The sequence below is a fragment of the Rattus norvegicus genome, chromosome 14 (assembly GCF_036323735.1).
Source record: "Rattus norvegicus strain BN/NHsdMcwi chromosome 14, GRCr8, whole genome shotgun sequence".
Lineage (NCBI taxonomy): Eukaryota > Metazoa > Chordata > Mammalia > Rodentia > Muridae > Rattus > Rattus norvegicus.
The window spans coordinates 79,266,559-79,337,434 of NC_086032.1; the positions used below are offsets into that span (position 1 = coordinate 79,266,559).

At 51.9% G+C, this 70,876-nt stretch overlaps 2 protein-coding genes across 14 annotated transcripts in view; both read left to right on the forward strand.

The window, feature by feature from the left end:
* Positions 1-8,064, forward strand: part of Sh3tc1 (SH3 domain and tetratricopeptide repeats 1) — a 44,301-nt gene extending 36,237 nt beyond the window's left edge. For 10 of the 12 annotated variants that reach the window (XM_006251127.5, XM_006251126.5, XM_063273148.1 and 7 more), the window contains 6 exons: positions 1,455-1,635; positions 3,002-3,152; positions 4,414-4,536; positions 4,717-4,867; positions 5,767-5,963; positions 7,671-8,064. In XM_006251127.5, the coding sequence (XP_006251189.1) occupies positions 1,455-1,635; positions 3,002-3,152; positions 4,414-4,536; positions 4,717-4,867; positions 5,767-5,963; positions 7,671-7,928 (1,061 nt within the window). In that variant the 3' untranslated portion in view covers positions 7,929-8,064. The other 2 variants (NM_001107226.1, XM_039091961.2) reach the window with 2 other exon arrangements.
* An 18,912-nt stretch (positions 8,065-26,976) lies between these two features.
* On the forward strand, positions 26,977-55,378 carry Htra3 (HtrA serine peptidase 3). 2 transcript variants are annotated; one of them, NM_001271027.1, is made up of 9 exons: positions 26,983-27,551; positions 35,366-35,465; positions 38,741-38,963; positions 41,005-41,199; positions 41,729-41,761; positions 43,125-43,239; positions 51,983-52,031; positions 53,344-53,439; positions 54,319-55,378. In NM_001271027.1, the coding sequence occupies exons 1-9, from the start codon at positions 27,149-27,151 to the stop codon at positions 54,482-54,484; spliced, it is 1,380 nt and encodes a 459-aa protein (NP_001257956.1). In that variant the 5' UTR covers positions 26,983-27,148; the 3' UTR covers positions 54,485-55,378. The 2 variants fall into 2 exon arrangements, with proteins under 2 accessions (XP_017454804.1, NP_001257956.1); XM_017599315.3 differs by lacking the exons at positions 51,983-52,031; positions 53,344-53,439; positions 54,319-55,378 and adding an exon at positions 45,076-51,242 and having other exon boundaries at positions 26,977-27,551.
* Positions 55,379-70,876: the final 15,498 nt, after the last annotated feature.

Sequence of the window (70,876 nt, forward strand, 5' to 3'; positions counted from 1 at the left end):
TTCATTAAGACAGAAGTTGGGGTTTGGAGTTTTTCTTCCTCCCTTCCCCTCCTCCCGTCTCCCACCCATCTCCCTCCCATTCCTTTCTCCAGTCTCACCTTCTCTTCTCTTTCTCTTCCCCCTCCCTTCCATGGCCATCAAAAGCACTCAAAGCTATCAGTTTCCCCCTCAGCGCTGCTTTCAACATCCCTCAAGTTTCTATCACCATCATTATCGTCATCACCATCACCACCACCACCACCACCTCCCCCCCCCTCCTCCTCCTGTGTCTTCGTGTATATCTGTGTACCACATGTGTGCCTGGTGCCAGCAGAGGTGTCAGATCCCCACGTTAGATGCCCTAGGCCTGGAGTTACAGATGGTTGTGAGATACCATGTGGATGCTGGGAATCAATCCCTGGTCTCCTGTCAGAGAAGCCAGTGCTCTTGACCTTTGAGCCATGTCTCTAACCCAGGCATCCCTTAAACTTCTATGCTTCTGTTTCCTTTGTATCTCTACCTCTAACCTCTGGCTATTCAGAAATGGGCAGCTTAGCTTTCATATCTCCATGAACTTACCAAACTTTCTACTGTTACTGATTTCTGTTTGTCCATCTGTTTGGTTGTCAGGAGTAAACAAACTATCCTAGGGCCATACACATGCTAGATAAACACTTTCTGTATTCCCAGTCTTTGAGATAAGACCTCACTAGTTGTACTACCTGGCCTTGAACTCACCCTATAGTTTTATTTTGCTCCCGTATAGCCAAAGAACACATTCCCTATGACTTCTGTCCTTTTGCATTTCCTGAGACTTGGTCAGTGGTCTGGAGCGTGTCTTTAGAGACTGCCCTATGAGCCCTTGAGAAGACCTGAACTCTCAAGATCTAGTCTGCTTATGGCACGGCTAAGCCATCTGCCTTTGTGTTGATTTCCAAGTTGTCTTGACAGTTGGGGATGCCCTCTGGCTCCCAGCCCCTGGCTTTGGGATAGTCCAGTGAGCCATGGCTTGGAGGCTTGCCTCCCGGGTGGAGCACAGACTTATGGGCGGAGCACAGCCTGATGTAGGATGAATCCATTGTCCTATATGGCAGAAAGATGCTGGCTATGGGCTGTGTGTGTCCAACTCTATTGAGCTGCCAGGGTGGAGATAGGAAGAGTGTGTTAAGACAAAAACAAAAGGGGTAGGTTGGGCCACAGCCTGGGCAGGACCTTCCCCTGGACCAGCTGAACTGATCCACACTATCTACACACTTCTCCCACATGTCAGTTGATGAGACCTCATGGTGTACTACTCTATAGACCATATAGCCTAGCTCTGAGCTTGGGATCCCCATTTTTTGAGGACCCTGCTCAGAAGTGAAGAAGAAGGAGTCATACAGTGGGGCCTTCAATCCTTCTACACAGAGGCACTGGGGTGCCTCAAAGGTGATTGAATCAGGAGGGTAACACATCCTCCCTGTGTCCCCACCCAGGTCAGTTACAGGCGGTGCAAAAGCTGTGCCACTTCTACAGTAAGGTCATGCCCAACGAGGTGCGATGTGTCATCTACCATGAGTTCCAACTGGCTCTGGCACGCAAGACCGCTGACAAGGTGCTGGAGGGGCAGCTCCTGGAGGCCATCAGTCAGCTCTACCTGTCGCTGGGCACTGAGCGGTAAGAGCAGTGGTGTTGGGGGCACAGAAACCCTGGGGAGTCCCTCCCCTCAGAACCAGCCAAGCCCCAATTCTCCAGGGCTAAAAATCATTCCATTCATTGTCTGTGACATAGCAGTCCCAACATGATCCCCGCTCTGATGGGGTCCCACCCTCCTATCCTTTTTTCCTCAGTTAAACAAGGGTCATCAGTCCAGCCATTTCAAACCACTCATGCCATGCTTGTTGTTGAGATGACCCCCCTACCTGCCCCTAATCTTTAGTTGTCAGCCTGGGGCCAGTTGAGTGTCCTTCACCCACCAGATGTCCAATGGTGGCCACATGTTCTTCAGGCGTCTCACCACAGAGGGCAGAGCCAACTTACCCTGGAGCCGGGTCTCAGGGTCATGTTTGAGGTGTGACCTATACTGAGGTTCTGGCTAGCCTGCCAATTGGTAAAAATCCTCAACAGGACACCTCCCCTAAGGCAGGGGCACTGGAGCACGGAAGACCCTGATAGGAAACAGGAGAGACCCTGTGCTAGCACAGAACTCACAGCAGGAACAGTGGTCTGGAGCCAGGCTTCTTGGATATGTCCCTGGGCTGCTGTGCATCTCCCTGGAAGCGTGTTGAAGGTGCTCAGCCCCACTCAGGCCTCAGGGACAGCCACTGCTGAGAGGGGTCCTGGGTAACACTGCAGTATATACAAATTTGAGAAGCCCTGGCCTAGGATCTGAGTTCTGACATAAGTCAATGTCTCCCAGAGAAGACAGACTGTCTATTAGTTAGGGTTTCTACACCACGACCAGAAATAACTTGAAGGGAGAGAGGGTTTATTTTCATTTCCATATCATGGCCCATCACTGAGAAACGTAATGGCAGGAACTCAAAATACAGCAGGAAGCTAGAAGCAGGGGCTGATGCAGAGGCCATGGAGGATGCTGCTTGCTGGCTTGCTCTCCATGCCTTGCTCAATCTGCTTTCTTCTCCAGCCAGGACCACTAGCCTAGAAGTAGCTCTGCTGACAGTAAGTTGGCCCTCACATGTCAATCAAGAAAACGCACTGTGGGCTTGCCCACAGTCCAGTCTGGTGGGGACATTTTTTTTTTCAAATGAGACCCTCTTTTCCCAAATGACTCTAGCTTATGTCAGGTTGACACACAGCTAGCCATTGCTAGCTGGATTCAGCATGCTAGGGGTAATAGCACATAGAGAGCCCCTTACACATAGCTGTCTGTCTTCCCTCTGAAGAATTCCCCTGTCTTCCCATGCTGTGACCGGGTGCCTGGGGCAGGACACGATGCTGCCCACAGAGGATTCCTTCAGGTCCTGACCTTCCAGACCATTCTGTAGGCAGATCCTGTTCTGATGCCTATGTCTGACCCCAGGGCCTACAAGTCGGCTCTGGATTACACTAAACGGAGCCTGGGGATTTTCATCGACCTGCAGCAGAAGGAGAAGGAGGCACGCGCCTGGCTGCAGGCAGGGAAGATCTACTATATCCTCCGTCAGAATGAGCTGGTGGACTTGTACATCCAGGTGCGTTCAGTGCTGGCAGGATGCACTGGCTCCCTCCCTCACCACCCAGCCCACCCATCTACCCACCCACTGCCCTGTGCTCACCTGCTCATCTACCTAACTGTCCACTCACCTACCCCACCCGCCCAACTACCCACTCACCCATTCATCTGCCCTCTGACCTATCTACTCACTCACCCATCCACCCACCAATCCATCCATCTACTCACCCATCCATCCTTTCAGCCACCTACCCGCTTATCCATTCATCACATCTCCCTGTTTACCCACACATTCCTCTGTCCACCCACTCATCTGTGCACCCCCCTCCACCCATATATCTACCCACTTATCCTTCTCACCCGCCCATCACTGCTGAGTACCCCTATTCAGTTCCTTCCCACTCTGACTCCCTCAGTTTCCCCCCATGCCCAGCCTCTCTGATAACCATTGAACTCCCTGGGCAGAAGGTGTCCCCCCCACCCCACCCCCCGTGTAATACCCGCCTCTTATTGGTACATAGCTAGTGCTCAGTGTATGTGAGAATGCCATGTCCACTAAGTTTGCACACAGAAGAGCTTGCTTCAGCAGCTCATGGTATGCTTACTTCAAAACATGTTTATCACAGAAGTTGTGATGCTTCCCAAACACAGTGAGATCTGGACAGACAAGGAGCACAGGAGCGGCATGGTGAACTGAGGATCTAGGAGCCAGGAGCCCAGGGCTCAAAGAGCAATGGGAGGGCCGGCTGAGCCAGAGATCCAGTAGCTTTGAGTCAGGGTGGGGAGCTAGCGCCATCTACTGGACGAGAACATTAAGGTCCAGCCTAGAAGCTGGAGTGTGGGTGTATTTATTACCTCACAGATGTTTGTTGGACTCCTACTGTATACCAGGTATTGCAGGCATCCCTGGACACAGCAGAGAAGTCACAGCCTCAGGCCCTGTCTTGTGGTACTGACAGGAGAGAAGTGGGTATGGATGGGTCAGGATGCAATAGGATATGGTGGGAGACACAGGAAGGGCAGCCAGCTTTGAACATAGCGGGCAGGCCAGAAGCCAGGCCTGAGTTCTTCCCTGCTCATCTGGGCAGTCCACACCTACTCAGCTCTGGGGATGCCGCTGAACTGGTGCTTCTAAGCTCTCTGGTCCTGAAAGCTCTTCTCCTCAGAGCCACAAGCCCATAGGGACAGGAGGAAGGTCAGTGTCTCCAAGTGTAAGACCACACATCTCAGATACAGCCTCTCTGGAAGGTAAGTCTCCAGAGAACTTCTGATTCTTACAGGTGGCACAGAATGCAGCCCTGTATACCGGGGACCCTAAGCTGGGGCTGGAACTGTTTGAGGCAGCTGGGGACATCTTCTTCAATGGGACCTGGGAGCGGGAGAAAGCTGTGTCCTTCTACCGGGTGAGTGACCACTGTATGTTGGAGTAACCCAGCTCCTAGCCTGGGGTGTCAGGATAGAACCAACCTCTGTCCCATGGGAAGACCATACAAAGGGAGATGAAAGTTCCTTGCACACATGTGGGCTCAGGAGGTATTTTGCATGGTGGGCACTGCAGAAGTCTAACCTCAATGTATGGACAGGACCGGGCACTGCCCCTGGCTGTGACTGTAGGAGACCAAGAAGTGGAGCTGCGCCTGTGCAACAAGCTGGTGGCCCTGCTGTCTGCACTGGAGGCACCCCAGGAGGGCCTAGAGTTCGCCCATGAGGCCCTAGCACTCAGCATCACCCTAGGTGAGTCCTCAGCCCTGTGCCCTGCTCTGCACCCCATCCTACTAGACCTCCAGTCCCAGGTCTGCAGAGTAGACATTGCTTGGCTTCTCCCACCTCCTGTAGAGGCTGACTGAGGCCCACACCAGCTCTGCTGAGCCGGCAGTGCCTGGCCACAGCTGATCCCAGAGCTGGCAGGGACTTGAGGAGAGAGAGCAAAGCTCATAGGCTTTCTCTGCTTCTTTCTCTGGCTGGACCACATGCGGGCTGGCTTGTCCTGCTCGTCACACAGGTGGACTTGTGTATGCTGTCTCTCTCCCACCTCCCTTTCCCACCTCTTCTGTCCTCACCCACTGTCTGCAGCCTGTTGCTTAATGTCAGGTTACCTTCTGTCCAGCACTAATCACTGACCGGGAGTGTCTCTGTTCCTCCTGGGACAGAGCCCTGAGTGGGCTGGCTGGGGCCTCAGGCCTGAAGGCGATGTGCAACTGGATTCAAAGTGCTGCGTATACAGGCTCCTTGATGGGCACTCGAGCCCACCTCTGCAGGTTGCCCGTGCAGGGGAAAGCCTAGAGCTTTGGTGAGCATGGCTACAGCCTACAAGGCAGCAGCCACAGCCAGTCCCCGTGTGAACCCTGGTGCCTGAGAATGCACAGATCATGGGCTTAGCTGAAGGCATCGCCAGGCAACTCCATGCAGACAGGAAGTGGGGTGTATGAGCCTGCAGCTTTGCAGATCTGGAAGTAGAAGGAAGACAATTTATGGATGAGAGAGCGTGTCCGGGTCAGGAAAGGACTGGCTAGAGTTGCCTGGGCTAAGTCTGTGAACGGCTGTGTCGCCTGGTGCTGTATTTGCGTGCTCCTGATTAGCTCACGCCCTGCTGGGTGGTGTCCTCACACCTGCCCCTCTACCTGCACCCCTAGGTGACCGGCTGAATGAGCGAGTGGCCTACCACAGGCTAGCCACCCTGCACCACCGGCTGGGCCACGGGGAACTGGCCGAGCACTTCTTCCTGAAGGCTCTGTCGCTCTGCACCTCGCCCCTGGAATTTGATGAGGAGACCCTGTACTATGTGAAGGTCTACCTGGTACTGGGTGACATCATCTTCTATGAGCTGAAGGTGGGCAAAAGGGGTAGGGGCTCAGCCTGAGGTAGAGTCATTGCTCCGCCTGAGTGGGTGGGGTCTACACTATAGTCATTGCGTCCCAGGAAAGGCCTCCATTCTCCTGGAGCAAGACCTAGATGTGAGAAGCCAGAGAGGACAGCAGACAGGGCTACCCTCTTGGTCCTCTCATGTAACACAGGGTACCATATACCAGCAGTGGGAAAGTCATTAGGGAGCTTCCTGAGTGTGGTGATTCTCCCAAAAGAATGTGAAAAGACAAGGACATGTATAAACATTGACCACTCACATTGCAGAATACAGTCCATACCACAGTACCTCTTCCAGGAAACCCACCTTTCTCCACAGTTCCTTACTGGAATTCTGTGGCATTGCTTTTCCTGGGAGGGATGGGTGGAAATAATACCATCCTGCCTCACAGTGAAGGAAACTGAGGTTCAAGAAGGGGTATGCTGACCCCAGGCTACCTCTCTGAATCCTTGCTGGTCACAACTCAGGCACATGTGTGACTCCAAGCTGCCACACAGGTGCATACAGAGGCACACACATTGGCTGTCCTTCCCACATAGCTGAATGCCCTCTCCTCAAGAACGTCTACCCACTGAGGTGCTGGTTATCTCCCATGCTTCCTCACATTCCAAGAGTTAGCCAGGGAGGGGTGGCCTTGAGCCCAAGGCGAAGAGTACCCACCATCTGCGGTATGTGTCCCACTCTGTTCTTGGGTCCTAGCTCTGTGGGGCTGGTACAAAGAAGACGTTGTTAGATCTTGGGCTTTGTTGCTAGCTGAGAGGGCTGTCCCAGATGTGACAGGGGAAGCAGGCTAGGTGGGGGTCTCAGGAAGCCCCTTAGTCACTCTTGTGAGAAAAGACCTCTGAATAAGCTAAGGCAGGAGGCAGCTGTGGGATGTGTCCAGGGGCCACTGGAGGTGAGGCAAGGTGAGATACAGACAGCAGAGAGGCTCAGGAGAGAAGAAGCAGAGGCCATGACAGGTTGAGGCCTTAGGCTCTGGGATCTGGGAGGAAGAAGGGAACTTCAGGAAAGGGACATGGATGTGTGCACAGGAAGGACCTGAGGGGTAGCCATAATGCTGTTCCAGGTCACCTGGGTCTTTGGATCACACTTGGGTTGGGCTTGGAGCTTCTCTGAGCCAGCACATGAGCTGTGTACCCTTAGTGGTGACAGATTTTTAAAAAACCAATGTCCAGCTGGGCGGCTGCGGTACAAACCTTTGATCCTAGCTCTCAGGAGACAAAAATCAGGCAGATCTCTGAGTTCAAGGCCAGCCTGATCTACAGAGTGAGTTCCAGGACCGCCAGGGCTACACAGAAAAACCCTGCCCCCCCCAAAAAAAACCAAAAGAACAAAACCAACAACAACGGAAGGTGTCCAAACACAAGGACTAGGAAGCTCCAGTCATGTTGGGGAAAGAGGCTAAGGTGTGCTTGTGACAGAACAAGAAGGGATATCCCAATAGTGTCCTGATGTGGCCCCGTTGGTCAGCCATCATGGTAGGGAGTGCCTGAGAGGGAGCCTGGGATCATGTGGCCCTTGGGGATCACTTAAGGTATTTCCATCCCAACCCCTGCCCGTTATGGGTAGATATATCAGAGTGCCCCGGGATGGTGTAGCCCATCCCAGCACCCCACAATCCGGGCATCCCCACACTCCAGTGAGTTGGCTTAGCACAAACACATGTACCCACAGGACCCCTTCGATGCAGCTGGGTATTACCAGCTGGCTCTGGCAGCAGCCGTGGACCTGGGCCACAAGAAGGCTCAGTTGAAGATCTATACACGCCTGGCTACCATCTACCACAACTTCCTCATGGACCGAGAAATGTCCCTCTTCTTCTACCAAAAAGCAAGGACCTTTGCCTCAGAACTGAATCTCCGCAGGACCAACCTGGTACCCCAGCACTTCTGTAGCCGGGCACCCTGGTTGGCCCCTGGCTACCCATCCTGACAACCTGAGAAGGGGCACGTACAACGGGACTCTTCCTCTTCTTGGGGTATGGGCAACCTATTGTTATTATTATTATTCTTTTGCTGAGGGTTGGGGGTAACTGAAGGACCAAACAGTAGTAAATATTTTTCAGCAACTGTGGCCCTAACTCATCCTTTTTCTGGACCCACACCGCAGCCTAGCCCCACCTTGTCTGCAGTGAGGACTGCTCTCAGCAGGTGTCAGCAAGGCCTCCTGCAGGCTCTCTCACGGTGTGGTCTTGGGCAATCACTTACCTCAGTCCTCCATCCCCTTGCCTATCAAAAGGTAAGGTGTTGGGAGTCCCTCAGCAGGACCTAAGGTGACCTCTCCTCCTCTCTACTCACTCATGTATATGACACAAGCCTGCATCGTTCATCCTCACAGTACCTGCCTGAGAGGAGTTCAGGACATGATGGCCTCCGTGGGCAGTAGGAGATGTGGGGACTCAGATTATCCATTACCACACAGCAGGGAGGAATTGAGGCCCAGAGCCTACCAAGTAGAGTGACCTCCCTGCCAGCCTGCCTGGAAGGACGTGGCACCTTACACCTTGAGAGCCGCTTGGGAACCTCTTCATCCCTGATGGTGTCAGGATAGCCACAGGCCTGGTAAATGTGGTGGCCTCATGGCCACCCTCTCCAGCCCTGAGATTGCCTGCTCTCCTCTGGCCTCTGCTGTCACCTAGTCCCCAAGCCCAGGAAATGTGATTCAGATAATTCCTTTATTAAGCAGGGACACCATGGCAAGGGGAAGGCGGGGCTGTAAGTGACCTGCAGTGCTCCAAGCCCCTCCTCCTTCAGTCATGTTTCAATAAGTACAATTTCTCCCGTTAATGGTTTCTGATGACACTGAATGTCACAGTGTCCTGAAGCCCCCATGTATCCTAAAACACTGTACTCTCCCCAAGTCCCCCTTTAAAATGAATACTGCAGGCAGGAACTGGGGTGTCCACTCCATACAACCTTACTGAAAACCAAGGAGTCTTGTTCTCCTTTCAAACCCCTCCCGAAGCAGATGCTTCTCCCTGTCTCCCCACCAGGGATCAGCAGAGAACTTTCCAAAACTAGTTCCTCCCCTACCCAGGCCCTTTGCCAGCTGCTGACAGACAGCATTCTTGGGTGCGTTGGGTCACGGGGGAGGGGTGCTGAAGAGAAAAGGTAGTGGTGACCTACTCTGGGTTCAGTGAGGGTTGTCATGGTAACTAAGGGCACTTGGGTGAGGTCATCCATCACTTGCCTGCCAGTCTGCAAGTTATCAGCCGCTAGGTGTCCTCAGCTGCCAGCTAACTTAGTCTGCAGGGCCTTTGGGGTTAGATCTCTCTGAACTCAGGTAGGTCAGCTCTGAAACAAAGGGGCTGCCTTGGGACTGAGGCGAGACTTGCTCGAGGTGAGGTGCTCTGAGAGCTTTACGGTGCTCCCTGGGCTGGCCCTGCTACAATGCTGTTTCCTTTTAGGATGCTCATGAGCCCAGGGCGTCCCAACAGCCATACCATGCTGTACCAAGGTTACCAAGGTTAAGTAACAAAGGACACTATCTTAACCTCTCAGACCATCTGTCCCATTGTCTGTAACTAAAGAAGCCCAACCTTGAGTTTCTGCGAATGACAGGAGGAAGACAACATGGGGACAGGGCTGCCTGCAGAATCTCTGCTAAGGCAGGAGTGGGTGGTGGAGGCTGGGGCCTGGGGCACTCCTTACTGCTGTCCCAGTAGCATGGGTCTAGGAACCCTGTGGCCTGTTTGAAGGCTGCAGCAGCCTGCAGGCCCACTGCTCGGAAGCCAGGCCTAGTGTCTCCCATGTCAACCTTCTGTCACACATGGCCTGACTTTGAGGCCATGAGCCCCACCCCAGTAAGGCTGTATCCACTCTCTTGGGAGCACAGTTACTCTGCATCAGTTTTGTCCCAGGACAGATAGATGCAGGTGTGGAGGGAGCTGAGGAGCTTGGGGTCAGGATCACAGTGTGATCTTCAGTGTGAATTGGGCCAGAGCTTCAGGTTGCTTTAGTGGGCAAACAGCATCCATTCAGCCCTTCTCTGCCCACTGTGACATCTCTACAAAGCCAGTCCTTCTGGTCACACTAGGGTTGACAGCCTGTGTCCTACGGAGGCTTATATTTCTAGAGAGCTGAGGCATTGGCTCCTGGAGGTCAAGGATGCCTCTGTGACCCGGTCAGCAGGGTGAGAACATCTCTGTGGAGACCTATCAGCCTGGCAGACTCACTGGGAAGGGGAGCTTCCTCTGTCTGCAGACTGAGACAGGCTTGCCCTAGGAGGATGATAGTGGGTATTGACTCCTCAGTTGGCCGTGTTTCCCCATTCCCAGAACTGCCACAGCTCCTCTCACTTTCCCATCATGCCTGCCTCAGGGGGGCTGGAAAGGACCAATGAACTCACTCTAGACCAGAGCCCAGCATAAAGGCCCCACCAAGCAGTCATATTCAGAGATGACTGTAGACACACCCATTCCCGGCATGGCCTATGTTAGGGCCAAGAGAGGCTAGTCTAGCCCTGACCTCAGCAGTTGAGGACTGCCTTTCTCCTCTAGCAGATAGGGATCAGAGACTCTGGGGGGACAGATCAAGCAAGCATCAGAGGGGACTCAGTTCCACATTGGCTCTCAGCCATCAACAGCAATTCAGCCACCTGAGCTGAGAATTCTACCATTGCCGGCAGGGGCAGCAGAAAAATCTGCTTAGGCCAAATCGGGTTCAGTCACCCCACCTCCCAGCAGTGCCACCTTGGGAACCGTGGCATCAGCATGTAGGTCTTTTGGGGTGCAGCAACATCCAATTTAAGTGACTGACTCTAAGCAAGTCAGCCTCTCCTGGATCCTGGTCTATCTCTGGAACACTGAGGCCTATCTCAGACATGATCATGAGAACCATAGGAGGGTGTGTCACCACCAATAGCTGTACTCCTGTCACGCTGTCATGTGTATTTTACTGCAAAAAGCTTAATGGAGACGCCACCACGCAGGGCCGCTCATGCTCCTGGGCTTATGAGCTCCTACCTACCCCACATGATCTCACGCCAATAGCTCCTTCACAAAGGAGCTTGCCTTGCTTTCTACCCCTCTTGTTAGTTTCTTACTCCTGAACAGCCCATAGCAGCAGTCACAGGGGGCTGTCTGCACACTGCTTTCCTGCACCTTCTCTCACTTAGGCCTCAGGTGGGTCTCCAGTACCATCTGCGCTGGCCATCATAGACCTGCTCAGAGGAGCCCAATCTTTTGCAGGAGCAATCTGTGAGCAGGTCAGGAGGCTCCCAGAGGCAGAGGATGAGGGACGTTCCAGTTATGGTGGGGAACAGGCCCTGGGAGCTCAGGAGGGAGGTGGGTGGGAAGGGCAGAACATTCTAGCACGAGCTCCAGTGCCATGGCCACAGCAAACCTGAGCACTTGTGAGGCCAAGGGGCTGTGTGGTACACACCGGCTCTCGAGGGGTCCCTGTCTCCTTTCAGTCACACCATGTTCAGTGTGTGGGGTGGAGGGGTGTCTCCCTGTTCCTCACTCCAACAAGGAGTGGAATAGCCACTTGAATAACCCAGACCATCATCCACCTGGGAGTCTGCCTTGCTCTCAATGACAGCCTTGGTGAGGATCTCATTGGCAAGCTAATAGTTGGTACCCTGGCATCTCCAGGGTCACTCTGGCTCTCTGGCGGGGTGACTCCAAGCAGAGGGGTAGAAGGAGGATGTTAAAGCAGGGATGGGGAAGTGGGGCAGGGTAGAGGCAGCCGAGCTAGGGTGGTGCAAGCTTGTCAGGGAGGTAATGAGTGACTCACAGACACTGCGAAGGGGTGGGTTCCATATCACAGTGGGGGATGGGGTGTGGCTTGGAGGGGCTATTCCCTTTGCAGAGTTCATAGGATCCTGTAGGTCTCAGGCACAGGCAGTGTCTGAAACAGATTTCCCTTTGGCAGATGCCTCAAGGCACCTCCCTCTCTTCACCCCTGCACCTTGAGCTGCTGTGTGCCCACAATCACACAGGACCAGGATCCACTGAGTCATGGGGGAGCCACTGTGTCCCCTGTGTGCCCCCAGGGTCTTGTGTCACCATCTGATATTTGTATGGAGGGCCTCCTCTGGCTCTGAGTATGGTCGCAGCCTCTTGAGGACAGTGTGGTACTCTGTATTCCTCAGCTCCCTCCTCTGAGACTTCAGAAAGACCCAGGGAGCAATGTGTCACCAGGCAGTTCTGAGGACCCGGCCAAACAGGGTCCCTTGCAACCAGCAGCGTCCAGCTCACCCACTAAATTGTCAGTCCCTTGCATGATGGGATGAGTCCAATGCTGATAAGGGCATGATCAAAGTATACATTGAAACCCAAATAGATCAGACAAGGGAACCCAGAGGTTTCCTCTCAAGTCCTTTCTCAGTGTCACAGGCTCAGATGACGGGTTCAAAAGGGAAGGATGAAGTAAATGCTGTCAGAGAAGCTGTGTGGCAGACTCCTATGCTTTCCCCTAAACCCAGCTCCAACATTCCATCTTCTACGAAGCCTCCTCTGCCTGGCACACGCAGTCAAAGCGCCTCCCGTCTCTTAGCAGATACATATCTGTCCAGCTCTGTGCAGTCAGCCTCACCAAACACCTTCTACAGAGGACAGCAGTCACACAGCTGTGGCTGCCCAGCCTCTGACCATAGAGGTCCCACATCAGAGGGGACCAGTCCACTTCTCTTCACCAGCAGCTAGTCATGGCTGGGGCCCTAGGGAGTTCTCCACTGCCCCTTACAGACTTCCCAAGCTCTGATTCCCAGGCTCCGTGCAGCTGCCCCCCGCCCTGCGTGTCTTCCACCAATCACACCAATGTTTGACCTGAGCTGCTCAGGCTCCTGGTTGAACTTCCTGCATCTATCTAAGGGTGCAGAGTGGGCGCTCACACGAGCGTGTGTGTGTGTGTGTGTGTGTGTGTGTGTGTGTACACCTGTGTGTACACCTGTGTGTACACCTGTGCGTATGCATGTGCATTTTCTTCCTCTCTGACCCTCCCCTGATTATTTAGGCCCTCTGCTGACCCCAGCCACCTGCTTCTTTTCTCTGTTTAAATACCCACAATATTCTTCTGTGTGAGAAACCCACCTTGCCTAGGGTGGCTGCTGTGACCCAGTTCTGTGATCCGAATGGCTGATAAACAACAGGCCCTGGCTTCTGTCTGTCTGTAGGGCAAGGTGCCATGAGCAAGGCTTTCTGTCCCACATCCTTTACTCTCTAGACCTGCTCCAATCCCAAACACCCTTCCTGTTTGGTACCCTCAATTGAAGGGGTCAGGATTTCAACAGACAATTTGAAGCTTTGCCTGTCAGCCCCATAACCAGGGTCCTCCATATTGAACCATGACGCCAAGATCAATTCCTTCTGACCAGTCATGGCAGCCACATGAACGAACACCAGCCATTCTCTCTACCTGACACACAAGAGGGAGATAATTCTCAACCTCCATAAGGCTTTTCATACAGTCACAAGCTCTCCAGTCACAAGGTTGTGTGGGCCAACACATCCTTGACAATTTGTAGAATGACCAGACACTCGGCACGTGGCCAGGCAGGCTGCCTTCCTCTCTGAGCCTTTGGTTACTTACCTGCAAAATCCCAGTCTGTGAACAGAAGTATATTCCAAAAGCGTACAGCACTCTCTGAGGGCTCCAGATGGGCCTGGCCTAAGGTCATCGTACGTCACTTTCTAGCAGTTCAGGGAAAGTAAGTTCCCAGTCTGTTGACAAAGCCGGGTTCGGCCTGAGAGTCTGTCTGGGGTTTTGTACAATGACCGAAATGCTGATGCAATGTGGAAGATATAACCCTTCCACTTAGACAAACAGCAGGGCATGGGGTGCACAGAGTAAGCCACAGAAGAAGCTGCAGCCCAGGGAGGGCTTCAAACGCATTGGATATTTTAGATGTTCCCACCTCCCTGGAGACCTCAGGCTCTTGGTTCTGTTTACATATCCCCCTCCCAGGACTCAGGAAGTGCTTGAGGGAGTCAGGAGTGAATGGATAGAGGAGCAAGCAGGCAAGGGATTCCAGACCGAGCCAGTAACTTCTGGCTGACCGTGGGTCTCAGGGCGTGCCTGCAGAATGGGCTTCGAGAAGGGATTGATTAAGCGGCTGCCAGATGGAAGGGTTTGGAGCGTGAGTACGCGCAGACCAGGCGTCAGGAGGGAGGGTAGGAGTCATGCTGATGGAGTAGCAGGAGTTTCCCTGGTCTTCTTTTCTGAACCCGTGGTCATGGCCTGGGCGTGTGTCTGTCCAGCACCACGATCAGGAGTAGAGAGATAAAATGTCAAAATTCTTTTCAAGGGCACATCCAATGTGTCGAGGACGCATCAAGATGGCACCTACAGGAAGTAAATAGGCAGAGAAATGAGGGGCATAAAGACTTTATGTTCGCTGACTGGTGACAACCCCTCCCCATTTGCTCTAGTCAGGGAGCCTCCTCCCTGCTGACCTTGCTCAGCCTGGGAGAACTCTGGGGCAGGCAGGACAAACACCAAGCAAGCTTCCTCTGTTCTTCCCCTGTTCCCCAGGGTTCTAGTCTAGCCAGGAACCTCTGCCTCAGGCTCTGCTTCCCCAAGCCCCTTAGCCCTGGTGCACACAGGCATTTGTGTCCTTCTGTCCCCCAGGTGGCAGCCACCCAGACTCCACTGTCTGCCTTTGCCAACTCTGGGGTGGCCTTCATCTTGATATCAGGACCATTTTAGAGAGGTCCTGCATACTCTTCTCCCAGCATCCCTCAAGACCACATACATGCCTCATAATCTAATACGGTAGGGCCACCAGGTTGCTGGCCTTGTACTAGTGTCTGTGGCCCTATGTTATCATGTTTTAGTAGATTCCTGTGACCATCACAACAGAGACATATCTGGCAGCCAAGTGCCTCCAGCCATCCCTGGCAGCCTTGGAACTACTGCCACCATTTCAGGCAATGCAGCAGGATCACAGACACACACACACACACACACACACACACACGCACGCACGCACGCACGCACGCATGCACGCACGCACGCACGCACACATGCATGCACACTTCCCTCACTGAACCCTTGCATCCATCCCAGGCTTGTGGGGGCCAGTGACACTCCACTTCCTGTAGACAACAGCCACAATCTGTGGTTTGCTGGGGATAGACTGTGCCTGCTTCAGCCTTCGTTTGGCACAGTTAGCAAGTTTTCAGTGGTTATGAATGAATGTGCTGTGGGCCATCCTGTCACAGCCATCATGTGGACAGGTTGCTGGAATGAATAGCTGGGATTCAGCACACAGGTCACAGGTGATAGATAGCTAGCCTTTAAGAAGTCTGTGACACACACACACACACACACACACACACACACACATTCTCTGCCATTTTGCATTCTCTGAAAGGATTTTGTTTTCGATTGTGATGTGTGTGCAAGTTTGCTTGTGTGTAGGAGTGTGTGTGTGTGCATATGTGTGTAAGTGTGTGGTGTCTGTGTGTATATGTGTATGTATGTGAGTATGTGTGTGTATGTGTATGTGTGTATGTGTGTGAGTGTGTGTATGTATGTGTGTGTATGTGTATGTGTGTATGTGTATGTGAGTGTAAGTATATGTGTGTGTATGTGTAAATGTGTATGTGTGTGTATGTGTATGTGTGTGTATGTGTATGTGTATGTGTGTGTATGTGTATGTGTGTGTATATGTAAGTGTGTATGTGTGTATGTGTGTGAGTGTGTGTATGTGTATGTGTATGTGTATGTGTGTGAGTGTGTGTATGTATATGTGTGTATGTGTATGTGTGTGTATGTGAGTATGTGTGTGTATGTGTATGTGTGTGTATGTGTATGTATATGTGTGTATGTGTATGTGTGTGTATGTGAGTATGTGTGTGTATGTGTATGTGTGTGTATGTGTATGTGTGTGTATGTGTATATGTATGTGTGTGTATGTGTATGTGTGTATGTGTGTGAGTGTGTGTATGTGTATGTATGTGAGTATGTGTGTGTGTATATGTATGTGTGTGTATGTGTATGTGTGTATGTGTATGTGTGTATGTGTATGTGTGTGAGTGTGTGTATGTGTATGTATGTGAGTACGTGTGTGTATGTGTATGTGTGTGAGTGTGTGTATGTGTATGTGTGTATGTGTATGTGTGTGTGAGTGTGTGTATGTGTGTGTATGTGTATATGTATGTGTGTGTGTGCGTGTGTGTGTGTGTGTGTGTGTGAAGTTGTCAGCGTCTTCGTTTGTCACCCATATTATTTACTGAGTCAGAGCCTCTTACTTGGTCCCGGAGATCACTGACTGGGCAAGTCTCCCCAGCCAGCCTGATGCCAACAACCCTTGTCTCCACACCAGGAGCTCAGGGATTCCAGGTACCCAGCACGCCTCCCTGACTTTGTATCCAGGTGCTGGGGCTCCACGCTCTGATGCTGACACTTACATGGCAAGCACTCTGCCCACTGAATCATCTCCCAGATGCTCCTGTGAGGATTTTTTGACAAAAAAAAAATCAAAATGAGAAGAAAAACAAAACGGTTCTAGTGTTTGGGTGACATTAGGTGTAGTAACTGTTCCTGTGTCTCTAGCTCTGAACCTTCCAGTTTCTGTGAAATAAGCGTGCATTTTGCACTATGTATTTTGTAATCAGAAAGAAGCAACTCTTTAAAAAGCGTGTGATAAGATGAGAAGATTCTCGGGGAAACAAGGTTTTTAAAAGGCTAAGACACTGTAGGTCTTTCAGTCAATACACACACACACACACACACACACACACACACGCACCATCCTACAGGACGCCTGCCCATAACCGTCCTGCAGGACCCTTCCCTTGACCTCTCCTATAGGACTCTGTCATCAGACCCTTCCAGGATAAGGGACCCTTCTCTAGTCCCCTTCTGGGTACATAACCTCCTTCCCACTTTTGCAAGGAGCTGACACTGCCCAAGAGAGCAGCTCTGTCCCTGAGGAAGGATGACATCGTCACGAAGACATTTCCCCCGAGCACATGAGGACAGCTGAGGGAGCCAGTGTGCTTGGGAGGACAGGGACAGAGATGGGAAGGCCTGGCCTGTCTTCAACTCTTGGGAAGCTGGCTCAATCTCTCACTACACAGCTGAGGTGACTCTGGCCTGGATGGTGACATCATTTGCTGTGATGCTCACAGTTGTGGGGGTGACATGGTTGTGACATGGTTGGTGGAGTGTGTGAGCTCAGCTATAGAACACTTTACAAAGTTGACAGTTCTAAATGCAGGCCAGAAAACAAGTCCTTATCTGTGGAGTTTTAAATAGAAATGGCCCCCATAGCCTCATGTGTTTGAATGCTTAGCTCATAGGGAGTGGTACTATTAGAGGGTGTGGCCTTGTTAGAGTGAGTATGGCCTTGTTGGAGGAAGTGTGCCACTGTGGAGGCAGACTTTCAGGTCTCATATGCTCAAGCTAGGCCTAGCGTGACAATCTCCTTCAACTGCCTTCAGATCAAGATCCAGAGCTCTCAGCTCCTTTTCCAGCACCATGTCTGTCTGCACATTGACATGCTTCCTGCTATGACGATAATAGGCCAAACCTCTGAAACTGAAGGCCAGCCCCAATAAGTGTTGTCCCTTTATAAGAGTTGCCATGATCATGGTGTCCCTTCATAGCTGGTGTGTGCTGTGATGCTCCCCATGACTGTGAGGAAAGGGCCTACTGTAGAGAGACCTCCGAGAGCCACAGTGGAGCTGCAGGCCAAGATGTCCCTCCTTGGGTTTGGTGAGGTGATTACCAGTGGTCGGCTGGAGGTCTGACCTGGGATGATAGCCCAGAGCTCTGCCCAACACAGTCAACTTCAGTTCAGCTATTGTGCAGCAAGTCCAAAGAGGCACACTGGGCCTGGGGTGCCTGCTGTCCTTCCTTCTCACCATGTCCCAGTCAGAAAAGCCCCTGCCTGCCTACTGTCCTGAAGACTAAGAGACCCTGTAAGCAGTGTTGGGTTCCTTCCAATTCGATGGGGTCACATAAGAAGCCGTGCTCCTTAGCTCTCTGCCATCACCCCAACTCACAATCTCTCTACACCCCCTCCTGTCCCCACAGCACTCAGAGCAGCGGGGAGTAAGGTCAATGTTCTCCACAACACCTCCCAGATGCCACAGTGAGAGGAGCTAGTTCAGCACTCATGCCCCAGCTCCCCTACCTTCATCCATCTCAGGAACAGCCACCCTGATGCCACACAAGGGGCTCAGCCTCAACTGTTCTGTGTGACCCAGACAAGCCACAGGACAACGTGTCCTGAGTTCTGAGAATCACCAGGGGTGAGGACATGCCATTGGAGGGAGGGCTGCAATATAGACACACAGAGATAAAGGTTCACTGACAGTGGGGCTGAGGTAGCTAGAACAGTACAGATCACAGCTGACCTGACTTCAGGGGAGCCCAGGACCATGTGGGTCCAGAGGCAATGTCTGTCACTGGGAGTTAGGGAATCACTGCCAAGACCAAATCATGAAGGTGAAGAAGAGTCCCAAGTAGAAACAGTGAAGGGTATCACACAAGAGCAAAGGACAAGAGAGAATACTGGAGGACCCTCAGGGCCAGGAAGATTTGAACTAAGCACTGGGGAGACATAGCAGACACAAAGGGAGGGAAGGAGCTGAGCTAAGGTTCCCAGAAGGCTTCAGAGCTTGTGCCAGTCATGAGGACCTCAGTTGGGGCTTGTGGGAAGAAGATGCCTTTAAGGTGAAGTCACCCTCTGCCTGTGCTGTGTCTGCACATAGCTACCGTGAGGGCTTGTGGTGACCCCAGCCAGAGCCCTGAGGACAAGGGGCCCTCTCTGACAGGGCAGCCACAGCAGTTGTGTGGCTGGAGCTTCCTGCCCACTGAACATGAAAATTACAGGCTGAGGCTGACAGGGACCTCACAGCCCTGCCACTGCCAGCACAGTCTGCTGGTGGGACCAATTGACCCTCCAACTCACAGCCTATGGAGTTTGTCACTGACTGCATCATGCTGGGGCACATAAGGTCAATAGGGCACTAGGTCTGAAGCTCCAGATGCCACCAAGGCATCCCTGGGGATGACTGTGGTAGAGGGCATAGCTGGATGGTATGCCCTCAGAGCATGCCCATGTCACCCTCTTCCAGAAGTAGGCATTTTACCATGGTCAATGCTGAGTGTGGGGCTGTCCACCTCACTCCCCCACAAACCCCTGAATGGGCCTAGGAAGAGAACCGTAGAGCCACTTGAGACAGCCCAGCCCAGCCCTTGGCTCTTAGGTGGGAGTGTGGATCCTAGGAACCAGCTTGGTCCCTCACTGACCCTCAGTGGAGGCAGGAGGCTCCATTTCCTTGATCTTCAATTCTATCTGTTCAGGCCCCATGTTTCTGGCCTTCAGGATAAAGCATGCAGGGCAGGGAAGAGGGTGGTCAGCACATTTCCAACTCTCCCCTCCCCCAGAGAGGAGCCCCTGCTGACACCAGCAGTGTACAGCTCTGAGGCAGAGGCCTCAGTTACAGCAAGCCATTCTCAGTCCAGACTGGGTTCCAGATTAAGCCTGTCTGATCCCTCACTTCATTTCAGTTCCTGGCTCCTCAGAAGCAGGCTTGAGTTGGCCTTTGACCATCATCACTGGGAGTGTGAGAGGTCATGCTCTTAGGATGAGTGTTGGAAGGCAAAGGGGCAGAAGAGGGATGGGCCTGCAATTCTCCTGAGACACCCTGAGACACCCTGAGACTGGCGTGTGTAAGGGAGGGAAAGGGTGAGGGAGGGCTGATGGGAGACGACTTAATCCACATTCAGACACTGTGGCGGAACACATGACAGTGGTTACAGTAATGGGGCTGGTTGGTTCCCAGCTCCAGAGGCTAGACTTTCAAAGGTGTGCCAGTAGTGTTTGCTGGTGTCTGCTGAGGCCTTGTGCTATGCTGTGATGTGGCGCTGGGCACCACATGACGAGGCAGAGCAAACTGCTGGATCAGGACTCTTCCCCTCCACTTGGAAGGCCAGTGATGCTGTCCAAGGACCCCATCCTCATGAGGGCATCGATTCCCAATCTCCTTTCAAAGGCCCAGCCTCCTCATCCTGTCAATCTGACTTCAGGGATGAAGTTTCCAATGCATGAAGCTTAAAGGGCAGTCAGGGCAGTCAGGGCAGTGCAAAAGGACTAAGCAAAGGTGCAATGTGCTGACCCGGGATGCTCAGCACAGCGACATCTCCCTTTGGGTTATTGGTTCAACTCTACAATTGACCCAGAATGAAGAAGAGTCTGGAACACAGTTGCATCACTGGGGAAGGTGCAAGGCGGGAGGTTTGCATGCAGCCTTGGATATAGCAGAGACGGTGAAGAGGGCTGGAGAGGGGACAGCCAGCCGTACAGAATGGCTGTGAGCATGGCAGAGCATAGACCAGATCCCTCATCCCACAAGACACAGTGACCTGAAGGATGGAGCTTCTGTAGTTTCATAGAGAAGGTGAGGGGTGTGTGTGTGTGTGTGTGTGTGTGTGTGTGTGTGTGTGTGTGTGTGTGTGTGTGCGTGCGCGCGCGCGCGCGCGCGCGCACGCGTGCGCGTGTGCATGCATGCATGAATGTGTGGGTATGTTCAAAATGAAGAAAGGAGGTCCATGGTGTGGTTCAAGAAACTCTCTGGGCCTCTGTTTCCTCCCTGAAGGTATCTGCAGTCCCAAATTCATGAAGCACTCTCAACCATTTGTAGGTCTGGGGACAACTGCAGTGCCCATTGGCAGGCAAGTAAAACAAATGTGGTACTACTCAGCCACAAAGGAGGAAATCCTGTCACGGGTAGTGAATGGCACAGGGGAACCTAGACAACTGAAGAGAAAGCTGGGCACAGGAGGGCAAGGATGGCGTGATGACACTCATGGGGCTCTAAGAAGGGCTCTAAGATGTCACTGCACCAGAGAACAGAAGCTGGTGACAAAACCTGGGGGTTGGAAGGCAGGGGACAAAGCAATGCTGGTTTAAGGACCCACAGACTGACAGAAAGTACGGGATCCTGAGAGCTTCACCAGCAGGGAACTGCAGTCAACAGCAGTATAGATTTCAAGTGACCTACTGTGGTTTCAAATATCTCATCAGAAAGCAACAGGAAGTGGGGCAATGACTGCGTGGACACTGTTCACGCTGAAGGAAGGATCTCCCGTACCCTACAGTGATATGTTAATTGAAAATAGCTATGGTGGCTCACACCCATAACCTCAACACTGGAGAGGCTGAGGCACAGGATTGCCAAGTTTGAGGCCATCCTGGGACTCAAATCGACTTTTTTTTTTTAAACTAATATCCTCCCTGCTCTGTTGCTGGCTCTGACAGATCTGGGAATGGGGATTAGTGTTCAGTTGTGTACACACCGAACAGCTCAGCAATAGCCACCTCCCCGTGGTCACACAGAGGGCCCTTGTTAAACTCAGGACATCACAACACAAGGAGGGAGGGTGGCAGGAGTGGGCTGGGCAAAGGACAACAGGAGACAGGGCTGAAAGTCATCAGGATGTGATATATAAATGTGTGAACTTGCCAGAGAGAAAATTTAACTAGGAGAAAACTAATGAGGTCAACGTTGTAAACAATGTTTTATAACTAAAGGACATATAGGCCAGGAGGAAAGCAAATGTGGAGGGCTCATGGAGCATCCCGGAGAGTGCAAGTTTAGAGAAGTTGCTACAGAGACGCTTGCAGAGAAGAAGGGCAGTGTGTCAGGCCATTGGCAGTTGGTAAGCTCCTCCTTGGGATTTGGGATGGCAGGGGAGAGCAGCTGCTTAGAGTTCCCCAGAGAGGAAGGGAGAGGAGGAAGAGGAAGGAAAAGGATTTACAAGAACCCGCTGGAAGCCTACGCACTAAGTCTGAGCCACCCAAGGGAGGATGAACATAGGTCCATGGCTGAAGTGGTGGAGGCCCAGGCCTGTAGCATCCTAGAAGTGAACCTATCAGAACTGCTGTAGAGGGGCCGGGAGCAGAGAAGGTGCCAAGACCAGCCAGTGGGAAAGTATAGTGTTGGCCCAAAGGTACTGGGAAAACCAGATTCCTGCATACACTCAAATGAAGCTAGACCTCTTACTTCACCCCACAATGCTCAAAACTAATGTTGAACCCAAAATCAAGAGCTAAAGCCAGGAAGTCCCTAAAGAAACCAAAGAAACCGGGTTGGAGATTTAGCTCAGCGCAAGGCCCTGGGTTCAGTCCTCAGCTCCAAAAAAAAAAAAAAAAAAAAAAAAAAAAAAAAAAAAAAAAAAAGAAAGAAAGAAAGAAAGAAAGAAAAAAAGAAAAAAAGAAACCAAAGGAACCGTGGTCATGGCTGATTAAACAATGAACAGATAGTTCAAAGCCCTTCTGAGTTCTAGGATTAAACATCTGTGTCACCACACTTACCAGTGACTATAAAGAGATATCTCTTCCAGAGACACAAGTAGCCAAAGGCATACAGAAAACATCTGATATTGTTTTCTCTTTGGAAAACATAATCACAAGGAGACCTCCACGTCATAGCTACTAAATGGCAACAAAAGTTGGGTTTTTTGTTTGTTTGTTTGTTTTGTTGTCTTTTTAAATGGAAAATACCAAGAATTGTTGAGGATTTGGGGTAAATGGAGCCTCATGGTTTGGGTGGAAAGTGGTACAGATGTGGAAAAGCCTGGTGGTTCCTTAAGTGGTCAAGCTGACTTCACTACGTGGCTTAGTCATTCTACTCCTAGGTACACTCTCAAGAGAATCAAGAACAAAAGCCCACGTAAGACTTCACCCAGGAATGTCCATGCCAGCATTTTCTCACAATGACTGAAAAGTGAGGGGAAAAAATCCATCTGTTGGCAGAAGAATGTACAAACACATGTGGTCTAGACATGCAATGGAATATTATTCAGCCATGCAAAAGAATGGAGATGTATGGATTCCTGATCCCACAGTGCCAATGAAACTGGACACATGAGACTCAGGGAGAGGAGGCAGACAGAAGACCACAGGTAATATGATCCTATTCATGGAGAAAACTCAGAGAGAGCAGCTAGCTAATTCACAGAGACAAGACCAGGGGCTGGGAGAAGGAGGTGGCTAGTGTCAGCTTGCAGGTCTGGGGTTAATTGTAACAGTAGTTGTGTATTTCTATGAAGATGCCCATAATGCCCAGTTACACACTTTAAAAGGGGGAGTTGCATATGCAAACAGGTAGATGTGAACTAAGGGTTAAATGCTTAATCAGGGACGAAATGAGAGGAATGGGGAAAAGGAAGGGTGAAGAGGGATTGGGTGAGAAAAATGAGAGAAAGGATGAGTGGGTAGGGTTAATTGAAACTAAGGAGATATGAGAAGTTGTTATGGCGGGCCTGATACTTTGAAAGCTCATTTTCAATATATTTTTAAATTTTTGAATGGAGGTATCCTGAATAGGTGGCCAATGGTGCTCCTAGAAGATACAGATTATCAAATGAAAATGTCAGGACCAGGTGTAGGATACCTTCCTATAAGTTGTTAGTCAGGGAGGCCGCACAGGCTGTAAAGCAGCACAGGCCATTGACTCTGTTCTTTAGTTCTTACCATCATTGAATGGTAAGACCCTATTGCTGGAGACACCCTACATTTTGGGTACAGGATATAGAGAAATCAACCTGGAACTGACTAGAAAACGTTCTCCCTGCTACAAAGTAGCATTCAGGTTGCTGGGGGTGGGGGAGAGACATGGACAGTCTTACCCTGAAACCACCCATGCAGGCCATAATGCTGACCAGCCAGACAAGGTGTGCTCACAGGTGCAATCTTGGCATGGCTGTTATGGGGGTTACTGGCTGTTTCTGATTGGATCTGAAGCCTGTTCCACAAGAGGGAATTCATGCCAGATACTGTGAACTTGGTCAAAAGTCCATGGCTGGAGCACTCATAGACCCTAGATTGCTTTGTTGAATGGGCGTATTGGGAAACGCCCTTCTAAATATTTATGTTTATAACCGTATGTTAGTGCAGCTCTCACTGAAGCTTCTTTTTGCAGTGGGTCACAGTTCATACAGAGACTCACCATGATGAACCAACCTGACTCCATCTTAGGCTTGAAAGCCATCTTATGCTAAAGACAAACTAGGCTCCTTCCTGTTTATGATTAAACCACCCTTTCTTAAGGATTGGGCTATGTCCCACCTGTAACCTTGACTACAAATGGTTCCTATTGCCTGTTACAGGAATCACAATCATGTCTTTGTTTCAAAAAGTAGCAAAGACCCTACCTTCGCAACACTACCTTTGTTTCAAAAAGGTTGTTATGACTATTTTGTTACGACTGTCTTCTTATGACCACCCTGCTGTGTTCTGCCTCTCTAAGCCCTCGCGTTTTGCCTGGAAAGTCCTTTATTTGAAAATCCCTGCCCCTGGGCTATAAAAACCTAACCTTCCTCATGTCCAAGGCTGACCTCTTGAACCCCATCTTTAGAGGGGAGACATTCCATGTCCATGAATTAAAAAGCCTGGTCTAATCAATTGTTTGCTTTACTTAATTAGGTCATAAGGATTTGGGTTAGTGGTCTTTCTCCTCTCGTCTTTGGGATTAACAATAACTGGTCAAAGATGATCACACCCATCCTTTTTAGTGCTCCTAGGAACAGCTAGCAGCTGCTTCTGCCCTTCTCAGCACCCCCATGAGGGAGTTCTCAAAGGAGGGTGTAGACAATATCTTATATCATCACCCAAGCAGGGCCCACCCTCTGAGTCACCCACTAACATGGGCTGAGGAAACCTTATCACATGCCAGGTGTGGCCAGGGATGATCTTTGAGGTCCCCAAAGCCATGTTAGCTATGACCTCATCTGTCATGACTCTGAACTGCAACATGGGTCAGGCATAAGGGTCTGGAAGCTAAAGTCTGGCTCTGTTGTTCTGCTGTGGCCAAGTAGGAGGCACAGTCTGGGGTGCCCAGGAGGGAGGCAGACCCTGGTTCACCCTGGCTGTAACCTGCTCTGTGCTGGCCCATGGTGAAGGACTACAGCACATGAGAAGGGGAGAAACAAAGGCTGAGAGGGGGATAGGTCAAGCCAGCACCCACCACAGATAGGGAGAGGGCATCAGGGAAGAGCCAGTCTAGAGACCACTCACACTGTTGGATGACAAAGGCTATCAAGTACCTGGTGCCTCTATCTGTCCCGAGAGTAGGAAGAGCTGCCCCTACCCTGATGGACCATGCAGGAGATGCTAGGCCCTTGGAGGTCAGAGGCCTGGGGTCACTCAGACTCCAGAGAAGACCTAAGGTATCCTGTGACTGAGTGAGAAACTGTAAAGGGCTAAGGCAGCAGGGGGAGCCACTCCCCTACCTTTGTGGAAGACTCCCTGGAAGCTTCCAGAACAAAGACAGGGCCTGGAATGGACTCCCTCTTAGAAGACAGGCTATGGCTATGTTTATCTTTTTTTTTTTTTTTTTTTTTTGGTTCTTTTTTTCGGAGCTGGGGACCGAACCCAGGGCCTTGCGCTTCCTAGGCAAGCGCTCTACCGCTGAGCTAAATCCCCAACCCCAGGCTGTGTTTATCTTTTAACCCCAAGCCTCAGTTTCCCTTCTGTACAGGTGACCGAAAGCATTGTATGCAGCTATGGTAAGGGGTGGTCAGGTGACCAAAGAGGAGGTTGTGACCCAGAGGGGAAAAGTTGGATTTGAGACCTCAGATCATGTGAATGTGGGTGCAGCCTGTAACCCATTGTCTTTTCCAGCCTTACTCTGAGGCTCCCCCATACCCACCCCAGGGACAGGAGGGCTGGGGGAGCCTAATAAAGCATGTGGGAAGCTTGCGATGACCATTTAGACATGGTAGAGTGCTGTGCAAACCCTTGTTGGCATCATTTCCCCAACTGCATAAGAGAAGTCTGGAGGGAGACTTGGTCTACACTTCTGTGAAGAGAACAATAATGCCCCCCCCACATATCACCCCTACCCCCTCATAAACATTACCCCCCCACATCACCACTACCCCCCACATCACCATACCCCCCACACACATCACCACTACCCCCAACACACACACATCAGCAGTACCCCCCCACATCACCACTACCCTCCCCCCACACACACACCACCACTACTCCCCACCACACACACACCACCACTAACTCCACCCCACCATCGCTACCCCCCCCACACACACATATCACCACTGCCAGGTGCTTGCTCACACCTAGAATTCCATTTCCTTTCTTCCCAAACAACTCAGTCTGATGAGGCGGCTGGGCATCTCACAGACCTGAAAACAGGAGTTCCCAGAAACCAGACTGCTTTCCAGTCCTCCACGAACAGCCATCCAAGGGACATGCAGCTTTATCAACCCATGGAAGCAGAGGTGTCGCCGTACCACACCATGCCCTCCAGTGCTACCTGTTCCTGGTGCGGTTGGGAAACTCCACTAGGTAAAACTTCGCCAGGGCACTCTGCTTTGCTCTCTCCCTCCAGTGTTGCACACCAGGTCCTCCAGCCCCTGGAGCTATGTATTCATTCAATCTAGAATCACCTCCTGGGGTAAGGTGTTGGGGAGAGCTGAGTAGGTGCTTTCTGCTCCTGCGTTGTCTGGTATCCTGGTACTTCCAAGGACAGAGGTAGGAGGTGCTCTGTATTCCCCAAAAAGAAACTGAGGGACAACAGGCAGCAACCAGAATTCTAGATCTGGGAGAGCCCAGAATAGACCCCTGATCCAAGGCAGATGGGTCCCCTCCCTAGCTGGGGGCACACACTCCAACTGAAGATGGGAGGAGGGGGTACCCCGCTGCTTTCTAAGAATCTGCTCCAATGTCCCCAGGGGGAGTGGTGCAACACGAGGTGTCTGGGTTCGGGGCCTTGCTGAGCCTGGCTGCTCAGGGTAGTAGAGTAGAGGTACCTTTGTGGAGGAGAGCTAAGGACAGAGTTTGGACTTGTTCATGTCTCTGGGGTTGTGCTTAGGTCCCTGGCCTAGGACTGGGCTATTCCACAGCAGCTCCTCTTCCTCAGGCCCTCATCCTGGGCTGACAGACCTGCCACCCAAAGTGCACACCAGACAAGCGGGAGCAGGAGGCGCCGGGTGGGTCCCCACAAGCCGGGGCGGGGTCCCGTGGGGCAGGGGCGGGGCTGGCCGCGGGCAGGGCCGCCCCTTCCAGCGAGGGCGGACTGCCTTGGCCTTTAAGCGCCCGCTGACGCTCAACTGAAAGAGGCTCGGGTCAGTCCCCACACCATGCCCGTTTTGCGCTCCGAGCCAGAGTGCGCCTGAGCCGTCCGGGCCTCGGTGTCCCCGCGGGTCTTGCGCCGCCGCCTCTCCGTGATGCAGGCGCGCGCCCTACTCCCTGCCACGCTGGCCACGCTGGCCACGCTAGCTGTGTCGGTCCTGGCCCGGGAGCCCCCGGCGGCGCCTTGTCCTGCGCGCTGCGACGTGTCGCGCTGTCCGAGCCCTCGCTGCCCTGGGGGCTATGTGCCAGACCTCTGCAACTGCTGCTTGGTGTGCGCCGCCAGCGAGGGTGAGCCCTGCGGCCGCCCCCTGGACTCGCCATGCGGGGACAGTCTGGAGTGCGTACGCGGCGTGTGCCGCTGCCGTTGGACCCACACGGTGTGTGGCACAGACGGGCACACATATGCCGACGTGTGCGCGCTGCAGGCCGCCAGCCGTCGTGCGTTGCAGATCTCCGGGACTCCAGTGCGCCAGCTGCAGAAGGGTGCCTGCCCCTCTGGTAAGCTTCACCAGGAATCCAAAAAGGTTTGCTCTGAGGAAATTGAGGCCCAGGGAGAATCCGTTCACTGGGCAGACTTTTAAGTACAGTTCAGACAACCCTCTGTCCTTCTAGATGGAGACATTGAGGCCCCAAGAGGTAAATGTTGTCCCCCAAAGTCACAAACAAGTTAGAATTAAAGCCTAATGTGGCAGCCTGGTAGCATCTGGTGGGCTGTGAGGCTCTGATCCAGCCACATTCCTGTTCCTTAGAGTCCTCCAGTGACTTAGAAGGGAATGAGCAGCAAGCAATCTTTTCTGGTCAATTTCTGCTGTTTTTTTTCTTTCCGTTTGTTTGTTTGTTTGTTTGTTTGTTTGTTTTTTCTGTCAGAGTATGGTGGGTGCTGGTTCTGTATACCCATCTTGGGCCTTACTGTCTGAGAGACAGAAGGTTCAGGGAGACCAGGCAACTGCACCACTCTGTTCCTATCTTGGCTGTGCTTGGTGTACCCTTACTCTGTCTCCCATGTGACAGACACTATTAGCAGCAGGCTCTGGGCAGAGATGGGTAGGGATGGAGATGGATTTTGTTCTTCACAGATTGAGCCATTCTTTTTTCTGTGCTTGGCTGTTCCTTAACTGGAAATAGTGCATAGCGTGAAGGAGACCTTCTGGTACCCTTGAGATTTCTAGACTGTGGAGGGCACAGAGGTATGGAGAGAGAGGAGGAGTCAGCCTGAGGGTCAGGTAGATATCTATCTCTAAGAATGTCAGAGCTCCTTTGGACGTTGGCAGGGTCTTAGGTTTCAGAGGTCCACTGTTTCCGGTTGATTGCTTCATTGTGTTCTGGGTACTCATCCATGAGTGGTCTGATGTCAGGCTTGGGAGAGACGCTGGCAAGGAATATTGAGCTCCATGACAAGGCATGGTGAGTCTCAGTGTCACTTCCTGTGCCTGGTGTACTATTGCTGCTTCGGGAGAGCCCCCCCAAGAGAGTTGTTGAGTTGGGACAGTAAAATGGGGCTCCCTGGCAAGGATGGGGGAGAGTGAAGAGGCCTGGGCAGAGCCAAGACCAAGATCTGTTCTAGAATACTGGCCACCATCAAAGCTCAATCTGCCAAGGAGATGTCAGGGACTGAAGCCAAAGAGGAAGGACACACTACCAGAGATGTTAACAAGCCAGGGTCTGCCATCCATCCTCAAAAGGCCGATTAGAGCAATGTAGCTACATTGGGAGAAGGAGGGAAAGTGTCCAGTGACAGCCCCCAAGTCCATCTAGGGGTCCTGACATGAGATTCAGGTTTAAATAGAGAGACAGGTATAGTTGACCAAGCAGCTCCCACCCATCCTTGACCATAGCGCCAGTCTCTCCCTGCTGGCCCGATGCATCCCTGCAGCCTCCTGCCTCCTCCCAGCATGAGATTCCCGGGGAAATTCCAGTTTCTCAGGGCTCTTCGCTGTCTCAGTAGCCTGATAGCCAGAGGGAGGGGCACAGGTGTCCTCCACAATGTCTTCATTCAGTCCTGTCAGGATGGTTACAGCTAGACAGAGCCAGCGACCTTGAACCTGACACCTGTCCATTGCCCACTTTGACCTGGATTGTTAAATGCAGCCCAACTGTCTCTTACTCTTCCTCCCAGCTCAGCTGACAGAACTGGCCTAGGACACTGAGATCTCAGCCTCTGTCAACACACACCTGTCATTGCCTCCTGCTCACTGTGAGCGCCTGGGCAGGAACCACAATGCCCAGATGCTCTGAACTCATGTACGCGCTGGGCACAGGGAGACCTGAGGAGTCCCATTGCAGGCGGTGTCTGGGCAGGAGGTTGCTATAGCACTGGGGATAGCAGAGGGAGGCCGAGCCAACACTGCCTGTTGATGGCTTTCACCTTTCTTATCCTCCTGCATCACTTCACATGGCGGTCAGGTGACCCTGGTCAGTCTGTCCTGCATGTACCAACAAGACCCTCTCCATACCCTCCTACACCTACCTGGACTGTCAGGCCCTGTTTCTACCAACATGCATGCACGCACACACACACACACACACACACACACACACACACACACACACACACACACACACAGAGACACACCTCCACTACCATCTTCTGCACCTTCTCATCCTCTAGCCACCTTACCTCAGTGCCTTTGCACATGCTCTGCCCACTGGCCACAGTTGCCCCCTCATCCTTCATCCAGCAGGGTTCCTCTTCCTGGGCTCAGATGTCCTAACACCCTGAGCTGGCTTCCCTAACCACTGTGCGTCATTGCTAAGTCTGTACCCCCACGCACTGATCTGTTTTCTCTGCTTCTTGTTCACTCTGGGCCTCATGGCAGAGGTGGATGAAGCACCTGGTTGCACACAGTAGGTGATACTATATAAATGTCTGGGCCCATGGGTCCCTGCAGCTCTCTTGGACCCTGTTAGATGGTTCCACTGGGAGTGATGGAAGCTGTTTGGTCCCACCTGCACGTTAGAAAAGCATTCTCAAGAGAAGGGTATGACCTGCACTCGAGTCGCTTACAGGTGGCTAGCTGCCTGCTGGCTCCCTGGAGTCAATGTCCCAAGGCCCCTCTGCGGTTATAGATGTCCACATGTTACTGCAGCTCAGAGCTGGGAGCCCTGGGAAATTCCCACAAAGATTTAATAGGCGGCTTTTAATGTGCAAGGCCTGTTTATTTAAGAGCTTCGGTTGGCTTTTGTATTCCCTCCTCTTAACAGCTTCTAGGGGCTCGGAGTTGAGCATTTGAGACTAACCAGGCAAGAAGAAATCTCCTGTATCTGTCCCTCTGCCTGCTGGGACTGCAGAACTGGTCAGTGGTATGGCTGTGCGTGGGGACTGGTAGGGTTCCAGTGGCTTCCTACGTTTATTTGATGCTGGATAAGATTGTGTGTCCATCTGGTACAAGGAGGAGCTCCACAACCGGTGCATTCAGAAGCTCCAGATCCCTTTCTTCACCCACCCCCAGGGCATGCAGAGGTGGCCATGGGGCTCAGTGAGGGTAGTGCTACCTAGACAGAATGATAATCACCCATGTCCGACACCATCCAGAGGCTGTGTGTGCTCACTGGCCTGTAGGAGCTCTGGAGACAGTGAGGCAGGCAGACTGTAGGTCCCAGACCTGTGCAGATGCAGACCTATGCAGATGTCACAGCAGACTGACCAGGACATCTACAGCCTGGGGCTTTGAGGGAGGTGCCCACCAGAGTTCCTAGGGTCAGGTGTCTCAGACTCCTCCCACAACCTCTGAAACCTTTAGGAGTTTATCATAGAGAATAATGTTGGGGTGCCTTATAAAGACAAGTTATCGTGATGTAGTGTGCCACCCTAGGACTCTCAAAGTAAGGGAGAGCTTGCCCCAAGCCCTGGTCCCCTGACTCCCTATTGCTGGTCTGCCATACATAGTACTTGAGCCCCATGAGATGGGGCCACCCTGGAGGACACTGGTGAAGAAGTTATGAGAAACAGTGCAGTCTCAAGACCCTGTTCCTGGGGCTGCGGAAACTATATGCGTGACAGGCCTGAGCACCACAAGCTGTGTCTGTATATCCATGTTACCAGCGTGGCCTGCAGGCTACATACTCCTCCAGCCCAGGCTCTAGGACCTGAATATCCAGATCCTGTACACAGAGTCCTCACCTCCTGTGTCCCAGCTCCAGTCCCTGACTCTTGTACCCAGTGTCACTTGCCTTTGCACACACAGTCCCTTTATCATATGTGCCAGTTTCTCCATTCCTCAAGGCCTAGGCCAAAAGTCACGCTTGTTCCCTCACTGAGGGCCTCTCTAGAGCTTCTCAACCTTCCTAATGCAGTGCTCGGACCCTTTAATACAGTTCCTCATGTTGTGGTGACCCCTCCCCACTATGAAATTGTTTTTGTTGCTACTCATTACCATAATGGATTGGTTATGAGGCCATATGGAAACATTATAGATTACAATGTGAATATCTGATATGCAAGGTATCTGATATGTGATCCCAAAGAAGCTCATGACCCATAGGTGGAGAACCACTGCTCTAGAGTTTCCTCAGTACTTGGGTACCCGGGATGGGCTGGCTCTGGAAGTGAGCAGAGAGTGGAACACACTGTCCCTAAAGCTTCAGCCCTGCCACAGCTCGCCTGCCTGGGTGGCTGATCAACTCACTGTTTTTCCTTCTTTTAAAAGCTTGCCTGTCCCTAAGTGACCCATGTCCCCTGGCCACATATGTTAGTTTAAGATTCTGTGGCCCTCAGATCCAGAGTCCTGCCTAGGTAATGGAAGAGAGAGGAGGGCAGCTGCCCAGCCTAGAGCATACATACCACACACCACTCTTCCTCACAGCCACAGCTCAGGGCACCAGCCCAGGCATACAGCACCAGGCCCAGAGTCGACCTCACTGAGCTCTCCAAGGCTGATCTAGTGGCGTTGTCTAGGTTGGGAAACAAGGCTTAGAGAGATCGGGTGGCCTGTCCCAGGCACACAGCCTCAAGCGAGGCACACCCCAGCTCCGTGCTGCTCCTTGGGAGTGTACAACAGTTGGTTAGCATCCAGGAGATACCAGGCTTGACCTGTGTTTGGCTTGGGGCCAGCCGGGCGCCTCTGGCTGTGAAATTCCAGGCTCTGCTGGCTGAGCCGACTCCTGGAGGAGGTGCTGCCTGCTCAGGGCTGTGCTCTAAGGCCATTCTCAGTTCACAGAGGTCCCCAGCTCCCCTTATGGAATGAGTGCCCTTCCACCTGTGACCGAGTGAGGAGGAGCAATAAAGCCTGGCCCGTGTGGAACGCTCGATGCTGTCTTCAATCTCCCAGTCCCATCTGCACGGGAAGGAAGCACTGTACCATGTCTAGATTTTGTTGTCATTCCCCATCAGGCCTCACACTATACCAAACCTTCACCTTTGTAATCTCAGCTGGCTGATGACCCAGGGAGAGACGACATGGCTGTCCCCCAGTAGGAAACCCCAGGCACAGCGAACTCAGCAGACTTGTGGGGTCTTTCCGTTAAGGAGTAGCCGAGCTGGGGGACACCATTGAAGAGTCAGACATGGGGATCAGAACCAGGCTCCTGTGTGTGTCAAGTGTGCTGGCTGGGCTCATGCACTGGGGACCTTATGGGTCCCTGTCAATCATGATGACGGAGCCATGCAATGAACAGCCTCGGGGACGGTGTAGGGTGCCCCTGTGTTATGTCCTGGTCGTTCATTTTCCCATTCTGTGCCTTCGTTTCCCCCATCTTTTCCGTGGTAGTTGTGACTGTCGAGAACTAGCACACCACCCTGCTTGAGGGTTATCCAGGGCAAGCATGTTGGAGATGGAGCCCTGAGGTCATCTTCCTGCCCAGGGCTACTTCGTACAGCCAGCCTTTCTTCTTGAGGCCCTAGACACCTGGCCCCGATGGCTGGCCTCTCGGTCAGGCTGCTGAACAAAACTTCCGGGCCTTCAGATCCCGTTTATTTTTGAAAAACAACAAAAAAACAGAAAAAACGGAGCCAACGGCTGGGTGTGCTAAGACTTCGGCCTTCAGAACTTGGCTCGGCCTGGCATGGGGGTGGGGCTGTTAAGAAACCCCAAATAAACAGAGCTGTTTCCTGGCCCAGCCAGGCCAGTTCATGTGGGAAGCCTGTGGTGGGGGCTTGGGGCCCTCTATATGACTCATGGTGACTCATCTGAGACTGGGGCCAGATTAAAGGGCCATGCTTGTCAGTCTTCAGGTTCCCTGACCTGAGCAGGGCTAGGCCTGCCATTCTAGGATGGCATTCATACCCAGTCTCAGTTTTCTGGGCCTTGGCTGCTGCTCTGGGGTAGGGGTTTCAAGCTGTTGGCCGGGCTGAGCAGGTTCTGGCTGGTGGCTGCATCATCTTCTTGTCTCTTTCCAGGGAGCTCCTGGGGGCTGCCTGTGTGTGCTAGTCACTGCTGGGCTCGGGTGAGCCAAGTGTGTCTCTGGTCTGAGTTGACAGTGCTGGGGAATGGGGCCATGTATAGTAGTGTCTCTTTGGTTTTTCTGTGGTCCTGAGCATGGAGAGCTGGCTGAAAGCAGGATGTGCTATTCTGGAACCTTGCTGCAGGTCTTGACATCTCCCCCATTGCCTGCCATGCACAGTCCTGGCTGGCACGGTCCTGAAGGTCAGTCAGACCCTCCCTCTGGAATGGTGAGTGGCCTACCAATGTCTGCTGAATGACCAGAGCTTCTGGGCCAAAGCCCAAGCAGTCTGGGGACACTAGGATTTACCTGTCAGGCCTTTACTCCTGCCTCAGTTCTACCACTGCCCATAGTGGGCCTGGCAGGTCAGGTGGGCAGAGCCTGGGGAAGGTTCTGTGGGGCTTGTAGTGCTGAGCCCCGGGGTGAATTCGGCAGTAAAGCAGATAGGGTGATCTGTTCTCCGTGCTGTCTTCGAGGACAGAGTTCCCTCCTCCTCCTCCTCCTCCTCCTCCTCCTCCTCCTCCTCCTCCTCCTCCTCCTCCTCCTCCTCCTCCTCCTCCTCCTCCTCCTCCTCCTCCTGGGTCACAGAAACACTGGGCTCAGGTATCAATCCTCCCTGATCACCAGTCAGAGGCAACAGATGGCTTCGCCTGCACAGGAATCCTCTTCTTGTCCCATTGCACCCCAGGTTCCATCAGTCCCAATCCTGTTCATGCTTCTCCATCCCTGGATGGTCACTTGCTGTCCCTCACTGCCAGTGGACACCAGGGCTGGGCTCACAAAGGCTCTGGCAGGTGTGCCTGGGTAAACTTCACTGGAATCTGGGTAGGAATTGTTTCATAAGCCTCAATTTCCCCACCTTTGCTGCTGAGGCTTCATTCCCCACAGGCTGCCACCCAGGGCATCGGAGACATTGCCAGACTGTGTGTGGGGGACAACACTAGCCCACATTTGTTTCAGAACCCAGGACATGCTCTGTAACCCTCTTATGACTGCTGCTTTGGGCGTGTTTTCCTGGGGCAGGGAACATCACCATTCACATTCATGTCAGTTGACCAAACGAGGGGTCCTCTTCAGTCCCACTTGTTAGATGGGAAAGTCAAGGCCCAGAGAGGGTAACAGACTTGTTACAGGGCACACAGCTAAAAGAAAGCAGGTCCAGCTGGACCCAGTTGTGTGCAGCTCTCAGTCCTGTACTCATTTTAGACTCCAGGGACCTCTCATAAGCACTGCCAAGCAGTGTGGTGCCAGAGACCGGGACCTGGAGGTCTCAGTACAGGCTCATGTCACCCACATGCCTCAGGCCTGTGGTCCTGGCAAGCCACAGCCCTGTTGCTGATGGTGGCAGAAATCTGAGCCAGTGATGAAGGTTTGGGGGACGTTCATGTGCTGCCTAGCAAGTAGGCCTGGGATATGGCCAAGTTGGACAAAGGCGGTGCTCTATCCACTCAGGAATCTAGCCCAGCAAATGAGGAAGGGCCTCACAGAGGCCAGATGGGATGGCTCAGGAGAAGAGGCCTTGGCCCTTTCACTGTGCACTTTTCTATCAGCACACTGGCCCCCAGGCACAGAGAGGCTGATGGTCCTCTCTCCAACATGCCGTGGTTACGTGGGATCAGGCAAGGGCCCTAGAGGTACTGGTCCCCAGCATCAGTACTGTGCTTCTCTGAGCAAAGATCTAAACTTCTCTAAGATTCCTGCCCAGCCCTGAGGAGTCCAGTGGGGGGAAATGTGCAGAGTCTCAAATCTCAGAAGACCTAGTTAATCATTCTCCAGGGCAAGGACCACTATTCCCAATGTCTGCGTACCCCTGTATTTCTGAGAGATGGGGTACACGGCATGTTGACATTGGCTCTGAGTCCAGACCCTGGGGCCAGGGGCTGCTGGAGAACAGCAGGTCTCACTGACACCCTTGGTCCTTGCTGCCAGCGCAGGTCTCCATCAGCTGACCAGTCCGCGGTACAAGTTCAACTTCATCGCCGATGTGGTGGAGAAGATCGCGCCAGCCGTGGTCCATATAGAGCTCTTTCTGAGGTGCGTGGGGCCCCTGTCCCCGAGTTGCTCTGCAGCTCCCGGTCATTCCCAGTTGCCTGCTGCCCCCCAGACTAGATCTGCATCCAGCAACCAGGAGCATAGTAAGGGTTGGAGTGGGATGAGTAGCAACTGTTGAAAGTTGGGATACCTGGGGGCTGAAAGTTAGCCTGAAGTAAGTACTTAGGCGTCTAGGACTTAGAAACAGGGGACAGTCCCACTGAGGTGCCAGCTCTAGAGGACAGCTGCATCTAGATCAGGCATGAGGGGGCATGTGCCAATTCATGGTGGAGGAGAAGGAGTCCTGAGTGGAAGTGGGTGAGGGAAGCAGGTTTGACCCTGGGAGAGGAAGCCCACTGTGTGATGTGTGGTCTAGCTTTCTGGAAGGATCTGTCTTTACAGACTGGGGTGGAGACTTCTTCCTTCCTCCCACACCCCATACTGTCCCAGAGATGTCTGTGCTGGATGAGGAGGCCTGCCTTCTAGACACACCAGCCAAGGCCCCATCACTCACATCCGGTCTGAGGTCTCAATTTAGACCCCCCAGAGAGAGGCCGGTTATGGCAGGAGCCTCAGCTCTCCAGACACAACAGTCTCCACCCTCCTCGCCCTGCAGCTGAGTGGAGAGGGCAGCTGGGATAGTGGAGCCAGACGGCAGCCCACCTGATACAGATCAGGGAAGCTGGTGACCCGCTTATTAGTCTGGCTCTGGTACGGAGCTGCCTGATGTCAATCGCCGTCTCTCCCTCTGTGCTCTAAGGCCAGCAAAGTGTCAGACTGCTCAACCTCCTGCACACTCACAGTGGCAAGATGGGGGCGAGGTATGCAGCAGGGGAGGAGGAGGAGCAGTACTCATCCAGGGTCCAGCCTGAGCTCTAGAGAACGTCCGCTCTGAGTCTGTTTGCTCAAGTCATCCTGGGGTTCCTGCTCTAGGAGAAACAACTGGATGTTTGCACAACTCAGCACCTATGGGACTGAGGCCCTTCTGCTTGTCAGATCCCTGCTGTGATCGACAGCTTTTAAACCTAAGCATCCCAAGGATTTTCCTGTAAACTTGCTCACAGTGTTCTCCCATGGGCCGGAACGCAGTTCTGAAGTCTCCCTGTCAGGAGGTAGGAACAGAGGCCTAAACCGAACACACGCACACACACACACACACACACACACACACACACACACAGACACACACACACACAACTACAAACACACACACATACACACATGCACGCACTCTATATACACCACACACACATATACATTACATTACCACACACACACACACTACGTATACACACATACACATGCATGCACACACACACATGCACGCACACTATATACACTACATATACCACACACACACTATATATACACACATACATGCACACACACACACACACGCGCACACATACACACTACAAACACTGCATATACCACACACACAACTACATACACACACATGCATGCACACACACTATATACACCACACACATACCACATACACCACACATATACACACATATACTACATATACTACACATACACCTACATATACCACACACACAACTACATACACACACATGCATGCACACACACTATATACACCACACACACACCACATACACCACACATATACACACATACACTACATATACTACACATACACCTACATATACCACACACACACAACTACATACACACACATGCATGCATGCACACTATATACACACACACACCACATACACCACACATACACACACATACACTACATACACTACATATACCACACACACACACACAACACACACACACACACACACACACACACACACACTACATATACCCCACACTCAGTAAATCTGAAACTGTCACTGAGAAAATTACCAATGGATCCACTAAGAGGCTCTCAGCAGAAGGGGGCTAAGGAGGGACTGTGTGTCTCTAAAGGGCCTGGGGCACAACCCCTGAGCTGGTTAATCACAGGCTGAGGCAGCAGTGACCTCTGGCTGGAGAAGCCAGAACCTCAGGTGTGGGCAGGGAAGGTAACACAGAGCCTCCCAGCCATTGCCCTTGACCTGTGGGGTTAGGTGCAGGGCTCTCTGTCTGCAGTTTTGAGAGGAGCTGGGTGTTCTTCTCAGACAGACATGGCTGGGAGATGGAAACAAGCCACAGACACTGCACTTAGCACGCAGGAAGCTAAGCAGCCTGCCACGGTGGGAATGAACCCTGCTCTGCCATGCTTCCTCCTGCCTGACCCCAGCAAGTAGTCCCAGATGTTGGGGCCTCCATCTCCCCTGAGAGCTCTGTACAGCAATCTTTACCTAGGGCTAAGTCACAGAGCCCACAGACCAGAAGCTTAAACATTGGGGCTTGTTGCCCCGCTGCTCTGGAGTTTGATTTCCAAGGCCAGGTGTCAGCAGGACACCACTCCCAGATCCTGGGCTCCCTCTTAACGTCTAGTGGTTCTGGGTGTCCTCGGATTGGAGGTTGTCCTTCCCACCTGCCTCCCATGGTCCCTCTCTTCCAGCTTCCTATCTAATCAAGGTACCGATGATTGGGCATAGGGCCCCACTCCATTAGAATGTCACAACACTGTCACACCTGCAGAGACCCACTTCCAAGTGAGGTCACACCACGGAGCTGTGGTCCAGACTTGATCACGTCTGCCTGGGAGGCACTGACCCACAAGTCTCCCATGAACTTTGAGTGAACTTGTCCCTGGCTCCAGGGAGCACTTAGGACGTTTGTTGTTTTCCCTGGTCTTGCCAGGCTGAGGTGACATTTTGAAGAGACTGACACCATGCTCGAGAGTGCCAGATACTTAGTGTTCCTTTATCTGCTTAGTATCCTCAAGGCCCATGTCCTTTTCTGTGTCACCCCGAGGATGAACCTTCTGCCCCATCCCATACTGAAAGTAAAGGCTCCTTAAGCCTATTTCCCAGATGGGAAGACTGAGTCTCAGAGGACTTACAGAGTCTGCCTGAGGGCAGCTCAGCTAGGTTGGACAGGCAGTTAGAGTCCCGACTGTTTGTCACTAGAGCCCTGCTATCAGGCATTGGCGCCACTGTGGGCTATTATATGCTGACACCAGTGGTACTTTGTCTCACTGCAGCAAACTGCAGATCAGAGATGACGGTCACACCTTTGTGGCCATGAGCTGAATCCGGCTTCAGTGTTGGCAAGGCCACACCCGCACAGGGCAGCCTCGATTCAAACCCAGGTGGAGGAGGGAGTGGCCCCCCAAGCCTCTTTCAGCCCTCACCCCGTGATTTTGTGTGCAGGCACCCTCTGTTTGGCCGAAATGTGCCACTGTCCAGTGGCTCGGGCTTCATCATGTCAGAAGCCGGCTTGATCGTCACCAACGCCCACGTGGTCTCCAGCTCCAACACCGCCTCAGGTCGGCAGCAGCTGAAGGTGCAACTGCAGAATGGGGATGCTTATGAGGCCACCATCCAGGACATCGACAAGAAGTCAGACATCGCCACCATCTTAATCCACCCCAACGTGAGTGGGATGATGCACCCTGCCTCTCCCAGCAGCACCACCTAGCTCAGCCTTCCTAGGGGATAGCAGGGACCTGAGGCCAGGGCCAGCGGCCACATCAGATAAGAAGCCCCTGAACTGCCTTGCCCAGGGTGCCAACATCAGGAGCAAGCAGGACACAGGAGGGAGGGGAGAGCATCCCACAGCTCCCTGCCTCTTTACTGTTTAGCCAGATCCACATCCCTGTCCCTGTGGGCTGACAGACCAGGGAGGTCGGTCCCCACCTTTCACCTCTGTGCCCACACTTACTCTGGCCAAGAAGGCAGACCTGTGTCAATGCCTCAGGACCCACTATGGTCACTGGAAGCTTCTAGAAATCCAGGTGCTGTTGCTTCTTCCTGTTTGTGTCAGAGCCCTGGGAAGAAGGACCTGATGGACTCATGGCTTAGAATCTTACGGGGAGAAATGGGGCCTTGGGGAGATTAGGATTCTCATCACTTGTGATCTGGGGAAAATGGCTCAGCAACGTTTGATCACACACCTAAGATCCCAGCTAATAGTGCCAGGGCCAGGCTGCCAGGCCTAGATGCAAGCCTTCCTCAAACTGGTTTTTACTACATCCAGTGGTACCATTGCATGGTTCTGGGATGGTCATGGGGGTTTCCTGTATCCCTGCACTCACCATCAAATATGCCACCGTGCCTTTAGCTGGGGTCAGGCTCATGGTTCCCCTTAGATGTCTGTGAGTCAGATGGTGTGGCTGAGTGGAGCCTAGCCTCTCCTGGATGCAGCTTCTCAGTGTCCTTGGTGTTTGCAGAGTTCACTACGAAGGTGGAGGGTCCATAATGGGCTATCCTAATGCAGTCCCTCTATAGTTCTGACCCTTGTCTGGGTGCACCCCCTCTTCACCATAGCACAGAAACTGAGGGTGGGAGCAGGGGACAGACCGGAGGGCTGAAGTGCTGAAGTGACAGGAGCTCTTCCCGCTATGGAGGCCCAACTTCTTTGTGAGCAGCATGAAGTTCTGCTGTGCTCAGGGGATCCAGGCTAGGAGAGGCTCAATGCTCAACCGCGTGCAGATACAGGAAGCTGTAGGGCAGTGAAGGATGCCCAGCTCTTACATAGCGTCCATGGTGCTAGGAGCATAAACCATTGCTTCAGAGCCAGATCAAGAAGACTGCCCTGAGGTGAAGAGCATGCCTGCCTGTCTTTCATTGACAACAAAAGCATTGTGTGCCTCAATACCACACACACACACACACACACACACACACACACACACACACACACACACACACACACCTACCTCCTGGAGCCTCTGAAGCTCAGAGGCTCTCCTTCTGCTCCCCAAACAGATGTGCACATATGTTTGCTCTTCAAGACCATGAGCAGAAGGACCAGGTAATGGAGCCCACAAACAGATGGGCTCTGCTGGCCCTGTGTGAAACAGTGTTCAGGTGCCTCATATGCCAGAGATGGCATCAGTTTCCCTGTGTATCTATAGCAAGGAATCAAAATGATTCCAAACTAGGGTTTCCAGGTCCTTGACAGGGCTCCGGGGAGCTACATACCCGGCCACAGAACGACTCTATTGGATGCAGCACATCAAGCCTGGTGGCGGCATAGCTTTCAGCCAACTTGCAGAGCAAACTCACCACTAAATCTCAGGCTTAGCTGTGCAGTAGCACAAGCCTTTAATCCCAGCACTCGGGAGGCAGAGACAGGTGGATCTCCGTGAGTTCGAAACCAGGCTCATCTATACAGTAGGTTCTAGGTTAGCCAGGGCTACATAGAAAGACCGTGTGTCAGAAAACAAATCCCTGGGCTCAAGGATATCAGAGGCCAGGCCCAGCCTGGATGCTGTGCACCTCCCATGACAGGCATTCCTGGCCTCCTAAGATGAGCCTGGGTTCTGTGGACTCCAGCCCAGTCCCCAGTCAGCTGCTGGCCTGGCCTCAGGGCTGTAAGGCCCTCCTTCCTCTCCAGAAACCAGCCTGTCAGGATCCCTCTCTGGGCATCTGAGCCTCTGTCCTCTCTCTCATATCCCTTCTTCTCCCTCCAGAAAAAGCTCCCCGTGTTACTGCTGGGTCACTCGGCAGACCTGCGGCCTGGCGAGTTTGTGGTGGCCATCGGCAGTCCCTTTGCCCTGCAAAACACCGTGACAACGGGCATCGTCAGCACTGCCCAGCGGGATGGCAAAGAGCTGGGCCTCCGGGATTCGGACATGGACTATATCCAGACAGACGCCATCATCAATGTGAGTGCTGTGGGCAAGGCCAACCTCATACAACACACCACTATCTAGGAAGGCCTTTTTGTTACCTCATGTAGAGCACTCACCCAGTGGCTGCCTCCCAAGGATGGGCCTCTCTGAACAGCTGCAGAGATGAGGCGACCCAGTCATACCCCTGTCCCACACAGCTTGTCACTTTCTTAGGATTAAGGTTATATTGGGTGGCACCATGCCATTCACACAGCTCCAAGTCTGGGTGCCTTGGCACGTACCCCCGTGCCTGCCATGACTGGTCCTGGAGCCATTCATCTCTGTAGAGACTACCAAACCTCCGACACTGCTTATACTGCAAGTACCTAGCAACTGGTGTGTTGTGGAAACATGGAAGCATGGTTTATGATACTTTGGTTGAGTATCAAGACAGTGGAAGTCTGTTCCGGTGACCCGTCTTGTCACTGACTTGAGTCAGTGGTGGGGAAAGAGCTTGGGGACCATCGGGGGCGGGGGGAGGGGGGGTTCATGGCACAGCTAACAGTGGTTTTCTCCTTTGCAGTATGGGAACTCAGGAGGCCCCCTGGTGAACCTGGTAAGTGTCCCCTAAAGTGCTCTATCTGGTTTTCTAGGCTTTGCCCACACAGAGGCACAGGCTGGAGATAGGGAGAAACCCCATGCAGCCCTAGGAAGTGCATGCCCAGAGGTCAGTAGTGTGGCTGTGTTGGAGGCCCAGAAAGAGCTGAGCCCTAGGTCCATGCTGCCTGGAGTCCTCAAGGACAACAGAACAGTTGTCAGGCTGGGCCCATGTGCTCCCCCATGGCATTGGGCAGTGGGGACACAGATCAAGCTGTTACTGCCCTGGGCCTTGCTGTCCTCAGTTAAAATCTAAGGTGAGAGGAGAGACCACACCCATGAGCTCTGTTACCCACACTTCTTCCAGAGTCAGAGCCAGCTCCATCCTGGCTGAATTTTTTCAAGAAGAGGGCAGATTTACCCGGTATCCCAGGCTCTGAGGTCTCAGTGCAGCCTGCCCCAAGGGAACTTAGCCATAGAGTTGGTAGTGCCCACACTTGTCAGGCCCTCATGAGGGGGGTTCTGAAGAGACGCGGGCCTTACCACTGAGACAGACCAGGAGCTGGGAGCACTTAGTGAGGGTGTCAAGATGAAGGAATGGGTGGAGAAGGATACGCCGAGGACAAGACATGGGAGCACTGCCAGAGTTGGAGGAGACAGCCATGGGGCAGCCCATGGGCTGGGACAGTGTCCTCCTGGCACTCAGGTGACTTGTGCAGGTGGCTGTCTCCTCCACACTCATGATTCTCCAGGCAAGGCTGCTGATGGAGGCGCCCGTGTGGTAGGGTCTACGCTAGATTCTTAACTTTCTACCCTAGGCCCCAAAGAAGTTCCCTGAGAAGCTGGTAGTGCCTTGGCTGGGTTATCGAGGGCAAGCATCCTGTACCCCTCCCATGGCCAGGCTTTTGGGAAGGGTCCTGCCCAGGAGTGGGTCCCGTTGTCTGAGGTAGCTCCTGATCTGACAGCATTAGCTTCATGAAGGACGGCAGAGTGGGAGCTGAGCTCAAAACAGATTATGAGCTGCCGCCCGGCCCTGCTCAGTGGTCCCTGCTTTCATAGGGAAGGGATAGAAGGGGTCCAGATCTCTGGTGGGGATAGAAGCTGTCCTGGGTGCAGTGGACACTGCCTCCTAGGACAGAGGAGCCAGAGGTAGGGAGGCAGGAGCAACCCAATAACTTTTGTGGAAGTCCTTTCCATGGGTAGAATGGAGAGATTCCCCAGGATTTGGTGGTACACAGGGTAGGAGTCACTGACACTGATGTGACCCAGAGAGCCATGTTTACAGGCTAGCTGGGACTGCTTAGGGGATCTCAGTGGAGCACGACAGCCAGCTCTGCCTGGCACCCCACCAAGTAACACCGCACTCTGCTCTCTCTGGCCAGGATGGTGAGGTCATCGGCATCAACACGCTCAAGGTGGCGGCTGGTATCTCCTTTGCCATCCCCTCGGATCGCATCACGCGCTTCCTCTCTGAGTTCCAAGACAAGCATGTGAAAGGTAAAGAACTTTCCAGAGGGCAGGTAAGGCAGGGACCCCCAGGATGAGGCCCCAGTCCCAGCTGCAGGAGCTATGTTTACTCCTAACTAGGTCATTTACCCTCCCCAAACCAGCAGACCCTGGGGCATCTCATTTCTAACTTCTCTTAGGGCCTTCCTCATGCCTCTCAGCTCATGAACACAATCATCCCTTCCCCCTCCAGACAGTCTTTTCCCAGTCCCACCATCCAAGCTTAGATACCTGACCTCCTCTTAGTTGGTGAAAAACTGTGTTTCCTTCCTTTCACCCACCTGTCCACCTACCCATCCACCCACCATTCATATACCTACCCGCTTAATCCTTCATCTGTGTTTTTATCTGTCTATCCACTCCCCAATCTAACCATTCATCTGTATGCCAACCCCCACACACTCTATTACCATTCCATCCATTCATCCATCCACCTACTTGTCCACTCAAGTCCTCACTCATCTATTCACTCACCAATTTATCCACCTATCCACCCACCCATTCAACCATCCACCCATCCAACCAAATAACCATCCATCTATCTATCCACCCACCCATCCATCAATCCACCCATCCATCTATCTACCACCCTCCATCCATCCACACACATCCATCCATCCATCCACCCACCCACCCACCCAACCAAATAACCACCCATCTATCCATCACCCATCCATCTATCTATCCATCCACCCATCCAGCTATTGATCCACCCATCCATCTATCTACCACTATCCATCAACACACATCAATACATCCATTCATCCACCCACCCATCCATCCATACACATCCTTCCATTCATCTAGCTATCTACCAATCTACCCATTCATCTATATTTTTACTCACCTGCCCATTCATCTTTCTATATGTTCATCCATCCGCCCATCCATCCATCCATCCATCCATCCATCCATCCATCCATCTACCAATGTACCCACTCATCTATATATTTATTCATCTGCCCATTCATCTTTCTATATATCCATCTATTCATTTATCCATTTATACATGTCAATCATTCATTTATTTATCAGTCCATCCATCCACCCACTCCCCATTCACTGATTCACTAATCTATCAATCTACCCATTTGTCTATCCATTTTTACATCTATTTATCTGTCCTCCCATCTATCCACATACCCACTCACTCCTCCATTTCTGCCTCCATCTGCCCACACATCTACCCATCCATTCATCAGTCCATTCATCCCTCTTACCCTTTCATCTATCTGCTCATCTACTTGTACACACACCCAGTCATTCATCCACGCTCTCACTCATCTACCCATCCATTCATGCATCTACCAACCCACCCGTTCATGATTTATCCATTTACCCATCCACCTATCCTCCTTCCTCTCATCCATTCATGCTCCCTAAGTACCCTTCTCAGCCTATGAGTCATACAGTCAGCCCAGCAAGGTATCCTCTGTTTCAAGGGAGCAAAGTTCAAGAACCCAATCCTTGGGAGTCACCTCCTGCCAGCCTCTATCTCTTCACCCCAGTCTAAACAGGAATTTCCAGTCCTTCTTGCCCCCACTCCCCACGATGGGTGGCCATCTGCATCCCTCTAGGGAGAAAGCTCGCCAAGCAAGACTGCTCTCCAAATGAGAGCATGCTAATCTTTTCAGTTGTTGATCATGGCCACTGTCCAGAAAAGAGCCCCATTTCTGGTCTCAGGCTCCTGGGGCCCCCACCTACCCCATTTTCAGCCCAGTGGCCGCCAATTACCATGTGTCTCCCATACCCACTTCCTGGCCGGCACCCAGGTCTAACCCCACCTTGCTGCTCATACTCTCACACTGCCTCCCTGTCTCCTCCCAGCCCTCTCACGAGCACTGCACTGAGAGCAGGGGCCTTCCTCCTGCTTGCCCCCTCCTTTGCGGCCCTGTCAGCCACACACAAGGATCCCAGTACAGCCAAGACCCGTCCCATGAAGAACTGCAAGCGAGGAGCCTCATTCTGTTCCAAGTGGCCCTATGAAGATGACAGGAGCAGGCAGAGCCTGTCCCTCCCAGGAATCCGAGGCACCTTCTGGTGAATAGTGGGAACTAGCCACCTTTTCTCTTGGCTAGTAGGAAGCTCAGAACTAGACCAGGGTTCCTAGACCATGGGTAGCCTTGGCCCTTTGTGTAGTGACTAGAATTTTCCAGTTAGCTTGCTTATGGGATTGGAACTGGGATAGACTGGTCTGTGGGTGACTGCTATGCTGGAAATGGGCCAGAGACCTCTTGTCCCCTGGATGCTTCTTCTATTCTCAGACAAGAACTCCCTGGGGGTTAGGATCTGCTCCTCTGTTGTAGAGCAACTGTCCTAGTCACTGTGTCCTGGTCACTCAGCCCAGGCTCTTTGGAAATGCTCACCCCCATTCCAGAGCTGTTATCACCCAAGGACAGTGCCTTCCTACTACCAGAGGATCTGATAAGGCTTAGCTAAGTGGGGTCCATTGACTTAAAGTCATTCTGAAATGTGTGCTTATTTATGCTTTTCCGTTTCTAAATAAAAACATCAGATGATCTGAACCCTGCTAATCTAAGTTCTTTAACACATCCCTTTTATTAAATCAGGGAGGCATTGAGAGCATCTCTTTTCTCATCCAGGGGTTGGTGCAGATTCTGAGTGACTGGAGCAGTGTTGGTCAGCGGAGCTGTCCCCTTGGCTGTGAGCCAGGAGCTTTGGGATAACAAGGGAGGCAGGGCACACCCCTGCTTCTTCTGGTCTCAGATTCCCTTTGAAGAACTCTCATGCCTGGTAGAGTCCCAGAAGAGGAGGTGGGTGGGTATAGGGAGTACACAGGGCCTGCCACCAAAGCAGGAGCTTGAGCTGGGCCCCAAGCAGAGCAACACTCAGCTGTACTTCTCTGCAGCCTTCAGGGGACGGAGCTAGGAACCTTGACTGCAGACGATTAGACTAGCCTTGGACCAGAGGTCCGACCTAGCCTCAACTCCTTCCAAGACTGCGCAAGTGTATGATTGGCTGAGCTGCCCTGTCCTCTCCTAAGCTGTGCCCTCAGAGCCTTCCCTCTGGTGAGGAGAGAAACCCAGAGGACTTTGGAACCATGTGACATCTGGATGATGGGCGTGGACAAGAGAGAAGAGAAACAGGAGCTCGGAAAATGGGGACGTGCCTATCCCAGCTGTGGGCAGGACAGGGTAGCCCAACATCACAGAAGGCCAGCGAGGGTGGGCTATTGAGGAGACTGTCAGAGCAGGAGACCTACATGACTAGGTATTGTGCGGTATTGGGGAGGGGGTAATGGTAAGTAGGACATGTTGACTTCTGGGCAGGGGTCAGTGGCTGAGAGGAGGCGAGGAGACTTCAGGGTATACCTACCTTTTCATGGTTGAATCGGGCTTTGTTCAAAGACTGAGGCATTGGGGTTTATCAACAGGCAAGGGGTGGTATGGGAGCAGTGTGTGTGTGTGTGTGTGTGTGTGTGTGTGTGTGTGTGTGTGTGTGTGTGTGTGTGTGTGTAAGGGGCATCAACCAGAAGCTGAGGAGCTGCCAAAGACAGCTGGGGTTCCTTTGCGCTGACCTGAGAGAAATCACAGACAGGCAAAGGGCAGCTCCAAAGAGGTCTGAGAGTTACTGCTCCAGAGTGCAGGGGGTGGGGACCCTCTGCTCCTCTCCTCACTGCTCTCTATATTTACAGACTGGGAGTCTCTACTCTTTCTGGGCTCTTCATGGTCTTTTGTCTGTGGTATTGTTTCTCGGCCATCTTCTCTCAGAGTTTATCCTCTGTTGATCTCTGGAACTCTTCAGAGCTTCTGGTGTCAGCGTCTGTATCTCTTGGTGCTTCTCTGAAACACTCAGCTTCTTCTTGGGGCTACGGCTCCAAGCTTTGGGTGTCACGGTCTACAGCTCTTAGTGGCTCTCTGAAATACTCAGCTTCTTCTTGGGGCTACAGCTCCAAGCTTTGGGTGTCACGGTCTACAGCTCTCAGTGGCTCTCCGGAACTCTCAGCTGCCTCCTTGCTGCTGCCAACCAGACTGTTTTGTTTTATTTTGTACTTTTGTCTGCTTTTTGTGTAACCAGTTCAACCCACTACTTGTGATAAAGATCAGAAGTAGGCAGAAGGACCACTCAGGAAAAAGCTTTTGTAGGGGCTGGAGGGATATGTCCTTATATAGCTACAGAGAGCACGGTAGGATTCCACCAATGACACGTCAGCATCCTACCTACCAATCCCAGGTCTCTCATGAGCTCAACCACTTTCTGCCTATCACAAGCTATTTGTGATTGACAGCTCCTACAGTCACTGGGGCGGTGCCTCCCTCACCCCTAACTTGTTGCAGATTGTTACTGCCGGGGCTGAAGCATCTGTGGACAGGGGTCACCGAGCCTTCTCAAGGTTGGAGTCGGGTGTCCCAGAACTGTCTGGAGCTGGCCTGGGTAGAGCAAGACCTCCTCCTGGCTCTGGTGGCAGCTGTGGCTGCCGAGGTTCTTGCAGCTGGAGTGGAGCTCCCCCTGAGGACTGCGGAGTGTGCACAACAGGCATACTGGCTACCAAAGGAGAGTTTGCTTGGCTCACACACCCTCCTCCCACCCCCACTCCATCCCCACTCAAAGCTGTGAGGCAGAAGGGCCTGTCATGTCATCCAGGGGACTGAAGGGCCTGCTCTAAAAATAGGCCTTACACGATTTAAAGAAGAAACCTACCCAGAAACACTAAAGTCTGCTTAGACTAAGAAACCTGTGTGGGAATAATGTCACTAGTGTCCCCTGCTTACCCCTAGAGGTAGGCATCCCTCTAACCTGCCTCAGAATGAATCCTCAAATGTGTGAAGCCCTGGCTGGGGCTTTGCCCACAACATTGGAGGTCTGTGTGAAGGTGGCAAGCATCGTTCAGTGGCACTTACCATAGCCACTGCCCTCTAGGTCTAGAACATTCTCAGGTCCCAGCTGTCTCAGTCCTTTAAGGTACCCTCCCCTCTTCTGCCTTGTCATTCTGTCACTGATGCTCTGAGGCTTACAAAGTGGGGTTACGTGAGGGCAAAGTGATGATTCCCACCTGTGCTAGTCTTTCCAATTGGGCTGCATGTGTTTACAGAGGTGTTTTCTCCACAGAGATAGGCACAGAATGGAAGAGTTCAGTTACAACTGCACTAGCCTCGAAAGTCCATAGACCCGCACCTCTCCTCTGTACCTCGCCTCAGCAGTGTGTCTAAAGTATCCAGCCTCTGTGGCTGGGGCTGGGGCACTGCCAGATGACCTGTAGTGGTAGTCCCCCATTAAAGATGTCTCTGGGGGTTGGGAATTTGGCTCACTGGTAGAGCACTTGCCTAGCAAACGCAAGGCCCTGGATTCGGTCCCCAGCTCTGAAAAAAAAGATGTCTCTGAACGTAAAGATAGCCCCAGCCTGTTGCCAGAAAGACACCCCTCACAGGAAAATGATCAGGTCCTGCTCCCCACACCTATGGGAAGCCGAGGCCTTGTGCTTTTTAAACATGGCCTTGAGCTACAGGTCAAGTGGAGGTGTCAAAGGAGGGGGTATCTTGGACACGCAAGCTTAGGACTCAGGCTTCATCCTGTCCTGATCCAGGTTCCTGGATGTAGGTGGCATCTGCAGTGGTGCCCTGGATTCCCCACTCACCTTCCAGCCTCTCCTTGCATGAGCTGAATGTACAAATGCTTGTGGGACATCACATGAATATCAGGGCACTGTACCTGCACCCCACCTGCTAAGCACTACATTAAGGGCACCCCCTCATCCTCTCCGAGTCCTACACCCTTCTACCCTCCATCTGCAAGTCTCTAGGCCCTTCCTCCTGGACACATCTGCATTGGCTCCACTGCCACTCCATTACCCAGCATCAGCGGCCACCCTCGTCCTAGCTCACTATGGTGCTACTCCGGCCACACCACAGACCTCCCACAAGCCTCAGAACTACAGCCTAAGTATGTCTGTGATTCAAGTAGAATCTTGAGTCGTCTGTGGCCAACCCAGCTCCTCTGGGCATTGTAGATACTCAGTCATCATTTGCTTTGGATGATGGATTCTTCTAGCACCGCTTGCCCAAAGGATGCTCCTTTCTCCACCTACGTGGTTTCCCAACCTTACCACAAAACTGAGTAACTCAGTCCTTCTGAGACGTTCCAGTGCTGCATGGCCGTGCCTTCTGTTCTCCTAGGAAGTCCTGAGGTTAGCCCTCCCCCTCTGCTGGTTCTCATCAGCTCTGCTCTCCGAGCTCTTTTGTTCCAAACACAGTTGAGAATCAGCTGTTCTATTTCTATGGAAGAAAATCAAAAGTCTGCAAGTGGATCTGTCAAAAAATCTTGGGTGAGGGGTTGGTATTTTAACAGTGTTGCAGACTCAGATCCGGGATCACAACATCTGGCTTTCTTCAGCATATGTTACACTGAGTATACAGTCTACAGGCCAACTTCTGACGGCCTGCTACCAGACTCTACAAGCAAACTTGACCTTGGTACGTTGAATCTTTGATAACTTATGGGTTCTAGTAGCTTCCTTGGTAGATTTCACTGGGTTTTCTATGTAGACGATCGTGTGGTCTGTAAATAGAGATGGTCCTCTCCTTCTCCTTCTGAAGGGCCACACTCATCCCCAATATTGAATAAAATGTTGAATAAAGGGTTTGGGAATGGGCTCCCTTGTCCTGTCCCTGCAGGGAGAAGATCCAGTCCCTTGTCACTAGGCATACTGATGGGCAAAGGTTTTTGTTTTTTGTTTTTTGTTTTTAAGTTGAAAAGCCGCCATCCTGTTTCTGGCTTCTCGTGGGTACACATGTGAGATTTTTGTGTTTAACTCATAGTACGGCTTTTCCTTTTTAGTCTATAACTACCATTAGCTCATTTTTGCTCTTTTACTTTGTAAGGTATTGGAGACTGAGCCTAGATTGTGTACATACTAGACAAGTCCTCTACCATTGATCCTTATTCCCAGCCGTCTTCTGACTTTTTGTTTTGAGTCAAGGTGTCATTACATCTCCGAGGTTGGCCTTGAGCTCACTCTGTACCTCAAGTAGGCCTTGAACTGGACACTCTCCTGGCTTAGCCTCTGGAGTAGCTGGTATGATAGACCTACACCACTAGGTCAGGCTGACCTTTTTTTTTTTTTTTTTTTTTTTTGTTCTTTTTTTTCGGAGCTGGGGACCGAACCCAGGGCCTTGCGCTTCCTAGGTAAGCGCTCTACCACTGAGCTAAATCCCCAGCCCCCAGGCTGACCTTTTAATGTGAGACCATCCCATGCATCCCTATATTAAATATCTCAGCCCTGAGGTGCTACACATTTTGTAGCCCCTGATTTGCTGCAAACGTTTGAAGCAGCTGTGTCTCTACCAAGATATGAGGTTGTTGGTTTAGTTTCTGGGTACGGTCAGGAGACACCAGGGTCATATCCAGTCCCATGGAGGCGTCTGTAGAACCTGTGCTATTTCTTTCTTCAAATGCTGGTTTCCACGGTGATGTCTTCTGGGTCTGAGCTCTTTCTGGGAATACTTTTAACCACTCATCAACCTCTTTACTAGATGGAGGGCTTTGGGCCGTTCGTTCCTTCTTGAGTGGACATAAGTGCTTGGCGCTTTCCGGACCCCAAGTGGTGGGATGCATGGATGCAAGCAGTGGTTAGCTCTCCTAGCAGCCTTGTGATGTCTGAAGGCCTGCAGCAACGCCTCCTCTCTAATCCTTGACAGTGACGATGTCAGTTCACCGACATTGACACCTATCCATCTCTTCCTCGTGATCACACTGGCTGATGATTGGTTCACTTTATTAATTTCAGAAGAATGGCTTTTGATTCATTTATTTCTTTGCTGGGTTATTTTGTGTCTCATTGACTCATAGTTTCATCTTCTGCTTCCTTTGAGTTTCACGTGGCCACCTTTTTCTTGTTTCTAAGAGGAATCTGAGGCCACTGGTCTGAGACTTTCCTCTTAAATTAAAAAATATATATATTATCGGGGCTGGAGAGATGACACAGCAGTTAGGAGCAGTTATTGGCCTTACAGAGAGCCTGGGTTCAGTTCCCAGCACCCCCATATGTCAGCTCTAAATCTAGTTCCAGAGGGTCTGACGCCCTCTTCTGGTCTCCATGGGCACTGCAAATATGTGGTGCACATACATACAGACAAAATACTTGCATACATAAAATAAAAATAAATAAATCTCTTTAAAATTTTATTATTTTACTCTGGGGGAGGGGGTTGTGTCATGCCATTCATGTGGAGGCTTACAGGTCAACTTTGTGGAGTAGGATCTTTCTCCACCTTTATGTGGGTTCTGGGGATCAGGCTCAAGTCACCAGGTTTGTACCACAAACATTCTCACCTGCTGAGCCCTCTCACCTGCCTGAGTCCTTTTTTTCTGACATGGGTGCTAACTTGTGTTCTTTGCTTCTGAGAACAGCCTCTGTGCCCTGAAAGCCTCGGTTAGGAATATGTTCGTTTATGTAGTTGAAACAACCTTCTCATTTCTCCTTTTGCTTTCCTCTCTGAGGATGGCTTGTTCTTGTGTACTTCCTGGGCATCTGGATTTCAGAGACTCTTGGTGTTATTGATTGCTGGTTTAAACCCACCATGCTCAGGGAATCTTAGTGAAATGAAAAACCAAAATGTGTCAAGCCCTGCTTTGTGTTGAGAACCTGTCCCCATGGTTTCACCGCCAAAGCAGCCAGGGGTGGGCTGCTGGTTCCAGGCTGTTGAGTCTCCTCTGGGTTCCCTTCTCAAGGGCAGTGACCATGTAGCCTAACTGAGCCACTGTGTTCCGTTTCCAGACTGGAAGAAGCGCTTCATTGGCATCCGGATGCGGACCATCACGCCAAGGTGAATGACGCTCCCCTGTCCTCCCATGAACCCCTTCCACATACTGACTACTGTGTCCAGCTGCTGGCAGGTGCTAGAGAGGTCAGACCCACCACCACTGCCTGATGGATTCCTTCTGACTCTATTCAGACAACCCTCCTCCAGGGAGCCTCTGGAATTGCTTCCTGGGTTTCTTACAATAATGAATTAAAACTAGGTGGCTTAGAACAACCAAAACATACTACTTGAGAGTTCTGGAGGCCAGAGACTGACATCAAGTGCCCACAGGTCTCACACTCTGAGATTCCAGTCTTATTTCTTCTTGTGTCTCCTGACTCCTCCTGGCTATGGTCACCCCTCAGCAGGCTGCATTAGCCCCCGTCGCTCCCCTTCTCCACAGGCCTCCTCCAGCCTGTGTCTGAGCCCCACGCTGCCAGTCACTGGATATGAGAGCTGCCCAAGTCCATGACTTCATCTCAAGATCCCTGACCAACTAGAGTGGCAAAGACCTTATTTTCAAACATGGTTATATTCTGAGATCCTAGTGGATATTTCCCCATCTCCACGGGCCACTCATGTAAGACAGCCTCCCCCCCCCCCGTTTGCACACCCTTTAGCACAGAGGTGACCCACAGTGTTGTAATGGCTGTCAGGGGTCCTTTCTGCCTGCCGATCATCTTGACTGTGAGTTCCAGGGAGCTGGCTGTGTCCCCACTCACCTCTTGGCTCTGGCTCTGGTAGAGGTTCCGAACAGAGCAGCTGCCTGGAAAGACAGGATGAAAGTGACAATGAAGGGGGTGGACAGGAGGGAGGAAGGAGGGAAGGAAAGTCCAACCCAGGGTTATGAAGGAAGTTACTACATGGTGAAGCTCTGGGGATAACTCAGAGATATTGACCAACCAACCCGATTCCCTCTTCTGTCAATCTAAGGAGCAAAATTTAAACAATCTGCAGTTAGGACCAGTGTGCCAACTCATCTTTAAGTCGTGTGCTTCCCCAACCATTCATCTATCCACTGGCCATCTTTCCAGTCTTCTCAGTCCATTCAGTGACTGAACCATTCTCCATTTCTCCACCCAATACCTCTGTCCAGCCACCCACCCATCTGTCCTTCTTCAGCCACCCTTTATAGTCTGTCCTCCCAATCTAGCTGCCCCATCTCCACACTTGTAGCCAGTCGTGGCTACTAAGCAGTTCCATCTCATGGGGCTCAGGGCTCTCTGAGAACTCACAAGAGGTTGTTTGTCTAGCTTGGGTGGTGGCAGGAAGGGGCAGCCACATGCCAGGGAGCTGGGCTGCAGGCTGAGAGGCTGACACAGGACTGTCTTTCCAGTTTGGTGGAGGAACTGAAGACTGCCAACCCAGATTTTCCAGCAGTGAGCAGTGGAATATATGTTCAAGAGGTCGTTCCCAACTCACCTTCTCAGAGGTATGTTCCACAGGCAGAGGCAGGGTTGCTGGCAGTCATACATGGGGGAGGGGAGGGTGTGCTGGGGCCTGGACTGGGCTTCCTCAATGACCTTATGTGACCTCAAGTCTCCTGGCAAGGAGTTGTGGAGTCTGGTCGCTCCTCTGAACCACGGGATGAACTGTCTCTCAGATCACTGGCCACGCCTGTCCTTGGCGCAGAGGGATCTTCTCTTTGAGAAACAGAGGCTGAAGAGTCTCTGACTGGGCCGAGACAGCAACTCCAAGCCTTCCTCTCTTTTTTTGTAGAACAAACATCATAGTTCATGGTTCTGCTGACTCTCCTATTTTATTTTATTTTATTTTATTTTATTTTATTTTATTTTAACACATTAAGAACTACAGAAATGCTAGGTACAGGCCTGCTGTGGTGTTACAAGCCTGTACCCTCAACATTTGGGAGATAGAATCGGAAGGACTGGGTGTTTAAGGCCAGACTCAGTTAGACAGGGATCAAGCCTAAGCCATATGAGAGCCTGTTCCAAAACACCAAATACCCAAACGAAGCGATGTTAAGTATGTTAAGTAAGTAACATGTTGAGGCCGTGTGTCTCATGTGACCATGCTCTGACACCCTGACCTCTACCTCATCCAGGTCAAATTAGTGGTTGTGAACTGAGGCTCTGGAAACTGGAGGGGCCCCATTGCCATGTATGCTGCTGTGGGCGGGGAAGTGGTCCTGTCCCTCCTTCTGTAGTCACTGGCTACCATGTGCCACTAGCTCGTCACTGATGTCCTCTCTCAAAACGACCTTGTTAAATGGCTGCTGCTGAGCCCAGGTGAGCACAGCCTGAGCCCCTGACAATACACGTGTGCTAAGCGTCTTTCTCCTGCTTGGCAGAGGAGGCATCCAAGATGGCGACATCATAGTCAAAGTCAATGGACGTCCCCTGGTAGATTCCAGTGAGCTGCAGGAGGCGGTCCTGAATGAGTCCTCACTCCTGCTGGAGGTGCGGCGGGGGAATGATGACCTGCTCTTCAGCATCATGCCGGAGGTGGTGATGTGAGGCTACTCTCCGCCAGTGCCATGCCAAAGCCTACAGGAAGTGGGGTTCCGGTCTTCATGAAATCAGGACGAAGGGCTGCTGTGGTCCTCAGCAGGATCAGCAGTCTCCTCTCTGGTCCAGTGCTGAGTCCAAGGCTGGACCTAACCAGGGATCTGGATCTCAGCTGTGACCTTTAATTCCAGTTCCAGTAGAGGAGGCACAGTGTCCTGATGTTACCATCTGAGTTCTCTGGACATAGAAGCTCCTAGAAACCTCCCCGGAAGCCTCCCCTTCCCCCAGCTAACCTCTGCCCTCAGGAAGGCCGACCCAGCTCCCATCCTCACCTTCCTTGTACCCCCAGTGCCTTGACCTCTCACTGTCACAGGTACTCTCCTGACCCCACCAGGCTTCCATCTGCCTTAACACACCCACTCCCCATGGTAAGACAGGGGCTGCTTGCCCTGCCACCTGGTATCCCCGGAGAGCAGGCCCTGTAGCTGCCCCCTGGAGAAGCCAGGGTCCTGACCTGGAGCAGGTTAACATCCCTCACTGCTGAGCTGAGCCCTGTGCTGGCCCAGGCAGGCAGAAAGCAGAGTGTCATGGTCACATGGTCTCCAACCCTGACAGCTCATTCTCCCAAGGTGACCACATGGTGGCCAAAGAGGAGTGGGTACCTGCCTGAGGTGCAAGGACTGAGCCACTTCACCTCCACATGCAGCTCTGGGTGTGGCAGCCATCTCTGAAGATGGCCACCCAGCCGCCAGCAGGCTCCCGAGGGCATCTTTGTTCTCCCTAGTGTTTCAAGTGTATCTGTGAGCTTTGCTGTAAAGTTTCTCCCACTACCCACGTTGCTTGTACTGTATGTTTCTCTACTGTATGAAATTAAAGTTTACAAGCACATAGCTGTCATCCAGATGTTGGTGTTGGTCCCCCCACTGGCTGGGGTCTTCCCACATGTAGGGCATCACTGGAGTCATTCTGAGACCTGCAAGTGGCCTTTCCAGGTTGATACAATGTCATGCGTAGGAAACACACCAGATCTCAGGGCAGCCTTATGTCAGGCCGCTGGGTACAGTTCCTTCACGTCCGACTTGAGGTCTTACCTCTCCCTCCTGACACTACCCAACTCCTGATTGCTATGGGAAACAAGGTCATTCCGGCTAAGCAGTTAAGCGGCTAAGCACGTGGCCCCCAATGAGTACCTGAGCCCTTCCATGCACACAGGGCCATGTGGCTGAGCTCTGTCTGTGCTTACGTCTGTCTGTCCATCTGTCTGTCCATCATCTATCCATCCATCCATCCATCCATCCATCCATCCATCCATCCATCCATCCATCCATCTATCTATCTATCTATCTATCTATCTATCTATCTATCTATCTATCTATCTATCTATCTCTATCTCTCTTTCTTCTTTTCACAAACCCTACCCACAACCCACAGTGGCTGGAAGCAGACACAGCCCAAATTTTCCAAGAGAAAATTCTCAGAAGGGCTGGGTGGGGGCTCTGGAGATGGTGATTCATGACCATGCTGCTGTGTATCATAGAACAACTCGTGTGTTCAGAAGGGTCTGGGACCTTGTAGCACAACCTGTGCACAGAGGCAGGGTCTGCACAGCTGCATGATCCAGACTCCTTCTCCAGAATAAACTGCAGGCATTTTGAGTGCCCCACTCTAGGGCTGCTGTTCGCCAGTCTCAAACACCCAGGGCAGCGTCAGTGTCTCCTACTGGAGTCCTCTGGAGACAGGGCTCCTAATTTTGGAGGCTGTGGAGGATGGATGGCTGTGTGCTGTGTGGCTAACTAGAAGGGGTGATGGGTGTATGCTTCAGTGATCAGGCAGAAAGGACTAGAAAGGGTCAACAAGTAGCTTTGTAAGGAAGGTGACTGAGAACCCACTTCCACTCTCTCAGCTTTGAGCTTCAGGCATTCTGCCGTAGTCACCCAATGGCTACCCACTTCTCTCCCTTCCTTGACCCTGTATGCCCACCACTAACATCTTCTGGAAGACCAGACCTGTCTTCAGAGCCTGATACAGTTCACACAGTGTCTGCCCTTCCCAGCCTGCCTGCCTACCTCCCACGTGGCTGGTCCAAACCCAGTAAGCCCTGCTTGCTTCTGTGGAGACCCTGACATGAGCACCTCACACAGGCATTTCAGACGCAGGTCTTTGCTCTGCTTTTCCACATGGCAGACAGAAGCTTAACTGACTCAATGTTCAGTCCCACCCCTACGGGTGCAGGTTTTGGCACCCCAGCTAAGTCCTCTTACCTAGGCCCCTGTCCATCTCATAGCAGCTGAAATACAGGGGTTCACAGACATCCCCCTCCAAATCACCAATTCATCCAGCTGTGCTGTCCTGGACCTGTCTGGATCCCGACTGTCTCCAGAACTTAGATTCTACAAGTCACCCTAGGACTCCCCACTAGCCTGACCCAGGACAGGGTAATGTGGCTACTTTAGTTCTCCAGCTGTAAATTGAAGTCAATATTTTTTCCTGAATGAAATGGCACACAGGGATGTCTGGGCTCCAAAGTGCCTCTAACTGTCTCCCCTCTTCCTATTCCCACCTCATTTGCTTCCCTGAAGCAAGGCTGAAGGTGGAGTCTCTGAGCTCAGAGGGGCTGACTGTCTGGGTTCTGACCCATTAGCCTTCAGCTCTGAGCTATGGCATTCAGGGAGGTCATGGTCACACAACTCATAACCCCAGAGATAGCCAGGGGTTCTCAGAGAGGGTTTGCCATATACTAGGGACCAATCCCCACACACGAGGGCACTGTGGGTAGCCATAGCAACCCCATCCTCTTCCAGCTTTGGGAGCATGGTCCCAAACTACTCCCTGCTCCGTGGGCTGACCCTCAGCTGCACAGCCAGCTGCGGTCCATGCAAAACAACTTTCTCAGAGTCAGCCAGCTGCTGCCAGAGCGTTGTGCAACTCGTTTGGGTTCCCACGAAGCCCCAGCAGCTAAGTTCCTACCCACTCTCCACGGTGTGTCTCATGGGGCTGTAAACAGGAAAGTTCACAAGGCCAGTCCACTCCAACTCAGAACTCCATTCACAAATAGACTACCCAACCTTCCAATACCCTGCTGGATGTAGGAGAAACTGAAGCCCTGAGAGGGAGAGGATTGTTCCAGAACCATACATAAACTGCTGGCTGATCACTAGATGACATGGCCAGGTTCTGCCCATCCCTCAGGTAGCTAGTCATGGCATAAGGCTATATGACAAAATACTCCTCAGTAAGGAGCACAGGGTGGCCCTGTACCAGCAGCTGACCCTCAGGACTCATCATGTCCTCCCTGTCACATGGGTGACCAAAGATGAAAATTCTGGAATAAGACCCAACTGAGGGGAGCAGGGGCCTTGGGCTGTGCGTGGGTGAGAGGGTATAATCACTACCACCTGGGCAGTGCACACTTGCTACCTAATCACAGGCTCTGGGTCTTGCCGACTGTCACCCTCCCTTCTCGCATAGCTGCGGGGCTCTTGGTCTTTTTCTGGGATCCAGCTGTTGCTCTTTCCCAGTCCTGGCCCTTGTCCAGTGACTCCCTTGGCTGGAACCTTCTCCCAGGCTCCCAGGCTCCCAGGCTCCCAGGCTCCCAGGAGTAGGACAAAGTCAATCCTCTTGAGCCCATCTTCCAATGCGGCCACCTTGAATAAATCTCCCTTTTCTGGTTTCCACTATCACTTTGACTCTATGAATTGGTGATGAGTGGCTGAGCCTGATTTGGGGCACAGGCTGTGACCCCACATTCGGTAACACCGGTAGTGACAAAGCTGTGAAGACAGCATCCCGTCTCCATCTCTGGAGGGGCCCAGGATCTTCATTTTGGATCCTCTGTGCCTTTATCGGGGATTCAGGAGATGCAGATATTTCTTCCCAAACCCGATGCTCCTCTTGAACTCCATAAGCCTGTGTGCTCAGGCATTTTCCCTGACAGGCTGCCTGTCACAGCCTGATCTGTCCAAGAACCCTGCCTTAGATGGTCCCAGCCCCCTTTCTTAAGACAGCTATGTGAGGAGCCATCAGTGGCTTTCACATTTCTTCAGAGGTCACTTAAAAGGAGGAGAAAGAATGCACTGGCAAGATGGTCCAGTAGGTAAGAGCACTTTCCACCTCGTGACCAGAGTTTAATCCCTGAGACCCATATGGTGGAAGGGGAGAACTGACTCTACGAGCTGCCTCTGGCCTCCATATAACTGTCATGGCATGTGTGCTCAACACACACACACACACACACACACACACACACACACACACACACACACACACCACACCACACCACATCATGTACAGACACACACAGCTGTGCATACACACCTACCTACCTATGCTATGTCCCTAAATATACCACATGTTCTGGGTCACACACTGTGCAGGGCTGCAGGCACCACAGACATGGCTCACACAGGTGCTTAGAGACATCTGTTGATTTGCTGGACGTCGACTTTGAACTTTCTCCACAGCACCTGTCAAGATTCCCTGATAGAGTCACAGACCCCACTTCCTGGAAACAGCGTAGGCATCCATGACAGATGGCTGGAAAAACAAGAGCTGGCCAGGCACACGACGTGCTCACTCTGTCACGGTCTGACTGTGAAATGTCCCCCACATGCTTGTGTTTTGAAGGTTGGGCCTGCAGCTGGTGGTGGTATTTTGGGAGATGGTGCTTTGCTGGAGAAAGTAGGTTGTAGGGCCACCTCCTTAGAAGCTCTTGCCACCCTCTGCCCCGGTCTATCTATGTGTCTCTCTCTTTTATTTCCCTCTCCTTCCAGACAAGAGATGACCACATGCTCCTAGCAAGTACTTTGAAATGTCACTGAGCATGGCCTTTAAAATGGTGAATAAGACATTTCGTGTTACGTGTTTCACCACAGTTCTAAGGGGGAAAAGAAGCTATTCCTGGTACACTGACCCAGCTTTTATGTGGACAACATGAGGGCGGGGGAGTGTTTAGCCAAATTGTGAGGTCAATATAAGCAATCGCTGGAACATGTGCTCAGGGCATGAGAGGCCTAGTCTTGAGTCTGGAGCTCATGGTAGGGGGTGGGGCACAGCTTGAATCATGACCGTGTGTGAAGACCAAGACTCCAGGTCAGCAGCAGCCCATGACTTCGTGCTTAGAGCACCGAAGATGAGTGCCTAGGTCACTCTGACCCTGGAACCCAAGCCTGACTTCCTTCCACTTTGCATAGCCCATTCCTCTCTTGGGCCTTGGTATCTTTCCCTGTAGAATGAAAAGCCACACTCACCCCCTCCTTCTTCCCAGCCTTGTCCCCCAGAATTGACATACCAAGCCTGCCCTGAGGGAGTGGTCAGGACTAGACTAAAGGGACAGTTGAGAGGGCCATTCCCCATTTTTGATTGCAAGAACTATTTGGTAGGAACGTTGTCTCAGTGTGACCTCTGATCCAACAGAGGAGCCATCTAACCCAGCCAGGCAGACGGGATGCTCTGTGCAGTGACCTGTGAGCTAGCCTTTGGATGAATGGGATGGGAGAAGTGGGCAGACTGGGAGCTGCGCTGGGGTTTTTGTGGCTGTGAAGCACTGCGGTTGTGATGCAGACAGCTTCAGGGACGGGAGAGGGTTTCTTTGGGCTCACGGTTTTGGAGGTTCTAGTTCATGTCCATAGGCCCTGTTGCACCGGAGTGTATGCGGAAAAGATTGTTTACATTGTGGTGGCCAGGGAGTGGGTGGGGCGGGGTGAGGATGGGTCTCAATTTCCTCTTCAAGGGCACACCTCCAATAACCTAATTTCCTCCCTCTAGGCTCCATTCCTGAAGGTCCTACCATTTCCTACAACCTGGGAACCATGAACTTTTGGGGGACATTGAAGACCCAAACCATGACAAATTTAAATTCAAATCCTCGACAAATTCCCTTCTCTGATTTTTAATGTCCTCATCTACAAAGTGGACAGGGGACGGAGATGTATATAAAACCCACCCATGGGGACAGGTGCTCGGTCATTGAAAGCTATTAGAATTATCATGCTAAGATGGTCCAAAGGTCCTGCAAGGCCCTCATACAAGGGCTGATGACTGCTAACTTAGTTATGGAACAGCATCAAAGGGTCTGAAACAAACTCACTTCAGCAAGCAGGACCCACTTGCCCCCTCACCTACCCCACTCCCTCCCCACCTCTGGCGTCTCTGCCCACTCCCCTGGCACCAAGGTCATCCTGGTGGGAGGTGAAAGTCATGGGGGAGTTCTCACTTTCAGAGCTTGGAAAATAAAGTGTTCCAACATGAAGGCTTATCGGTGTACAGCCCGGAGGTGGAGCTCTGAAGCGACACAGCCTGTCACAGGCCAGTTGTGGGCACATGGGACATTCTCTCTCCCTTCTGGGAGTGCCCCCATTAGCCTTGCAAAGCTTTATTGCGCTGTTCCTCTGGGTTTAGCAATCCTCTTTCTTGAATCTATCTCAAAACCTGTTCATGGGAGCATGGAGAACCATAAAGAACCATGACAGTGGGAGCCCTATGTCCCCAACTGCTAACTGGGCCCCTGCCCAGTTGGGCTTGGGCTGTAGCCACTGTGGAGCACTGAATAGGTACATGGCCCCACTATGCTCTGCATGGACCACCCTGACCACCTCATGCCTGCAGCCTCAACTAGGCAGGGGGTGTTTCTAGCTGAGACTGCACCTGGTGTGGCAGCTGCCTGATCCTCTCCTCCCAACTGGGGAATGAAACACTCAGCTGCCAACCAGCTGTGCTCAAACATCCCGACTCGAGCATAACAGCTATGCTTATTTCTGCAGTGGAGGCCAAGGCTGACACATACTGGATACCCTAGACACTCTTAATCCCACCTCTGGGACCTTCTGGCTGCTTCCTTCAGCATAGCAATCTAGCACTCTTTGCTTTGGGACACAAATTCTGGGCACAGGGAGCCCAACTAACCACTGTTACCATGGCAACGCCTGTGTTGACCACTTACATGAGGAAGGCATTGTACTGAACACTGATGTCCATGATATCATCAAATCCTCAAGTGACCCTGGAACCCTATTTGTCTCCCACTCTTACAAAGGAGGAGACACGCCCAGGCAAAGGGACAGTCCCGAGGGTATAGCACAAAGATGGCAGGGCTGAGAGGTGAGCCTCAGTCTATAGCATCCCAGAGCCGGAGTTGTATTGGCCACACCTGTCCTCTGCCCTGGCCCTCCAGAGAGGCATCTCTCTACAGCTGGAGCTTCTGGGCCTTAGCCAGCTTCGGGCTGGCTTTGCTTTGGGGATGGCCAGATGTAGATGACAATAAATCCGTGTTGAATAAATGAGCGGATGCTTTCGCTGGGAGATCTCCCCAACTCCTCATTCTTCTTCGGACTTCTCCAATTACCTGCTCTGGGCCTAAAGAGAAAAGTTGGACGGCCTCACCCACCAACCCACTCTGAGGCTTCTCAGCACAGGCCATTCATCAAATGCTGCTTCTTTATAGGATACTGGGTACAGCTGTGTTCCTGGGGGCCAGAGGTCACAGAGGTTTGAGTTGCTGTGTCCCCTGCAGTGCAAGAGCACCTGTATACACTTCTTTCCATCCAGCTGTGGATACAGGACCAGCCTGGGCTATGTCATGTGTCAGGAGGCTGTGCCCATGTTGGCTATCTGTTACGGGTGGACAACTACAGAGGCAGCTTCTTCGTTTCTCCTGTGGCCACTCCAGGCATGTCCTACAGTGCCCAGAGAGACCCTGGCACACTGTGTGTGACTGGACCATTCTACCCCGAGTCACTTCTCTCCCCAACCAGGGCTTCCTGAGATCATCTTGTCTCTGGTCAGCTTTTGGGGAGTCTACTATAAGCCAAATCCCAGAAACAGAAAGCAACAGAAAAGCCACTTGACCTCATGTCCAGCCCACTCCCCTGATTCACAGGCTTCCCTTCTAGAGAAAAGGAGCCCAGGAACTCAAGTCAGGACAGGTGAAAGGTTTGTGAGGGAGCAAGCTTTCTGGTCTCAGTAAGTCAGAGGCGGGTTCCCAGGCGAGGGCGGGGTGGGGGTGGGAGTAGGGGGGGGATGTGGCACTGGAGATCCAGGCCTTGATGGCTGAGCAGAGTGTGGGAGGAGCTCGTGCACACCCTGGGCCTCCCTGCTGAAGGCTTTGCAGACAGGGGCCTGACTCGGAGACACTGCAGTAGAATTCCTTAACAATCTCTGTTCCATCATTTATCTTCTAAGCATTTTAAAATAAAGGACCCCAGCTGGATCAATAATCCCCCGACCCATCTAAGCCATGGAAAATGGGAAGCTGCCCAGGCCTTCCATCTCCACAGATGAGAATCACAGAGGGGCCCGGACCCCAGGCCACCTCCCTGTCAGAACTCTGGACAGTACGGGTTGCCAGACTCCAGGAAGGAGACGTGTGGCAGCCGCCTCAGTGACACTCCTGGGCCCCGTCCAGGCCACTCTGAAAAGGCTCAGCTGCTAAAATCATCTGCCTGGACCCTCTTGGGCCTGCTTTCTGTTCTTTCTGCATTTTTTTTCCCTTAAAAAACATTTACTGCTCTTCTCAAATGTTAAAAGTAACACATGTTCATAGCATAAGAGTCGTATAAGCAGAGAGGGAAAAAGCAGGATTGCTCATAATGGCACAAGTGACAGCATGTGTGTCACACAGTGGGTCCAGCCACCTGAGAGCAGGCCTACCTTGCCTGTTGTTTGGAGACAGCCACGTAAGAACTTTCTGGGGTTGGGGCTGGGTTGGCCTTGAGCCTGTAGGCAAAAATGGGCAAGTGGATGTTCTGATGACGCTGTCTCTCTGCCCATGAACATAGGATACTTCTTCCTGCTGATAAGCACCTTGATCTCTCAGTGTTTTGTCTACTTCTGCATCGAGTCGCTCTGAGAATATCATCCAGACGGACCGCACCTGCTTTCTGTCCTAACACTATGTGACATTCAATCTTCCTGCAAACGTTGTTAGCTATGGCTGAATCCCCATGACATGAAGACATTACAGTGTCACGGATGACTGTTCCCCAGCACCGTACCTCCAGGCTTGCTGTGAATGGTGGGAACAGAGAAAGCATGCCTGTCTTGTTCCCTGAAAGTTCAAAACTGTGCGATAAACAGGGGGCCAGTAAGATGGCTCTGTTAGGTGTTACAGGTGCTTGCTGTCGAGCCTGACACCTGAGTTTCATTCCTCACGTTGTGGAGGGAGAGAACTGACTCTCACAAGTTGTCATGCCATCTCCATACATGTGCTGTGGGCTCCATGCATGTAGACATGTGTGTAAACACACACACACACATACAAATACAAACACGAATAAAATATAGGTTTTTTTTTAAACCTCAGAAAATGGCTGGTGAATGCTCAACCAGCAACCATGTCACATGCACATGGTGCTGACTCGGTGTCGAGGCTCAGACCTTATGCGTGCCAGGCACTAAGGGACTTGAGTCCCAGGAGTCAAAGACACGCAAGAAGTTGTGACAGCAGCCCCTTGTGCAACACCAGCCTGAGGGCACAGAGCCAGCCTCCTGCTGGGGCAGGTCTGTTTTGTCATGGTGACACACAGTAGGGCTTCTTTTCTTATTCCCAGATGTCATCTTCAGAGCTCTGTTGGTGGATGCCCTGAGACCTTACTGACAGCTCCTTCATCCCTGTTTGCTATTGTGATGGCTGTTCTTGGTTGTCAACCTGATTACATCTGGAATTAACTAAAACCCAAATGTCTGGGCATGCCTGTGAGGGATTTTTCTTCTTCATTAAATCATTTGAAACGGGAAGACCCATTTTTCATCCAGCTCTTTTGTGATGGGAAGATCTGCTGTTAGTCTGGGCCACACCTCCTGCTGGCAGCCCACATAAAGGGCACAAAGGCAGGAAGCTCCATCTCTTCGTCTACTTGCTCTCGCCCTTCCGAGCAGGTCCATTCCATCGCTGGCCTTGGAGCCTCCTTCTCTGGGACACCAGCACATACTGAAGACCAGCTGTAACATCCAGCCTCGAGGACTATTGAACTCTTGGCCTTTCTGTTTAAGGCCGGCCATTGTTGGATTCGCTGGATCGCCGCCTGTAAGTTGTTCTAATATCCCATAGACAGATTCCTTTTATCAGTTCTATTACTCTAGAGAACCCTGACGAACGCAGCTATGACTACTTTAGTAAGTCGTTGCTGGCTACAGCACACCCAGAGCACTGATCCCTGCGTACTGCTCAGCACATGCTTGACACGTGTGTTGTGAACCAGAACAGATCACAAAGAGGAAAATCCAGCCAGTGCCCAAGAACTCCATCAAGATTCCTCAGAGCAGCAATGTACCCCAGGCAAGGCTTGGAGAGGTCCAGAGCCGCAGCTGGTTGTCAGACAATGATGCTGTTGGCATCCCGTGAGAAGAGGTAACGTCAGCATCCTGATTTACAGGGCGGCCCTTCCCTGGGTTGGGCAATCAAGCAGCTCAGACAGCCTGGGTCCAGTTGAACCCACAAGTCTCAAGACACTCTCCTGGAGGTGGGAAGTCATGAGGGAGATCTCTCGGTCCTAGCCAGCTATATTTTCTTCCTTTTTGGGGGGTGGGGTGGCGTTGGGGTTCAGAGGAACATCATGGTGGGATGGAAGGAATGACCTGGGGAAACAGGTTCTATCTGGTATCTGAGGCCTACTAGGCCTACTAGGTCTCCCACCTCCAAAGCCAAAGGCCTGCAGGGCACTGCTCTGCACTGAACTGGTGCCCCTGTGTGTGTGTGTGTGTGTGTGTGTGTGTGTGTGTGTGTGTGTGTGTGTGAGAGAGAGAGAGAGAGAAAGGGGGCAGGGAGGGGAGAGGGAGGGGGAGGGGAGAAGGGGAGGGGAGGGGGGGGGAGAGGGGAGGGAGAGAGGGGAGGGGGAGAGGGTGCCAGCCTCATGACAGGACCTCTGAGACCAGTGAGCTCCAGGCCCTCTGTACCCAGGAGGTGGCAGATGACCTAGCTAGCATACCTGGGCATGGGCAGAGTAGAGATCAGAAATTGATTAACTGAAAATCTACAATCTAAGGTCATGGGGGGAGGCTTAGAATTTCACGAAGAAGGTTTCCTAGCTGGGACCCTCCTCCTGCAGCCTCACAATTGTCCCTGCTCAGGCCCAAGTCACACGGTCACATGGTGTGTGCCTGGCTCTGTGGAATGGCCTCTCCCTGTCTTTACAGTCTGTATTCTCTGTGGCAACATGGAGTAGTCTCTGAAATACGCATGCTGCACACTGACTCTTTATATGCATTGATGCCCACCTTGTTCAGCTATGGAAGATAGGAATAGGTTACTTTTAAAATAAAAACAAATGAATTGTATTTAACTAAATACTGCCCCGCCCTACACACACACACACACACACACACACACACACACACACACAATCAGAATCCTGCATGTGTAACTTAGAAGCACATCCAGACTACCGGAACGTGACAGGTTTGACTTCAGAATGTGGATGCTCCAGGAAACAGGGGAGTGATGGCTCACCTCCTCCATCTTGAAAAGGCTCAACCCTGTCCTCTGGTCCCCATCTAGCATGGCCTCCTTAAGAACTCCAGACAGCTGGGTCCCAGTTGTGATTTGGGGACACCAGGTGTGAATGTTACCTTGAAGCAGGCTGAAGGTGCAATGTCATCCCAAGAGTGGGTGTCACCATGGTGCTACCCTCAGTTCAGGCCTCCACCTGGGGCCCTGGGGCCACCAAGACAGATAATCTTGGGCCCACACTTGGCCTTTTCATCACGAGAAAGGCTGCTGTAGACTCAGTGGTCATTTGTGGGACTTCAGGAGGTCATGAGACCCTCTGTGGTCCCAAAAGAGGAGGGTATGATTGGAAACAGAGGGACATGGCCTGACTCGCCCTGGAACTGCCTGATCCGACTCCACTCTTGCCTGAGAGCCTTGAATTCACTCATCTCGCAGGCCTCAGTTTCTTTATCCCGTGCATCCAGGGATCCTCACCTCAGGGACCACAGAGTCTGTGCTAAGCTCACTATTCCTGAAACATGAACCCATTTATGTCTTTCCGCAATGTCAGAATCGACTAAATAATGTCGAACTCACAAGTTACAGCAGTTCACAGATTATCCTTGGCCACCTCACCAAGGAGAAGGCAGGTTCTCTCATTCCAATCTCGTTCTTGCTCACAATAGTTTTTATTTCTTGTCTGGAAACTTCACACACAAATGCAGTGTTCATTCTAACCTGAGTTGCTAATCTCAACTCTCATATCAAGATGTGGGTTACAGGATGGACGTGAGGTAGGCTACAGCAGTGCTCTGGAGGGTTTGGAAATGGGGCTGATAGAAACACAAACAGAGTCTGTGTTGGTAGGAGAGCAAAGGAACCCTAGAACCGGCTGCAGGGACACTGCTGCTGTAGAGACCAGGTCCCAGAGCTGAGGATGAGAGCGAAGATGCGGACCTGAGTCCAACTATGACGGGAAAGGGCAGACCTGGATCTAGAGCAGGAACAGAGGGTTCAGGTCCAGACAGCTGAGTAGATGTTTGGAAGGATGGCTGATGAACAGGCTGCATGAACAGCAAAGGATGAGCTGAAACCCCAGCACAGCCAATGGGTTCTTTCTCTGTGCATCCAAGGGCCATACATCAGATGTCAGATGGGGATGGTGTGGAGTCAGTGCCATCCCAGAGCTAGACTCGACCTTTTTCATGCAGTCCAGGTAAGGGAGTTACGCCCTTTCTTTGGTCTTCTGTGTCTAATACAATATTGGGCCTATTAATATCCCTGAATGTGATTTTAATACACCCATGTGCCGGGGTTGGGGATTTAGCTCAGTGGTAGAGCGCTTGCCTAGCAAACGCAAGGCCCTGGGTTCGGTCCCCAGCTCCGAAAAATAGAAAAAAGAAAAAAAATACACCCATGTGCCTGCACAGTCTCAGTCCAACATGGTCATCATCTTCAAAATGGAGTAAAAAAAAAAAATGGAGTCTCTTAGGTCTGTGAGGCACGGTCTGAGAACCGTTTTACACAATACGGGGAAACTCGGGGCACAGCCTGATCTCCGTAGTCTCTGAGACTGGGACAGATGCCCCACATGTCAGCAATCAGCAAGGCTGGGTCGCATGCTCTGCCTTTCTCTCTTCCCCGTCCACAGGGAGCCCCACAGGTGAACCGCAAAGCAGGCGGACACACTCTCCCGGTGTTGCAGAATATCCTGTCAGACAGAAGCTCTGCCGCCTAGACCGGCCAGCTGGACATTGCTGAGGTCCCCAGGGTGAGTGAGGCAGTGTCTGGTGCCCTGTGTCCCAGAGCCAGGCAGTATACAAGGCAGCCTCAGTGGGGAACCAGCTTCTCGGATAGAAGCATGGGCAGGGGCCCTGGTAGACCCCATCTAGCCCTTCCCTCTTAGGAAACAGAGAGAGGGATGTGAGGAAGCAATCTCCAGGCCTCATCAGCACACCTGGTATCCTGCCCGCTAGCTAGTCCACGGGAACTGTGAGGAAATCAGAGTCACGTCCTGGGCTCAGTAAAAGTCACTTGGTTACAGCAAAATGTCCCCAGTCTGAGGTGTCATGGCGAGTTTCATGCAGTGTCATAAATACACAGACTCAAACAGGCCTAGATGTGCCTTTGGGAAGAGGCTAGCCCAATGGCATATGGGTCAGAGAGGGAGAAGTCCTAATGGACATCCAGAGTATTTGCAGAGGCTGTGGGCCAGCAATGGCTGTACCACAGACTCCTGTAAAGAGTGTGTTCCTCAGGACTCGTACCTCATGGTCTCAGACTCTGTATGGGTAGAGAAGGCCAAAGCTTGTGGGTAAGGGGCACGGTAATGTCAGCCCTGAAGCTGACCACTGTCTGAGACACCCCAGGCCACAGACAAGCAGACTTCAGACACCACGGGTTGCCACCACGGATAGATACCAGGGGACACAAGGTCAAGAACTGTGCTGCAGGACCAAGATTCAAAGAAAGAATGAGCAACAAATGTGTGACAGGGACACTCTATGACCTGGGGACATCTTGCAATCCTGGCAGAGGTCATGAAGGAAGGCTGGTCAGTGCACACACGCACATGCTGATCTCTTGAGCACGTAGCCACATTTCTCACCTCTCCACCAGCTACACAAGGCCCTGTCCAGTTGCCAACTGACAACATGTTTCCTCCTCCCTGCTTCTGAGCCGCTGATGTTCAGAATAAAGAATGAGAACTCCGTGTCCCTTTCCACAGGACTCTGAGGTAGGCCCTGGTGGTTCTGAACGTTCAAAGCCACCTCCCATTCAAAAGCTGCCAGAACTACAAAGACTTTCTGCAGAGGTCTCCGAGGCCTGACCTGTGGGTGGCAGAATGTTGTCAGGACATAGTGGGCCAGCTCATGCATGGCAAGGTCAAGGTCAAGGACTGCACTCTCCAGGGTGTTATCCTAGTGATGACTACTATGAGGGCCCTGGGGACCAACTCTCTTTCCCAGTGCCAACCAGGCTCGCCTGGATCTGGAAAGGGCTGGTGTTTGTCATTTTTTTTGTAGCTGGACTGGTGTTTGCTATTTTTGCATCTGGGCTGGTGCTGGGGGTGGGTAGTAACTGAAAATGGGAGGGGGTTACTGGATCCAGCCATATCTGAATCCAGATCAACATGGCCTCAGGTTATGGAGTCAATTCATTGTCTTTTTGGCTTCACCTCCTTTGAGTTCAGTTTCTGCACCAAGAGTCCAAAAAAAAAAAAAAAAAAAAATCCAGTAGGCGTCACAGTGTTCTCATCTGAGAGGTACCCCGTGAGGACCTGCATCTGAGGACCACAGGGTGGTCGAAGTTTCTGCATTGTGGTAATAGTTGCTGGAGAATAGCTTTGTGACCTGAATGCTCTGTAGTCTATGCTCCTCCCTTTCCTGCCAGCCCAGGGTCACGGGGTCCTCATGGGAACAGTTGCTTGAACTTCAGGGGGTCCCTTTCTGCTTGTATTGAAATAAATGTGAATGTTGTTTGCAAATGTGTTGGTGCAAAGGTGAGCATGGTCCTCTGCTGCATAGCCACTGCTACCATACATGACTTTTCCTCTCATTTTTGAGGGGAGGCTAACATTCGCACAGGCATCTTTTGCATGATGTGCCTTCCAGTTGTATCTGCTATGCCTGTGGTTATGCTGCTCTGGGGCAGCCAGTCTCTTGAGTTCAAGCACCACTGTGGATAAAGCGTTGATGTTCCTCCAGAATGTTATGTTGCATCCTGTTCTGGATGGGGAAGGTGCTGAGAGGTAGGGCGTGTAGGGGGAAGTATCCCAGTTTGTTTTCAGTTGCTGTGATAAAAGAACATTCTGACTAACGCGACTCGGGAAGGAAAGGGTTTGTTTTGGCTTGTATTTCTAGGTCGCAATCCATCACTGAGGAAAGAGGAAAGCCAAGTCAGGAATACAAGACAGGACCTGGAAGCAGGAACTGTGGAAGAATGATGCTTACAGGCGTTCTCACTGGCTTATGCTCAGCCAGCTTTCATATACGACTCGGGACAATCTGCCAGGGGTGGTCCTGCCCACAGTGGGCTGGGTCCTTGTAGATCAATCAACCAATATTTCATACACGTAGTAGCAGGCCAGTCTTAAATTGAAGCTGTCTCTTCCCACCCGATGCTAGGTTATGTCAAGTTGACGATAAAAACAGGAGGTGCTGAGGTCATGAGGGTGGATCCATATGAGGGGAAAACATCTGTATTAGTCGGCTTTCCCTTGTTATAGTGAAATACGCAAGACCAAAGACCTATTTACGAAAGAGATTTATTTTGGTTTTCTGGTTCTCAGTTCTGGCCCAAGGTCAAAGGCAACATCTGGTGATGGCCTTCTTATTGGGAAAGTCTTGAAGTAGCTCAAGATATTATGGCTCTGTGTGTGTGTGTGTGTGTGTGTGTGTGTGTGTGTGTGTGTGTGTGTGTTCTTTCAAAACCACCAAGATAAAATCATGATGCTCCACTCTTGTGTCCTAACCAATTCCTATCACATTTACTTCTACTGCTACTACTGCTGCTACTGCTGCTACTGCTGCTGCTACTGCTGCTACTGCTGCTACTACTGCTGCTACTGCTGCTACTACTGCTGCTACTGCTATTACTGCTGCTACTACTGCTGCTGCTACTGCTGCTACTGCTGCTACTACTGCTGCTACTGCTGCTACTACTGCTGCTACTGCTATTACTGCTGCTACTACTGCTGCTACTACTGCTGCTACTGCTGCTACTACTGCTGCTACTGCTGCTGCTACTGCTATTACTGCTGCTACTGCTACTACTGCTGCTACTACTGCTACTACTGCTACTACTGCTGCTACTGCTACTACTGCTGCTACTACTGCTGCTACTGCTGCTACTACTGCTGCTACTGCTGCTACTACTGCTGCTACTGCTGCTGCTACTGCTACTACTGCTGCTACTACTGCTACTACTGCTGCTACTGCTGCTGCTACTACTACTACTACTATTAATTGATTGTATATAGG

What these genes read in the sequence shown, in the direction of transcription:
- Htra3 (NM_001271027.1), top strand. Translation starts at nt 27,149, where the DNA reads ATGCAGGCGCGCGCCCTACTCCCTGCCACGCTGGCCACGCTGGCCACG. An exon ending in AGACAGACGCCATCATCAAT is followed by an intron (nt 41,200 to 41,728) that starts GTGAGTGCTGTG and finishes TCTCCTTTGCAG; the next exon opens with TATGGGAACTCAGGAGGCCC. An exon ending in CCCAACTCACCTTCTCAGAG is followed by an intron (nt 53,440 to 54,318) that starts GTATGTTCCACA and finishes CCTGCTTGGCAG; the next exon opens with AGGAGGCATCCAAGATGGCG.